Genomic DNA, 69,666 nt, shown 5'->3' with positions numbered 1-69,666 from the left:
TAAACCTTTGTCAGAGGTTTCTATGAAGATTTTTTCCCAATTTGTTGTTTCCCTTCTGATTTTAGTTATATTGGTTTTGTTTGTACAAAAGCTTTTTAGTTTGATGTAGTCAAAATTATTTATTTTACATTTTGTGATTCTTTCTATATCTTGCTTGGTTCAAAGCAAGCCTTTTTCACTTTCTTAACTTTTTTGTATTTGAGTTTCTTTCCACAATAGGATTAAAAAGAAAAAAATGTTTTATATGACTGTATATGTAAAATCTGTGAGATAGCTTACCATCTCAAGGGGGAGTGGGGAGAAGGGAAGGAGAGCAATCTAGACTATTCTTTGAAAAAAGTTGGAAACTGTTTTTACATGTAATTGGGGAAAAAATAAAATTAAAAAAAATTTTAAATTTCCCTCCTGGAAAATTACACCAAGTGTCTTCAGGTACACTGACCTGTATATCCAATTTTGGATATCTTTATTGGGACCTGGAATGGCTCCCAGTGGCAGCAGCTAACTCAATGCAACAATTGCATTTTCTTTATTCTTGTATATTTTTCTCAGTATCTTGCATTCCCCCTTTCCATGGGGTGTAAAGTCCTTTCCACATGTTACAGTTCATAGGTCTTTACCAAATCAACAATCCTTTGTGAGGATCTAGACCTTCCCTCCTTGAGCAGTCTTGGTACTTATACCAATATATAATTGTATTATGCTCCTTTGTTTGTCTAGGCATCTTCAGGGATATTTCTACCTTCCATTTTTGAATCAATACTGTGTATTGGCTCCAAGGCATAAGAGTGGTAAGGGTTAGGCAATGGGGGTTAAGTGACTTAACAATAGCTTAGATTTTAAAACAAGATTTTTTAAAAATCCTTGCCAAAAAGAAAGCGCTTGGGTTGACTAGAGAATCTACTTAGTCCTTTTCTCTAGTTCTACAGTTCATAGGAATTCTGGTTAAGCTCCAATGAATATGACCTTGACCTAAACTGAAACCACAAGTTAGAAATGATTAATAAATGAATCATCTTACCCAATCTCTTGATTTTATAGGTGACCCAGAAAATTAGAGTGATTTGTCCTAGGTGGTATAGCTATTCATTGTCAAGAGATATTTATTGAGTGCCTACTATGTGCTAGGACTTGGGGGAGTCTGGGAGTGGAAGGATGGAGTAGGGTGGGGGAATCCAAATCATTTTACGCCTTAGTAAGAAAAGGAAAGGCCCTTAGAAGTCATCCAGTCTAATTTCCCATTCAACCCAACAATCCCATCTACTATAATTCTGACAGCCTAGGCTGATAACGGGGAGCTCACTATCTCACTAGCCATCTCTTTTCATTGTTTGAAAACTCTTATTGTTAGAAAGTTCTATCTTACTTTGCACCAAAATCTTTCTTCCTTTTTTAAATTTTATTTTTATTTTTGTAGCTTTTCCCTTTTGTTCAAGTTCTACTCTCTGGATTTATAAATCTATTTGACTTCCCAATAATAATCTTTCAGTTATTTGAAGACAACTATCATTCTAATCCTATAATATCAAAGTTGGAAGAGACCTCAGGGTCCCTTTAGTTCAACCTATATCTATGAACAAAAATATCCTACAACTTAGCTGTCACATGGTAATCCAGACATTGATGGAAGACTTCCTATGAGGGTGAACCTACTGCTTCTGGGGGGACAGGAAGCTTTTCCTTATGCTAAGCCTAAATTTGCCTCTTTGCAATGTTTTCCTATTCCTATTATTGTTGAACTCCTCAGCCAAATAATTTCCCATCTCCTAAGCTTTCTATTTTTTGAGTTAAATAAAAGAACATAGTTCCTTTAGCTATTTCTCATATGATGTGGTGTCTAAACCTGGTTATACTTCAAGATCTGCTCCATTTCTTTATAATATATATATTATTTTATTTTATTTTATTTTTTTGGTTACAATACTCGCTTTATTTCCCTCCTTGCTCTATTTCTTTTTCTTTTTTTAATTTTATAGCATTTTATTTGATCATTTCCATGCATTATTCATTAAAGACAAAGATCATTTTCTTTTCCTCCCCCCACCTCCCGTAGCCGACGCGTGATTCCACTGGGTATCACATGTGTTCTTGATTCGAACCCATTGCCATGTTGTTAATATTTGCATTAGAGTGTTCGTTTAGAGTCTCTCCTCTGTCATATCCCCTCAACCGCTGTAGTCAGGCAGTTGCTTTTCCTCGGTGTTTCTACTCCTTCAGTTTGTCCTCTGCTTATGGATAGTGTTTTTTCTCCTAGATCCCTGCAGATTGTTCAGGGACATTACACCGCCACTAATGGAGAATTCCATTACGTTCGATTATACCACAGTGTGTTTGTCTCTGTGTACAATGTTCTCCTGGTTCTGCTCCTCTCGCTCTGCATCACTTCCTGGAGGTTGTTCCAGTCTCCATGGAATTCCTCCACTTTATTATTTCTTTTTGCACAATAATAGTCCATCACCAACATATACCACAATTTGTTCAGCCATTCCCCAATTGATGGGCATCCCCTCGTTTTCCAATTTTTGGCCACCACAAAGAGCGCAGCTATTAATATTTTTGTACAAGTCTTTTTGTCCATTATCTCTTTGGGGTACAGACCCAGCAGTGCTATGGCTGGATCAAAGGGGTAGATATTCTTTTGTCGCCCTTTGTGCATAGTTCCAAATTGCCCTCCAGAATGGTTGGATCAGTTCACAACTCCACCAGCAATGAATTAATGTCCCCACTTTGCCACATCCCCTCCAGCATTCATTACTTTCCATAGTTGTCATGTTAGCCAGTCTGCTAGGTGTCCTCAGAGTTGTTTTGATTTGCATCTCTCTGATTATAAGAGATGTAGAACACTTCTTCATGTGCTTGTTGATAGTTTTGATTTCTTTATCTGAGAACTGCCTATCCATGTCCCTTGCCCATTTACCAATTGGGGAATGGCTTGATTTTTTGTACAATTGATTTAGCTCTTTATAAATTTGAGTAATTAAACCTTTGTCAGAGGTTTTTATGAAGATTTTTGCCCAATTTGTTGTTTTCCTTCTGATTTTAGTTACATTGGTTTTGTTTGTACAAAAGCTTTTTAATTTGATGTAGTCAAAATTATTTATTTTATATTTTGTGATTCTTTCTATGTCTTGCTTGGTTTTAAAGTCTTTCCCCTCCCAAAGGTCTGACATGTATACTATTCTGTGTTTACCCAATTTACTTATGGTTTCCTTCTTTATGTTTAAGTCATTCACCCATTTTGAATTTATCTTGGTGTAGGGTGTGAGGTGTTGATCAATTCCTAATCTCTCCCACACTGTCTTCCAATTTTCCCAGGAATTTTTATCGAATAGTGGATTTTTCTCCCAAAAGCTGGGATCTTTGGGTTTATCATATACTGTCTTGCTGAGGTCGCTTGCCCCCAGGCTATTCCACTGATCCTCCTTTCTGTCTCTTAGCCAGTACCAAATTGTTTTGATGACTGCTGCTTTGTAATATAGTTTGAGGTCTGGGACTGCAAGGCCCCCCTCATTTGTGTTTTTTTTCATTATTTCCCTGGATATCCTTGATCTTTTGTTCTTCCAAATGAACTTTGTTATGGTTTTTTCTAAATCAGTGAAGAAGTATTTTCCCCTGTAGTCTTTTTAAAATTTCCCCGACACCCTCTCCCTCCCTTGTACTGCTTCCCTCCCCACCAGTCTGTTTTTTACCCTTCTACTCCCCTATAGGGTGCAAATCTATTCTCTTCCCCAATGGATTGGATTGTTCTTCCCTCTTTGGGTCAGTTTCAAAGTACGTAAGAGTTGAGTATTTCCTATCTCCAACCTCTTTACCCTTCCAGTGTATCGATGTTCTCCCCTCTCCCGCCATGAGCTTCTTTGTGACATATAAATTTACCCCCATTTGTTTCTTTTCCCATTTCTTTTAGTCATAACCTTTTTTCTTTTTTAGCTTTAGTCATGTATATATGTATATACATACACATGTATATGTATTTATGCATGCATATATCTATATACCTATTTATGTCTTGTCCTTTCATCCTATACAGTTTGTCACTGTTCCCTCTGAGTGTAGTTCTTCTAGATGCTTAGGTGATAGCAACAGTTTTTAAGAGTTGCCAATGACCTCTTTTCTTATAGGGATACATATCATTTTAACTTATTGAGTCTCTTAAAAATTTTTGTTGTTGTTGTTGTTTTTCCCCTCTTTTTAAATTACCTTTTGATGATTCTCTTGAGTTCTGTGGTTGGACTTCAAATTTTCTGTTCAGGTCTGGTCTTTTATTTATGAATGCTTGGAACTCTTCTGTTGTGTTAAATGACCATACTTTCCCCTGTAAGAATATAGTCAGTTTTGATGGACATTTTATTTTTGGCTGTAGGCCTAGTTCCCTTGCTTTCCGGAATATCATATTCCATGCCTTTCAGTCCTTCAGTGTGGATGCAGACAGATCCTGTATTATCCTCACCGTATTTCCATGGTATCTGAATGGCTTCTTCTTGGCAGCTTGTAATACCTGTTCTTTCATCTGACTGTTTTTGAATTTGGCTATAACATTTCTTGGTGTTGTCAGTTGGGGATTAAATACAGGGGGTGATCTGTGGATTCTTTCAATCTCCACTTTCTCCTCTTGTTCTAGGATCTCGGGACAGTTTTCCTGGATAATTTCCTCTAGTATTATGTCCAGGCTTTTTCTTTTGTCGTGGTCTTCTGGTAGTCCAATTATTCTTAAATTGTCTCTTCTTGAACGATTTTCTAAATCGTCTGTTTTGTGAATGAGATGCTTCACATTTTCCTCAATTTTTTCATTCTTTTTGTTTTGTTTTATAGTGTCCTGCTGCCTTGTGAGGTCACTTGATTCTAGTTGTTTTACTCTGGTTCTTAAAGATTGGATTTCATCTCTGGTTTTTTGGTCGTCTTTTTCCTTCTGATCTGATTTTCTTTGAAGATCGTCTTTCATCCTCTTTATCTCGTCTTTCATCTCCTTTGCCTCATCTTTCATCTCCTTTGCCTCATTTTCCAGCTGGATGATTTTGGCTTTCAGGACACTATTTTCTTGTTTTAGTTCAAGTGCCTCTGTTTCCAGATGACTTATCTTAATTTTTAAGTTCTTTTCCCAATTGTCTTCAGCCTCTCTTAGTTGTGTTTTGAGTTCTTCCACAGCCTGTATCCAATTCGCTAGGATTTCTGGTTTATCGTTTGCTGATCTCTTCCCCTCTGTTCCATTTGGTGAGTAGTAGCTGTCTATTGTAGTTTCTTTCTTCTGTTTCTGTTGTTTGTTCAAATTCACCCCTTCTTTCCTCCCCGTATTTATCTGTGCTCTTGTTCCTGTCATTTTTTTGTTTTTTGGGGACTTCTATCAGTCTCCCCTCTTGGAGCTTTAACAGAGGATCTCTTGGTGTAATCTCTGGGGGAGGGTTGTTGGGGGTTTGAACTTTCCTGTCCTCTGGAGGCTTTTGATTGGCTTAAAGTCCAGCATTCAATGAGGATGGATGGGGAGCCTGGGCTTCCCTGTGTTCTGGAGACTTTTGATGGGATTGAGTTCAGCTTAGTTGGGCTGGGTTTACTCTGAGTTTTAAACTTCCTGGACGGCTGGAGCAGATATGGAGGATCTCCAAAGCTCTGGCCAGGCTGCCAGGTCTATGCTCCTTCTAGGCTGCCATCTTGACTTTGCCTCTAGGTTTCTGTTTTTTCAGAAGACCCTGCTCTCTAAGGGGGGAGGGGTCGTGGCTTGCCTGGGCTCTGAGGGCTCCTGATGGGATTAGGTTCACCTGGTTTGGGCCGAATGAGCCCTGATGCAAAAAGTCTCCTCCTCCACAATCTGTTTTGAATGCCTGGAGACTGGCCCGGGTTGTTTTCAAGGTAAGCCCTTCACTGGCCCTGAGGTTTTTGTTCTTTCAGAAGCTCTGAGGGCTCCTGATGGGATTAGGTTCAGGTGGTGTGGGCCAAATGATCCCTGAGCCAAAAAAAGGAAGGAAAAAAAAAGCAGCAACCTCCTCCTCCACAGTCTGTGTTGAATGCCCGGAAACTGGCCTGGGTTACTTTCAAGGTAAGCTCTTTGGAGCTACCCCTTTGCCAGCCCTGAGTTTTCTGTCCTTTCAGTAGCTCTGAGGGCTCCTGTTGGGATTGGGTTCAACTGGTGCCCTAAAACTGGAACCTCCCTTGAGACTCAGATGGAAGGACCCAGCCAGGGGGCTACAGGCTTCCCCCTTCTCTCTATGTTTCCCTGCTGCATGTGTTGGGTGCCCCAGAGACTGGCTCAGGTTGCTTTCAAGTTGAGTCCTCAGAGCCCTGAGGTTCCCGCTGCTGCCGTGGGCTCATCACTGTGGGTTGGGGGGGATGGATCCTGGGACCTTCTTTCTGTCTACCCCTTAGATCCGAGTGACCTAGGGTTCTGGCTTTTGAGGTGTGGTACCTTTTGATCCAGGTCCAGGAGGAGGTTTCCCCAGGTCTATCCTGTTGTTCAGCTTGAATTTCGGTCGCCTAGGAGCACTCTGTTTGCGATCGGTAAGGAAGGGTTTCCGAGGTCTGAACTTTCACTGCTTCTACGCTGCCATCTTGACTGGAAGTCAATCTAGAATCCCTTGCTCTATTTCTTAAAAAAGTTCCTTTTAAACTGTAACTTCCACAACCATATAGACTACTCCAAATATTTTCCAACTAGGGAAGTTGGGATTCCCTTATCATAGACACTATTCATGTAGCTTAAAATTAAACTAGCTGGGAGCAGCTAGGTGGCTTAGTGGATTGGGAGCCAGGCCTAAAGATATTTCTGAGTTGTGTGACCATGGGCAAGTCACTTAACCCCCATTTCTTTGCCTTACTGCTCTTCTGCTGTGGAACCAACACACAGTATCAATTCTAAGATGCAAGGTAAGGGTTTAAAAAAAAAAACCAACTGAACCAATTTTTTTTTTGGGAGGGGAGCCATATTATATGGCTTACACTATTTTTTTTTAATTCAATTTTATTTTGCTTTCAGGTCTTCATTCTCTCCCTCCTACAGAATATCCCCTCCCATTTCCCATTGAAAAAGAAAGAAACAAAATCTCTTTTATAAACATGATTCATCAAGCAAAACAAATGTCCATACTAACCATATTCAAAAAAAGGATCTCTCCATTTCTCTATCAGGAGGTAAGTAGCATGTTTCAGCACGAGTCCTCTGGAATTGGGGTTGGTCATTACATTGATCAGAGTTTTTAAGCCATTCAAAATTATGTCTTTATAATACTGTTATTTTATAAATTGTTCTCCTAGTTCTGCTTGATTCATTTTATAATGGTTCATACAAGATTATACAGATTTCTCTGAGACCTTCAGAGGCTTCTTCCTTCATCATAAATTGCTCTTTATCTTTTTTTTTAACTTATCTTATTTCTTAGAATAGATATTGAGAATGGGTTCTAAGGCAGAAGAGCAGTAAGGGCTGGGCAAATAGACTTGCTCAAGGTCATACAGCTAGGAAGCATCTGAGTTCAAATTTGAAACCAGATCCTCCTAAACCCAGACCTGATGCTCTATCCACTGTGCCACATAGCTGTCCCCAATGTTTTCCATCAAGAAGTTAGCTAAAGAGGAATAAGTTCATCAAATTAGTTGATCTCTTTGGGATACAGATTTATCAGGGACACAATTTCATTTTTCACTCTTAATTTCAATCAAATAAAGTCCCTAAGTAGTTTTTCATAGGACTTTCAAGGGCAAGTCTAAAGACCATTGGCTTAGTCTTTGCCCTTCTGTCTTAGGCTTGTTAATAAGAAAGAAAGTAAGGGTTTAAAAAGAATACACATCAAATAGGATGAAGTCAAAGACAGACCTCCACCTGAAACATCTCTCCAGGCTGATACTATTCTGAATACGATATCTCAACCAGCTATGATTATTCCTAGCTGCACTTGCTATTCATCGTCCAAACCATATCTCATTCCCTTGTTCACAAGGACATCTTGAGATATTTTCTCATGTCCCTTGCTAAAATCAAGACATATTGTTTCCACAGCATTGGAGAATGACCACATTCTCCAGTACTACCATTCTCCAGGTCTGCCAATCCAGTAATCTGATCAAAAAGGAAAATCAGTTTACTTCAGTAAAACTTAGTGAAGTGATAACTCTTTCCTTTCCTTTTTCTTTTTTAAACTCTCACCTTCTGTCTTAGAGTCAATACCATGTATTGATTCCAAAGCAGAAGAGCAGTAAGGACTAAGCAATAGGGGTTAAGTGACTTGCCCAGGGTCCTACCTCTAGGAAGTGTATGAGCTCAAATTTGAACTCAGGACCTTCTCTCTAGGCCTGGCTCTCTATCCATGGAATCACCTAGATGTCCCATACCCTTTCTTTTTCTAAGTGCGTTCAAAACATCTGTCTAATTGTCTGCTCTAGAATTTTGCCAGAGACTTATGACAAACTCACTGGTCTTTATACTTTATTTACTCTTTTTGAAAATTGACCCTCTCCAAATTTTTGATACCTTCTGCCATTCTCTATAATTCCCCAAAGTGGTTCTGATTGTGCTGGCTTTCTTTCAATACTGGAAATGTATTTTGTTGGGCTTGGAAAATTCAACCCATTTAAAGCAGCTAAGTGTCCTCTTCACCTATTACAATTTTAATTTCTCCTTAACCATGATTATTTATGAACTCTTCCTACTACGTGTCATACTATTTCTATCTTGAAAATCATTCTCCTTGATTAAAAAGAAAAACAGAAGTGACATAGGGTTGAGTAATTCTTTTTCTCTGTTGTCTGTTAGCATTACACCATAAGCCCTAAGCAGAGGGCCTATCACTTCCTTGTTTTTATGGGTCCAAACAGAGCCTAAAAAAAAAAGCCATTTTGTGGTTCCTTGTTTTCAAAAACCATCATTTTATTTTGAGTTTTGGCTCCCCCCCCCAAACCCTTACCTTCCATCTTAGAATCAATACTAGTATTGGTTCCAAGATAGAAGAGTGGTAAGGGCTAGGTAATGGGGGTTAAGTGACTTGCCCAGGGTCACACAGCTAAGTTCAATTTAGTTTTAAAGGAAGAGGAGGATTTAGAGAGCTGGGAGAAATACAGAAGGCATATGCATCATAGGCAAAAGGGTAGGAGATAGTGAATTAGGAGTAGTGGGCACTAGAAAGTATGGGAATAGATGGGCCTTTCCTCAAAATTATAAATAGTATATATTTAAAACCATCACTAAGTATCATCTGCAATGGGGACAAGTTAGAAGCCTTTCCAATAAGATCAGGAGTGAAACAAGGATGCCCATTATCACCTCTATTATTTAACATTGTACTAGAGACATTAGCTATAGCAATTAGAGAAGAAAAAGAAATTGAAGATATTAAAATTGGCAATGAGGAGACCAAACTATCACTCTATGATGGTATACTTAAAGAACCCCAGAAAATCAACTAAAAAGCTAGTGGAAATAATTAACAACTTTAGTAAAGTTGAAGGGTTACAAAATAAACCCACATAAGTCATTAGCATTTAAAATCACTCTAGACAATATAAAATACTTGGGAATCTATCTACCAAAACAAACACAGGAATTATATGAACACAACTACAAAACACTTTTCACACAAATAAAATTAAACCTAAAAAATTGGAAAAACATTAACTGCTCCTGGGTAGGATGAGCTAACATAATAAAATGACAATCCTACCCAAATTAATCAATTTATTCAGTGCCATACCTATCAAACTATCAAAAAATATTTTTATAGAATTAGAAAAAATTTGACAACGTTCATCTGGAAGAACAAAAGATAAAAAATATCAAGAGAAATAATGAAAAAAATGTGAAGGATGGGGGTCTAGCAGTACTAGTACTTAAACTGTACTATAAAGCAATAATCAAAACAAGCTAGTACTGGCTAAAAAGATAGAAGGGGGGATCAATGGAATAGACTTGGGGTAAATGACCTTAGGAATCTAGTGTTTGATAAATCTAAAGATCCCAGTTTTGGGGATAAGAATTCACAAAAATTGCTGGGAAAATTGGAAAACAGTATGGGAAAAATTAGTTTTAGATCAACATCTTACACTTTATACCAAGATAAATTCAAAATGGGTAAATGACCTAAATATAAAGAGTGAAATCATAAATAAATTAGGTGAACAGAGATTAATATGTCTGTCAGATCTGTGGGAAAGGAAGGAATTCAAGACCAAGTAAGTGATAGAGAACATTGAAAAATGTAAAATGAATGACTTTGATTTTATCAAATTTAAAAGTTTTTATACAAACAAAACCAATGCAACCAAAATTAGAAGGAAAGCAACCAACTGGGAGAACATTTTTTATAACAAAACTCTCTGACAAAGGTTTAATTTCCCAAATATATAAAGAACGATGTCAAATCTACAAAAAATCAAGCCATTCCCCAATCGACAAATGGTCAAGGGACATGAATAGGCAGTTTTCACCGGATGAAATAAAAACTCTCAATAAGCACATGAAAAAGTGTTCTAAATCCCTCTTGATTAGAGAAATGCAAATTAAAACAACTCTGAGGTACCACTTCACAGCTATCAGATTGGCCAATATGACAGCAAAGGAAAGTGAGAAATGTTGGAGAGGATGTGGCAAAATTGGGACATTAATGCATTGCTGGTGGAGTTGTGAATTGGTCCAACCATTATGGGAGGCAATTTAGAAATATGCACAAAGGGCTTTAAAGAATGCCTGCCCTTTGATCCAGCCATAGCACTGCTGGGTTTGTACCCCACAAAGAGATAAGGAAAAAGAGCTATACAAAGAATTCATAGCTACACTATTTGTGTTGGCAAAAAATTAGAAAATGAGGGGATGCCCTTCAATTGGGGAATGGCTGAACAAACTGTGGTATCTGATGGGGATGGAATACTATCCTGCTCAAAGGAATAATGAACTGGAAGAATTCCATGTGAACTGGAACGACTTCCAGGAATTGATACAGAGTGAAAGGAGCAGAACCAGGAGAACCTTGTACACAGAGACTGATACATTGTGGTGCAATCGAATGTAATGGACTTCTCCATTAGTGGCAATGCAATGACCCAGGACAATCCAGAGGAACTTAGGAGAAAGAACACTATCCACATTCAGAAGAAGAACTGTGGAACCAGACACACATTAGAAAAATATATGATCAACTACATAGTGGGATAGGGATGTGATTGGGATTTTGATGTAGAAGGATCACTCTACTGCAAATATGAATAACATGGAAATAGGTTTTGCCCAATGATATATGTATAACCCAGTGGAACTGCTTGTTGGCTTTGGGAGGGGGGAGGAGAAAGTGTGTGTGGGGATCATGGATTGTGTAACCAAGGAAAAATATTTTAAATAAAAATTAAAAAAAAAAGAAGTAGTGGGAGACGAGCTTGGAAAGACAGATTAGAACCAAATTATGGAGCACCTTGGACTAAGGTATTTGGGCTTTAGACAACAGGGATTCATTGATGGTTTTTGAGTGAAATGATGAAAGTGATGTCAGTCAACTAGAGTATCAATAAAATGTTTCTACAGTTTGAATAATGATAAGCACTTAAAATATAGGAAGAAATATGGTAGTATTACTGAGTAATATTGACATTGACTTGATATAATGATATCCTATGATTGCAACATGGGTTTTAAAAAGTAGAAATTCAAAATCATGACTAATATTTGAAGTCAAAATAAGTAGGTTTTAAAGTATTATATTAGAAAATGTTGTGTGACCCTGGGCAAGTCATTTAATCTCAATTGTCTAGACTTCTGCTCCTCTGACTTGGTACTTAGTATCTATTCTAAGACAGAAGGTAGAAGTTTAAAAAAAAAGTTAAAAAAAAAGATATTGTTAGGGAAACTTGGTAGGACAGTAGATAGTGCACCAGACCTTGAGAGGGGAGGTCCTGGGATTAAATTTAGCCTCAGACACTTCCTAGCTGTGTATCCCTGGGCAGGTCACTTAACCCCAGTTGCTAGCCTTTACTATTGGTAATTGACGAAAGAAAGAAAGAAAGAAAGAAAGAAGAAAGAAAGAAAGAAAGAAAGAAAGAAAGAAGAAAGAAAGAAAGAAGAAAGAAAGAAAGAAAAAGAAAGAAGAAAAGAAGAAAGAAAGAAAGAAAGAAAGAAGAGAAAGAAAGAAAGGAAAGAAAGAAAGAAAGAAGGAAAGGAAGGAAGGAAGAAGGAAGGAAGAAGGAAGGAAGGAAGGAAGGAAGGAAGGAAGGAAGGAAGAGAAGAAGAAAGAAAGAAAGAAAAGAAAGAAAGAAGAGAAAGAAAGAAAGAAAGAAAGAAGAAAGAAAGAAAGAAAGAAAGAAAGAAAGAAAGAAAGAAAGAAAGAAAGAAAGAAAGAAAGAAGAAGAAAGAAAGAAAGAAAGAAAGAAAGAAAGAAAGAAAGAAAGAAAGGAAGGAAGGAAGGAAGGAAGGAAGGAAGAAAGGAAGGAAGGAAGGAAGGAAGAAGGAAGGAAGGAAGGAAGGAGAAGGAAGGAAGGAAGGAAGAAAGAAAGAAAGAAAGAAAGAAAGAAAGGAAGGAAGGAAGAAACTAAGAAAGAAAGGAAGAAAGGAAGGAAGGAAGAAACTAAGAAAGAAAGGAAGAAAGGAAGGAAGAGAGAGAGAAAATATTAAGATATATTGCAGTACAAAGACATTGGAAACAAATCTGAAATGAAGTTAGCATATGGTAAACACATTATATCAGAAACAATACTGGCCTAGGAACAAGGGTGTGCTGGCATCACCCTGGGAAATGATTGTTAAATTTTCATGTAAGCATTTACACTTTAGAAATCAACAAACACTACAAACCAGAGCTTGATTTGTTGTTTGCTTGTTTTGTTTTTTAATTTTTCTATACTTAAGAAAGTGATGGAGAAAATGTTAATAATGCAGATTAAACTTAAAAGTGAATTCAAAGTTGTATGATCCTGGGCAAGTCACTTAACCCCCACTTCCTAGCCCTTAATGCTCTTCTTCCCTGGAACCAATTCACAACATTGATTCTAAGATGGAAGGTAAGGTGTTTTTTTTTTTAATGAATCAAGCATTTTTGTTTTTGAGATCCAATTTGTAATCATTTACCAACACATTCTATGACTAGAAGTCCTGCCCCTGCCACTCAGATGGTGGACAAGTTCCTTTAACGCTCTGAACTTCAGTTTTCTCCCTATAAAATGAAGGGACAAGACAATGCTCTTTAGAAGCCCATCTAGCTCTAATATGCTATGATTCTATGTAACCACTCCAGTTTATGCACTCCATCTAAGATAAAAGTTATTTACCATGAAGGTTATGAGAACTACAGGCAAGTGTAGGGGGATGAATGTGTCACACCTAGAAATGTAGCTTCTTCAACAACACAAAGAAATTATTAGAGGATTTTGAACATTTGCTTCTAAAAATACCTGCTACATTTTAAAAACATAATATCAGTTACTGAAAGTACAGCAGTTATTAAGATATGAATAGTAGGCATTTCATGGAAACATCAGCTTTATTATTATTATTTTTAAACCCTTACCTTTTCTCTTGGAATTATTATTAAGGGATGTTTAAGGGGAAGAAACAAGAGGCAAACATCTAAATATTTTGAGTTTATTGATGAGGAAATGGGATAGAAATGAGGGTAACAAGGAGAAGGGAAATTTCTTAATCTTATCCCCAAAACTAATCCCCCTTCATAACTATCCCATTGGCTAACTTCCCACGCTAAATAAGTTAAGTTCCTCCCAAAGAGAACCTCACAAACAGAGTCCAGATATGGGCCAAGATCCCAGAGGTAAAGTCCAAATCCGGTCCCAGTAGAGATTAATGGTCCTTTTCTTGATCTTCACTCTAGCTGCCAGCAGCCTGTTCAAGCTGTCTCTCTCCTCAAACTAGTGTCTCCAAGGGCCAGATATCTTGTAGATAGGTGGAAATTACAGCTACAACCAAAATCTTCAGCAAGAAGACTGTTTTCAGTTGGGACCCCACACCTCTTGGAGTCTTGACCCAGGCTCTCATGTGGTTCTGTGTCACATGTCTCTGTCAATCATTTTTGCAGTCTTTCTTTGCTTACTACAGAATCAATACTCTATTGGTTTGAGAATTTGGGTTCCAGGCTTATAGAGAGAGAAGGGAAGTTCCCAATTATTAGGCTACTTGGAGGAAGAAAGGGATCACCCATAAGGCTTCTGAATCTAGAGGGTCAAATCTACAACCTGAGGAAGGAAGCCTTTGCCATCCTTTACTAGTAGAGTGAATTATTGGGAATGGTGCAGGTCTAATGGGAAGAGAGTTACCCATCTAATAGCTCCAAATGTGCCTTCTGGGGAAAGCCAAATCATAGGGGCTACTAAAAGGAATTCTATAGGACCCAGTGAGAGAGCTAGAGGTTCCCCACAACACCAGTTTTGACCCTATAGCAATTCCAGTTCCTTCTGAGGGAAATCACTACAAATGATTTCTACGTTTTCCAAATCTGTTAATGGTTTCCTCTGAGTCTTTTGTTCTTTCTGCAGTTTTATTGTGTTATAAGGAAAATGAAGGTTTGTAGAGAAAAGAGGCATGAGACCAAGAGGGAAAGATTCTGGAATGTTGCAGGAGGAGGATTGAGCTGAGAACTCGGGAGCTGGGAGTCTCTCTGGGGGTTTGCTGACTGCAAACGCCTGGAAGGATTTGCTGCCAAATACCTGGTGGAGTTCCTGCACCTGTCCTTGCTGTTGATACCTGTGTTTCCCTTGGAAGAGGATCTTTGAACCTGAAGCTAGCCTGCAACAACATCCAGTCACCTGCAGCTGTCAGTGAGTGGGAGGTCTGGGTCCATGTGGACTTGGGATCTTTCCCCTGTCCAATCTGCCACAGACCAATACCTCATTGAACAGTGCCATCAGCTGGAAAGAGCATTGGGCCAGAAATCAGGAGATCTCCTGACTACTCTCAAATTTGTTCTGGGGAGCTGGAGAATAAGAAGACCAATAGCTCAAATTTATGTAACCTGGCACTTTTCTCACACCAACTTGGTAAGGTGTGTATTACTCTAGAATACAGATATTATCATCCCTGCTTTGTAGAAAAAATGAAATGATTTGTCCATAATCATCTAGGTGGATACGTTCCTAAACATGCATCACTTAACTTGGCTTGGCCTTATTTTCCTGGTCTGTGAAATGGGAAGAAAGGGTTGAATTAGCTTATCACTCACATCTCCCCCGGTTCTGATACGTTAGGGATTTAAAACAGAGCACTGCCAGCCGGGGTCTGCAGAGGGCTAATGAGCAGGATATCTGTGGAAAATGAGAAACCGCCAATTCTCCGTCACTCTCTATGGTCAGACGTGGGCATCATCTGTGGGATAGAATGCCCCATCTAGTGGCCAGAGTGAATGTTTCCTGGGCTCCGACTTTCCATCGCAACGACGCATAAACCCTGCAACGGACCCAGCAGAGGGCAGAAGTATAGACAAGGGGTTAGTGGCAAATAACAGGCTTGGTTTATAAGTAGGAAAGGGTCTTTGGCCCCCACACGAGCTTCCCTAAGCACTTGCTGAGGATCTACTCGGAACTCCCACTGCAAGATTTTTCACTAGTTTTCAGCATCACAGAATTTTTGCATTAGAAAAATTAAGTGAGAAAATTTTGATTAAGCAATAACGTTTCAAAGATAAGGATAAAAGCAGTACCTTTGGCGCAAAATTATTCCAGATTGTAAACATTCATCTCTGTTAATCGGGCAGCTAGGTAGCCACAGGCCTTGAGTCAGGAGGACCTGGGTTCAAATTTGACCTCAGATACTTCCTAGCTTGTGACCCTGAGCAAGTGACTTAACCCCTTTTGCCTAGCCCTTGCCTTTCAGTCTTAGAGTTGTTCCCAAGATAGAAAGTAAGGTTAAAAAAAAAAGTAAATAATAGAGGGAAGGGCGGTTGCCCACCAATAACGAAATTTCTTTCTCTGATATTATTAAATAAGCATTCTCCACTGATGGGTGGCAAGTTTTTACTACTATTGACCTTGAGTCACCTCAGTACTCTATCTCTAGCTAGCCCAAAACCATTCTACTTTCCACCAAAACATTAAGGTTCAGGCATCATCCCACTCCACTTATTCAGGGAATAATAATCAAATCGATATTAGCATATTGCTGGAAAATGCATGACCATCTATTGCCTTCTAGTTCCTGTGACTTCCCGTGCCCCCTCCCCCTGCCCCAGCTACCACTAGTAACATCTAGAACCTGATCCAATGCCTGGTACGTACTAGGAGTGTGTTAACTGATTGCTGAGTGGATCTGCCCTGTGCTGCATTTGGGAGGAAAAATGCACCACTATGGGAGGAATGTTAAAGTATGATTTGGAAATGAAAGGATTTATGTTCGGGAATAAAAACTCAATAAAATAAGGCAAGAATTTTCTCCCTAAAGTATCCTTTAATGGTTAGCCTTCACTCAAATGCTTCTTTAAAAAAAAAAGTTTTTATTGGTGCCTTCTGTTTCTTACATAACCCCCTGCCTCTTCTAGAGAGCTATTTCACATAACAATTAGTATTTTTTAAAAAACCCTTACCTTCTGTCTTAGAATCAATACTGTGTATTGGTTCCAAGGCAGAAGAGTGGTAAGGGCTGGGCAATGGGGGCCAAGTGACTTGCCCAGGATCACACAGCTAGGAAGTGTCTGAGATCAGATTTGAACCCAGGGCCTCCCATCTCTAAGCCTGGCTCTCAATCTACTGAGCCATACAGCTGCCCCAATTAGTATTTTTTTAGAGAGGAAAAAACAATCAGAATAAAACATCTGATCGATAACATTGAAAAGATCTGAAAACACATACAATGTATAACATGTTTGGAGCCCCCACATCCACAAAGAGGGTGGGTTGGGATGTCTTCTCATATCTCTTTCTTTATTCAAATCCTACTTGATTTTTTGAATTTTTTTTTACAGTCGTTTGTGATTTTTTTGTGTCATTCTTTCCATTTGCATTGTTGTAGTTATTGCATATATTGTTTTCTTGGTTTGGCTTACTTCACTGCATCAGTTCATATTGATCTTTCCATGTTTCTCTGTAGTCATCACATTTCTTATAGCACACACACACATACATATGAATGTATGTGTATATAATATGGTAATATTCCAAACTTGAATCCTTCTAGTAATGGGTAGCTCACTATTTCACAAGACAACTCATTTGTTCCATTGTTGGACAGATCTAGTGAGAAAGTTTGGAAGAACTGATTCTTTCAATGGATAAATAGAAAAACACTATGAGCATCTCTTAAAAGAAGCATCGCAAATAATAAACAATCATATGAAAGACTGCTCCAATTCACTAATAATAAGAAAAACAAACATCAAGAAACCTTGAGGTTTCATTTCACTTCACACCCTGCAAATTGTCAAAGAAGACACAAGATGGGAATAGTCAATATTGGAGGAGTGGGAAGATGGGCATATTTATATAATACAGTGCAGGCATATACAGGTAGGTATATACAGTATTGGTTGAGTTGTGAATTGGTTCAACCATTCTGGAAAGAAATGTGGAATTATGCTAAGAATATGATGAACATGTCCATACTTCCTGTGCAGTTAGGCAAATACTTGCAGGACATCAAAGATAAAAACGTCCCCCACATTACAGAATATTTCTAGCAATAATTTTGTAGTAGCAAAAAAACTGAAATCAAAGTAGATGCCCATCAACTGAGGAATGATTAAACAGATTGCATTAGATGAATTTAAGATCATATTTCATTATAAGAAACAATGAATAGGAAGAACACAGAGAAGGATATGAAGGCATCTGATGAAAAGTGAAATAAATAGAACTAGGGAAACAATAAGAGAAATTACTTTTTTTTTGTTTGAGGGAGTTCCTCAATCAGGAATTTCTTCTTCCTTTGAAGAGAAGCACTTTTCCTGGAACTTAGAAAGCTGGCTAGGACATGAAGTTGATTAAGACCCAAACTCTGATCTGAGCTTAAAGGCCAGATTTTTATTCATTATGCCAGTAATTCTCTAACTTTTTGGTCTCAGGACCTCTTTACATCCTTAAAAATTATCGGAAACCTGTTTACATGGGTTACCTATATAGATATTTACTAAATTAGAAATTAAAGTGTCATAATATTATTATGAAAATAGTTTTGACCTTGTGGACCCCCTGAAAGTAAGGGTCTTAAAGGGCTCTGTCCTCGGGAGCAGAGTTTGAGAATAATTATACAAAACTATAACAATGTGAAGAAACTGACTATTTGTAATTATGATGATCAAATTTGACCCCAAAAAAGGGAAAATGCACCTTTCTTCTTCATAGAAATAGGAGACTTTGTATACAGAAATTGTTATCAGTTATCATGCTATCAGTTGCTGTTGATTAGTTTTGCTAAGCTGCTTTCTTTTTATTTTTTCTTTTAAAAAATTCTTTGTTATAAGAAATGGCTCTCTGGAGAGGGAAGAAAAGAAATTTGGAAATAAAAAGTGACATAAAAACAAAAGATGCCAATTTAAAAAGCATACAGAACATAGAAAGAAAAGAAAATAACAGTTCTCATAATGCCCTCAGAGGAAAATCAGGACATAATTAATGGTGCATAATTGAACAGTGTAACAATAGTAGAGTAGGTCATATTTGCATTTCATAGCCATTATCTCATTTGATTATCAAAATTCTGTGAGAGAGGCCAGGTAGTCATTAGCCTCACTTTCAAAAAAAACAAAAAAAAAACCCTCAGTGGCCACTGGGTGGCTCAGTGGATTGAGAGCCAAGCCTAGAGACGGGAGGTCCTGGGTTCAAATTTGACCTCAGACACTTCCCAGCTGTGTGACCCTGGGCAAGTCACTTAACCCCCATTGCCTAGCCCTTACCACTCTTCTGCCTTGGAGCCAATACACAATATTGATTCTAAGACTTAAAAAAAAAATCACTCAATTATAGTTATATGATTTGGCAAAAACTCTCATATTAGCCATGCCTAAAAATGTATGCATATGTCTCTTTCTGCTCTACTAATGGTACATTTAGTATATCTGTTTCCAGTGGCCTAGACATGCAACATTTATCATTTTCCTCTTTTGTCATCTTTATCAGTCTGATAGGCATGAGGTAGAATCTTAAATGATTCAGTAATTTTCTAATTACTAATGACAAGAGCACTTTTTTTCATACTATTGTTGGACACTTGGATATTTTCCTTTGTTCATATTCTTTGATCATTTATCAACTGAGAAAAGGTTTCTAGTCATATCAATTTAAGTTAGTACCTAAGGGCAACTAGCTGTGTGACCCTGGGTAAGTCAATTAACTCCAACTGCCTTGTCCTCACTGGTCTTCTGTCTTGGAACTGATACTTAGTAGTGATTCTGTGGAAAGGGTATTTTAAAAATACTTAAATCAGTTCCTTATATATCTTAGAATCGAGAACTTTATTATAAGTGAAATGTCACAGATTCCCCTCCATTACCTATTTCCCTTATATTTTTACTATTTTGTTTGTGAAAAAAAAAAATTTAATTTAATTAAAATTGTCTGTTTTATCTCCTGTGATCTTTTTTTTTTAAACCCTTACCTTCCATCTTGGAGTCAATACTATGTATGGGCTCCAAGGCAGAAGAGTGGTAAGGGCTAGGCAATGGGGGTCAAGTGACTTGCCCAGGGTCACACAGCTAGGAAGTGGCTGAGGCCGGATTTGAACCTAGGACCTCCTGTCTCTAGGCCTGGTTCTCAATCCACTGAGCTACCCAGCTGCCCCCATCTCCTGTGATCTTTATCACTTATTTAGTGATGAAATTTTCTCTTATCTGTGGATACAAAAGGTAATGTCTTTTTTGCTTCTCTAACTGGTTTGTGATATGACCTCTCATATCTAAGTCATATATCTGTTTGGAATTTATCTTGATTTACGGTGTTGGTCTAAATCTAATTTTTACAAGTCTGCTGTCCAATTTCTTCCACAGTTTTTGTTGTATTGTGAATTCTTTCCCCAGTTGCTGGGGTCTTTAGTTTTATGAAACACTATACTATTATGGCAGCTAGATGGAACAAATAGATATAATGCTATGGCTGGAGTCAGAAAGAATTGAGTTCAGATCTGATCTCACATAGTTATTAATTGTGTGACCCTGGGCAGGTCACTTAATCCTGTTTGCCTCAGTTTCCTCATATGTAAAATGAGCTAGAGAAGGAAATGGCAAATCACTCCAATATCTCTGCCAAAAAAACTCTAAATGGAGTCATTTAGGACATGACTGAAAAGACTGAACAACAACAAAGTTATCTAGCTCTGTATTTCTGCAAAAAAGTATTTTATAGGCTTGGAGTCTAGAGCACTTGATTCAAAGCTAATCTCAGATAGTTCCTAGCTATGTGACCCTGGGCAAGTCACTTAACCTTATTTGCCTGGTCCTTGCCTTTCTGTTTAAAGGAGTTACTGTGATTTTTAAATCTCCATCTTGCTTGGTCTAGCACCAAATAATTGACTACCCACCTGGGCTGTCCTAAGCCAAGCTTGAGCCACCATTGGCACTTGTGAGGCACAGGAAGTGAGGTAGAGAACAGCCTCTGGAGTTCGCTCACTTCCTGTAGACAGGGCTAGGGGCCAGTTCATGCTAGGAGCTGGAGCAGGGAGGAGGCCTGCAGAGAGCTTTCCTTCAGATAGGTCATGTGAGGACTGATTTTCTTCCCTACCTTGGCCTTCCAGGCCTAAACTCCCCTTTTCCTTTTCCCCTTCTTTCTCTCTCTCCCTCTCCTTCTTTCTTACGCCCATTGTAATTAAACCACCATAAAACTCCATACTGGTTTGAGTGTTCATTTAGGAATTTCATAAGTGAATTCCTTGGTGACCTTAAATTAATATAAACTAGTCTTTAAAGGTGATTTCACTATCACATTACTAAGACAGAAAGTACTGGTTAAAAAAAAAAAGGATTTTGTAAGTAGATTTATATAGTTCCTAGGCGAATGTTGGTATACATACCCACATATAGTTTATAGCCTCAGTAGTTATTTTTGAATGGAATTTGTCTTTTCAGCTCCTATTGCTGGGTTTTGAGGGTTATAGATAGGGATGCTCATGATTTCGATCAATTTATCTTACATTGTACAATCTTGCCAAAGTTATTTCAATTGATTTTTCAGCTGATTCTCTGGAGTTCTCTAGGTACACCATCACGTCTTCTATCCAAAGTGATCACTTTGTTTCCTCTTTACCTATGCTTATTCGTTCAATTTTTTTTCTTGGTCTCACTTTATAGAAGAAGAAATTGAGGCTCAAAGTGGGGAAGGCCATGCAATAAATGGTAGAAATAGCACACCACAGGTCTTCTGTTCTAATCCAGTGCTATTTCCATCATAACACATGGCTTCCTTGTATAATCAACTGGATCCTTGTGCAAAGTTCTGGACTCTGAAGGAGTGGGCTAGTTCTGTGTCACCACCAATGGCCATGGGCTAGTTTTTGTTATGCCACCAATCTGTGGTATTTCTCTCTCTACCCTGAGAATCAGCATTATATGCTCAACCATTGGAGGAGATATCAGAGGTCCATCTTCCCTCAGGGCAGCCCAAGTCTCTGACAGGTAGTTAGCCTTTTCTTGAACAATTCTAGTGAAGAGAAACTCATTATCTGTCATGAGGCACCCCATTTGTTCCAACTAGAACAGTTCTTTTTCTAAATGGCCTCCCTCTCTCCTTTTTCCAATTCATCCTCCACACTGTTACCAAAGTGATTTTCCTAATGTGTAGGCTGTCCATTCATTCCCCCACTCAATAAACTCCAATGGCTCCCCTTTGCCTCTTGGGATTCAATATAAGCTCTTTGCTTTCACTTTTAAAACTTTTCACAATCTAACTTCTTCCTACCTTTCCAGTCTTCTCACACATTGTTCCCCTTCAAACATTATGACATCCAGCTGTACTGGCACCATTTCATGGTCCTTGAGCACGCATGAGGCTCCACCTCTCGTATCAATGACTTTATACTAGCTTCTCCTAGGGCTGGAACACAATCCCTTCTCACTGACACTTCCCAGAATCCTTGACTTCCATTAAGAATCCACTTAAGTACCACCCACTACATGAAGCCTCACAGGATTCTCCTGCTCCTAGTGCTGCCCATGCCCAATATTTATTGAATTTTCATTCTGTATATACTTATATATATTCCTAAAAGCTCATTCCCTCCTCTCCTCTGATAGAACACAAACTCCTTGAAAGCAGGTAGTTTCACTTTTATATTTATCTCTAAGCTACTATCATGCTGTCTAGCAGACAAGTATTGTGGTTGTTGTTTGTCCTTTATTTGTAAACCCTTACCTTCTGTCTTAGAATCAATACTGTGTATTGATTGTACTGTGTATTGATTCTAAGACAGAAGAGCAATAAGGGCTAGGCAATGGGGGGTTAAGTGACTTGCTGAGGGTCACACAGCTAGGAAATGTCTGAGCTCAAATTTGAACTCAGGATGTCCCATCTAATCCACTGAGCCAGCCAACTGTCCCTGGAATAGTTCTGATTGTAAGAAAACCAACCTCCCCCTAGATGACCTGAATTTGAATTTTTATTCTTCTTACTACCAGGGTGATCTCAATTAGACTAGATGAACTCCAACTTTCCTTTTAGCTCTAAAACCTATAATCCTAGGACCTTCTACTAACTGATTCATTCTGCCCTCTGCAGTGACATGGAAAGAAAAAATAGAATCCCTCTTCTGTGTGACAAGTTTGTTTTCTCCTAAACTTTCTCTTCTCATCTAGAAATTCACCAGTGTGTCAGCATCCCTCCTAAAAATGTCTTCTCCCCATTCACCCTGGATACCACTACCAGGACACCTGAAGATGCCCCTAGCTAGCAAGTATACACTGAAGTTTAAAAAGCCCTCCCCCCCCCCCCCCCCGCAAAAAAATTGGAACAGGAGTGGCTGCCCTTGGATTGGGGAATGGCTGAACAAACTGTGGTATCTGTTGGTGATGGAATACTATTTTATGCTCAAAGGAATAATAAAGTGGAGGAATTCCATGGAGACTGGAACAACCTCCAGGAATTGATGCAGAGTGAAAGGAGCAGAACCAGGAGAACATTGTACACAGAGACTGATACACTGTGGCACAATAGAATGTAGTGGACATCTCCATTAGTGGCAATGCAGAGATCTTGGACATCTTGAAGGAACTTGTGAGAAAGAACACTATCCACATTCAAAGGAAGAACTGTGAGAATAGAAACACAGATTTAAAACAACTGCTTGATGACATGGGTTGATGGGGATATGATTGGGGATGTAGACTCTAAACAATCACCCTAGTGCAAATATTAATAATATGGAAATAGGTCTTGATCAATGACACAAGGAAAACCTGGTGGAATTGTGCATTGGCTATGGGGGGGAGGGAAAGAATGAATCATGTAACCATGGAAAAATATTCTAAATTAATTAATTAAATAAAAATCCCCATCCCTTCCAGGTCTCTGCTATCCTTTTTTGTTCTAAGGCACTGCCACTGTAGATAAGTAATCATTAGGGAATGGCACTCCAGTTGAACCCAGTTTTACCATAGAAATTTCCAGACAATAAGAGAGAATTATATTGTATTTCTAAATATAGGTGAGACTGAACAACTTATCCCTAGAGATAGCCCTTGGCAAAAAATCTCTGCAGAGACTGACCTAGAGGAAATAGATTGGAGATGCTGCTGGAAAGATTGATGCCAGACTTCGTGAAAGCCTCCCTGGTTGTGACAGTGGCTTCTCCAGGGCGGTACACTTGGGTATCTCTCAGTATAAAAGAAGCTCTCCTGTTCATCCTAATTATCCAGGAGATCTGAGGTAGAGGGGGGTTAGTCAGAGGAAGGGATAGCATGGCTTGAAGAAGCCCTGGGAAGATAGAGATGAAATTGTTGATACTACAGCCTTCTTCAGAAGTTCAGGAGCTTCTTCCTTCTCCTCCTTTAAATCTTTCTTCAGACTGTTTTGATAATTACTGCTTTGTTATACAGTCTAAAATCTTATATTGCTAGACCTCCTTCCTTTATATTTTTTTCATTAATTATTTTTATATTCTTGATCTTTTGTTCTTCCAAATAAATTTGTTATTTTTTAGCTAAAAATAAAATCTTTCTTCAATCAACAAGCCCTTAAGTACTTACTGTTTTCAAGATTCCCAGACTAGCTCCAATCCTATCCCTTTCCTATCCCTTTCCAAAGTGAGTTTAGTTCCTGTTGTCTTCTTTTCCTCACTGAGTCAGTAGTAGACCTGGAAATTGATATTTTGACTACCAGCCTAGTGTACTTTTAACTGTACTAGGCTCAGGGCCCCAAACCTGGGGAGCACTATAGGTATCTAGGTTAGGGAGATGGTGGAATACAGATATTCAGAACTCTCAGCTCTTTGGGGAGCAAAGAGGGGTTTGAAAGTGCTTTCCTCCACTTCATGTCCGGGCTGGAGAGGAAGGGAACAGGTCCCGTCTTGGGGAGCTTGCTATGCCAGCCAATGAAAAAGGACAGACCAAAGGGAATCAAATTGGGGTGGAATGGGGGGTCCCACTGACATTTGACATCAAAAACAAGACAGTGGGAGGCAGTGTGGTGGAGTACAATGAGTTCTGGATCTGTGGGGAATTGGGCTTTAAATTCTCTTCCAGCTCATGTCGAGGCCTACTCCTTGCACAGCCTCGGTTGGGCAAGTCAATCAACATCTCTGGGCCTCAGTTTACTCCGAGGTAAAACGAAGGGACGGCTTCCAGGCCCCGCCAGCCTCCAGCTGTAGGATCGTCTACAAGAGAGCCGAGCATCCCTGCCCCGCTCGGCCCGAAAGGATGGGAGGAAGCTGCCCCGGGGGGAGCGTCCCAGCAGCCCCGTCCCCAAAGGCGCCTCCTCTCTCCGTCTCTTCCACTCTCTGGTGCCCTTTGGCTGGGGCAGGATGGGGGAACCGAGACCCAAAAACCGCTAAGGAAGAGTAGTGGGCGGGCTCCCTCTAATGGCCCTGCCCCCTTCCCTCCCCAAAGGGGTGCTGCCGCTCTTAAAGGGGCCGGCTCAAGCCGTCTGCTTCTCATTCATTGTCTTGACAGGAGCATCCTTAGCCGGGCGGGTGGTGTCTCCCTGGCTCCAGCTCCAGCTCCTTCCTCCTCGTCAGGCCTGGCCTCCCTGCATCTCACCGGGCATCAGGTGAGGCTGAGGGACTCGGGAGGAAGGGGGGATGCCTTGCTGGGGGAAGCGTGGAGGAGGCCGGGTACCGGACCCTCTTAGCCACCTGTGGGTGTGGGGGGAGCGTGGGGGGAAATAGAGGCTGCGGGGCCAGCGGGGACGTGGGAGTTCTCTCTCCCCAGAGTGTCTGTGGGATTATTTCTGGGTCCGTGTGGGTGAGGTGTCTGAAGAGCATTCACTGCCAGCCCCATCCCTGTGGAGGTCGAGTTGGGGGGATGGGAAGGGAGGAGCTTGTGGGTGAGAATCTGAGTTCCATCCCCACCCCCACCCCTCCTATCTCCCCTGGACGAGGCCAAGGGAAGAGGCCTGAGCACAAATCCCCAGAGCATGGGAGTTGTTCAGCAGGGCCATGCAAGGCAGAGGGATAAGCAGAAAGCTCAGAGCTGGGAGACAGGAAGACGTTTCAGAGAAAAACAAGAAAACCCTAAGTTCCCCTTTTTGTGGTTTCTGGGCCCTGTTGGGTACCTGGGGTGGGAGGGGGGACTGGGTGCGGCAGCAGCTTCCTGCCCTTCCCTCCCCCACCAAAAAACCCCATTAAATCAGCCTAGGCAGCTTCAAGGCTGGGGAGCTCTCCTTCCCTAAGCCAGAAACAGGCAATCGGGGTCCTCCGCTCTGAGTTGGGGGGAGGGGCGGAAAGGGGGTCAAGATCTAGAGCAGTGGCACCTGTGCCCTTCCATCCCGGGTATCCGTGCCCCCTGAGGTAAATGGTGGCACAACCTGTTGCCCTTGCTACCTGTGCTCTGGTTCTTCTGGCGCAGGCCCACGAGGCCTAGTTTGCCAAAGCAGAGCATCCCAGGAAGAAGACGTAGGCCAGGGAGGGCTGGAGATCTGGGATCATGGGGTACATGGAGATAAGGAAAGCAGCCTCTGTGGGCCCATCTCCCTCTGGGCTGGGCAGGCGGCACAAGGGTTTGGGGTAGAAGGAGCAGGGCTGTGCTCCAGGGGAGGGCTCAACCTCAACTGGTTCCGAATCCTGCCTGGCCCAGAGATGGAGGAGCTCTTTCCATCATGGGAGGGCCTAAAAGAAATAGGCATCCGACGTCAATGAAGCCTGGCCTCTCCTTTACGTCTAGTCTTCATGGCCTCCTGCATCCTCTGAGCCTCTGCTCTCTGGAGGTCCGGGGGACACAAGCTGCCTGCTGGGAAGCGCAGGGGAGCGGCAGAGGCTGTCCCCACTTCTCCCCTGGCAGTGGTTATCCTCTCCCGTCTCAGAGATTGCCGGCTCTGGGCCAAGGGCTGGGAGAGGTGGAGGGAGGCCTGAATCGGACCCTATGTCTGCCCTCATGCAGGCTAGTCAAGTCAGGAAGATGAAACAGGGAAAGATAATTAGCAAATGCCAGAGGATGCATAAATGCCAGCTGAGTAGCAGACAGCAACAAGCTGTAGGAGTTGAGAAAAGAGATCGCTGTGCATTCCATGTGTGCAGATGGAGAGTGGGGAGATGTCAGGCGGAGGGACAGCACTGGTACGAATGGGACATATCGGGGAATGGAGCCCAGGGTTTCTGCAGTGTGGGAGGTACAGAGAGGAAAGCAGTGGGAAAGCAAGGCTGGAAAGGTAAGCTCATGGAAGGCTTTGGATATCAGGATGAGGAATCTGCATTTGATCCAGTAGCCAAGAAGGAGTTATTGAAGGTTTCTGAATAAAGGCGGTACGAGGAGGTATCGCAATCAATGCTGTGCTACAGGAATGTTAGAAATGATGGCTAGCAAGGCCTGGAAGAGGGAAGACTAGAAGCAGAGAGAGCAGTCAAGAGGCTGCTTCTTGAGCTCATTTCCTGTGACAGAGTGGAGCTGGGAGGTGGGAAGCTCACGGGACCCCCTTTAAGTCTCTTTCCTTACATCTGCCCCCAGGATGAGCCGACAGGTGGTTCGAAGCAGCAAGTTCCGACACGTATTTGGACAACCAGCCAAGGCTGACCAGTGTTATGAGGACGTTAGAGTCTCCCAGACCACTTGGGACAGTGGTTTCTGTGCTGTCAACCCCAAGTTTATGGCCTTGATCTGTGAAGCCAGTGGGGGTGGGGCCTTCCTGGTGCTGCCCCTGACCAAGGTGATAAGAGATGGGAGAACCTAGAAGGGGAAGCCTTCTATGGGAAAGGGGTTAGTGACATAAGGGCCTCTACGGCCCTCTGAAACTCTCAGGTGGTGAGAAAATGTCCCTGTCCCAGGCTTTTAGAATCCTGAATTCTTAGGCCTTCAAGAGAGCTGAGAGATTTAGTCCAGCTTTCTTAGAAGAGGAAAACAAAGCACAAATCCAGGGCTTGACTCGTTGAAGGCTATGGTTGGTTATTAGCTGAACTAGGTCTAGACCCTGACTAGTTTCCTATATTTTCACTTTCTTCCATTTCTTTGGTGGCCTCCCTTTAGGGACATCATCTAGAAGGGAGGCTCCACAATGGATCAGAGAAAACCTACAGGGCCAGTAGAGTTTCCTAAGAAATCAGGTCAAAGGGACAGAAAGAAGATACCCCATAATTCCCTCCCCATCTCATAATCTATGTCAGCTGCTCTTCTGCTGCCCCAAGGACTCCCATAGAGACCTACTGGGGCCTAGGAAGGAGGGTAGTCCCTAGCTTAAGGGGACAGCTCCCCCTGGCCTGACTCCCCAGCCACCCTCTTCAGCCCTGCTCCTCCTTGAGCTGGGGGATGGGAGTAGTCTGAAGTCTGAGGTTGTTACCTTAAATGGGCTGATGGAGACAAACAGAAGAGGAAGTGGTTTGGGGTGCTGGGAGCTCAGTCCCTGGCCTCCCCCACCCAACTCCCCACACCGGAAACTCTGCTCAGCCTGTAGCCCCCGGAAGAAAGGCCCTGTTTCCAAACCTCCTACACCTTGCCTTAGGGTAGAGGGTACAGAGTGGAGGTGCAAACACCTTAGCCCTTTCCTTCTTCAACAGCCATCCAACCTCTCACTCTCCAGAGTGTTCCTCCATCGAGCTCCAAGGTTCCAGCCACAAGGATCCTCTCCAGCCTCTTTTCCCCTCCCCACAGTCCAGCTTCCCTTCTCAGGTTTCTCCCTGTCCCTCCATGAAGGAAACAGAGAAGCCCCTGTTCTTCAGGGAGAAAATTACCCTAGATTATGATCCCTTCCTCATCCCCTACTCTTTCAGGCTTGGAGGGAGGAAATGGAAGACCCTTCTTCATCTCCAATAGAGCTCAAGAATAAGGTGCACTGTAGGGAACTAAGGGGAATTCTAAAGTTGGAACAGAAAGTACCTTAGAAATCCTCTCATCTATTCTCCCCCGCCCCTTTTTAAACTCTTACCATCTGTCTTAGAATCATGTGTTGTTTCTAAGGCAGAAGAGTGGTTAGGGACATAATCAGGCAGTGTTGGAGGCCAGATTTGGGCCTAGATCTCCCCAGGCCTGGCTTTCTCTCCACCGAGTCACCCAGCTGCTCCCCATCCCCTTCATTTGATATAGATGACGAATCAGGGAGAAAATGTAACTACCCCTAGGTCACACATCTGTTGAGTGGCAGAATTGGGTCCTAAAATCTCCTCTCTCACAGCTACCTTCTGGATGCCCCTCTTGCCTGGACATTCCTTCCCACCTGTTATCTACCAGTTCGTGCCGTTTCCTTTGACAAAGTAATCTGTGGTCATCACAGGAGCAAGAGGAGCCTTACTCCCACCTAAAGGCACTGTTCTCTTGTCCCCTCATGAATTTATGGGCACAGCTGTTTCCTCCACCATTGCCCTGCCTTCCTGCCAAAGAAGATACCCCATGTTTCCCTCCCCATCTCATAGTCAGCTGCTCTTCTGCTGCCCCTTTAGACACACACCCCCTTTGGTATTTTGGATTACCTCCACTTTCCTCCTTTCACTAAGCCCAGTTGCGGAAGGATGGGGAATCTGGAGGACATACTCCATAGTAGAGGTGATATGGCATTCCAGGTTAAGGCTGGGCTCCAAGTCAGTCTGCTGCAGGAAATTCTGACCTTCTCTCTCACCTCCTGTCTCTCAGACGGGCCGGGTGGACAAGAACGTGCCCACAGTGTGTGGGCACACAGCTCCTGTCCTGGATATCGCCTGGTGTCCCCACAATGACAACGTCATCGCCAGTGGCTCTGAGGACTGCATGGTCATGGTAAGTTGGAGGGCTAGAAAGGGAAGTCTCAAGACTGAGGACAAGGAAGGCAGAGGGGAGGAGAGGAGAGTCCAAGGATCTGAAGGACAGAGATGGGAAGAGTCTGAGAGGTGGAGTCTGTAAAGGTCACTCTTTGGAGCAGAATGGATGAGAGCTGTTCACAAAGGAGGGGGAGAAATCAGAGAAAGCAGGATTCCTTCTCTGTCCTCTCAGGTATGGGAGATCCCTGATGGGGGCCTGACCCTGCCTCTCCGCGAGCCAGTGGTCACACTAGAGGGGCACACCAAGCGAGTGGGCATCGTGGCTTGGCACCCAACTGCCCAAAATGTGCTGCTCAGTGCAGGTATGAGGTGGGCATGGGCCTGGGGACTGGTACAGCCATATGGAGAGACATGGTACATGGGATAGCAGTCCTCTAGGTTCTCATCCTCTTCATTTTTCTCCTAGGCTGTGACAATGTCATCCTAGTGTGGGATGTGGGGACTGGAACTGCTGTGCTAACCCTGGGCCCAGATGTGCACCCAGATACCATCTACAGTGTGGAATGGAACCGAGATGGGGCACTGCTATGCACCTCCTGCCGGGACAAGCGGGTCCGGATCATTGACCCCCGAAAAGGGACAGTTATAGCTGTGAGTGACCACAGGCTGACTTTCCTTCCTCACCCCTGTCCACTAAAAGCATCCCTATGTTGAGCAAGAGTCCTGGTTTAGTGGGAGCATTCTCTTCCTAACGACCTTGGCCCTTTATCTTCTGAGCCCTGAAGTGTCTTCTTGTCGGGTGAGATAAACTGGACTCATCCCACCTCATGTCTCCCTTCAGGAGAAAGAGCGTCCTCATGAAGGGACTCGGCCAGTTCGGGCTGTGTTTGTATCAGAGGGGAAGATTCTTACCACAGGCTTCAGCCGAATGAGTGAAAGGCAGGTGGCCTTGTGGGATATGGTGAGTGAATGACCCTGGGCAAAAATTGGGGGAAAGAAACAGGTTGAGAATGTGAGAGTACCTTCCTCACTTGAAGGAGGCCTATGAAGGAGGAGGATGCCATAAGGACAAAACCTTCTGACTATGAAAGCCTAGTCTCATGATCAGAGCCTGGGAAGAGGTCTGGGTTCTAGATTCAATGCTACTAAAAATTTCATGTATCAATCACTTTTTTCCTCTGGGCATTAGCTTTCTCCTCTGTAAAACAACAGAGTTGGATTAGATATCTAGTCTTACTCAGCTCTTACGTTCCAGGAGCTCTTAGCAGGACTAGATCGTCAAGAGAAGCTCTTGGTTATTAGCAGGGGAGGGATCCCTTGGGGCCTGGCCATGAGAGGCTGAGGTGGCCCCTGTGTTTTTGTCCCTGCAGCAGAAGCTTGAGGAACCTCTGTCCCTGCAAGAACTGGACACAAGTAGCGGGGTCCTACTTCCCTTCTTTGATCCTGACACCAACATCGTCTACCTTTGTGGCAAGGTGGTTTAGGCTGGTCTGGAGGGTTCTGGGACTGGGCTGAAGGGGAAGGGGCAGTAGGACCTGTGTGAGGAAGCCCTGGACCAGTAATGGTGAACCTTTTGGAGATGGAGCACCAGGTCCTGTCCCGACCCTTACCCCACACAGGGGAGGGAGAAAGCACTCCCATTGAGCTGCTAGGCAGAAGGTGAGGTGAGGAATGTCCTCATAAAGTGTAGAGAGGGTGAGGGGAGTGGCCAGAGCACTCTGCTCCCCTCCAGTTCTGCTGCCTGTGAGCTGACCTTACCCCCTGTTTGCTCCCATTGGGCTGCTGGGCAGAGGGGCAGGGGATAGGAAAAAATAACCTTAAGCACAGTGGAGAAGGGAAGGGGAGCAGCTCTGCTTGAGTCCCTCTGTCTTTCTAGTAATGAATTCTGGGGGTTGAGGGGGGAGGGTGGCCATGTGCCCACGGAGAGAGCTCTGAGTGCCACCTTTGGCCCCCATGCCATAAGTTTGCCATCACTGCCATAGACCTTGGAGATGGGAATGTGGCATTTCTCTGGGTTACTGACTCCCTGTTCCCACCCCTAGGGGGACAGCTCCATCCGTTATTTTGAGATAACAGCAGAGGCCCCATTCCTGCACTACCTGTCCATGTTCAGTTCTAAGGAGTCCCAGCGAGGGATGGGCTACATGCCCAAGCGAGGCTTGGAGGTCAACAAATGTGAGATTGCCAGGTGAGGGACCTTGGCCTGGTCACCCCTTTCTTTTTATCCCAAGCCAGCCCTGACCTCTTGGTAATTTTGCTCATCAAAAATATGTCTCTACAGATTCTACAAGTTACATGAGCGAAAGTGTGAACCCATTGCTATGACTGTGCCTAGAAAGGTGAGATTCTATCTCTCCCCCAGATACCTTTAACCTAGCTTTACATCTTCTTTCCTTGATCCTCTGGGTCCCATTCCCTGAGGAACCAGCTTTTACGCCCAGTTAGGTATTGGGATGTCACAGATTAGAGTCTAGGAAGCTGGTCCTAAGGGTCTCACATGGGGTAGGAATGAGGGTGGAGGCTGGGAAGTATCCTTTATCCAGAATATCAGAATGATTTCACACTCAGGGTAACAGAAATGAGCTTTAGGTTCTCACTATCCCCAAGAGCCAGTAAGAGGCAATTCTGTGTGAGACCCCATCCTTGACCCCCCCCCCCCGCCCCATCTCTGCTTCTTACTTCCACAGTCAGACCTTTTCCAAGAGGACCTGTACCCACCCACAGCTGGACCAGATCCTGCACTCACAGCTGAAGAATGGCTGGGGGGCAAGAATGCAGGGCCCCTACTTGTGTCCCTTAAGGATGGTTATGTGCCCCCCAAAAGCCGGGAACTGAGAATCAACAGGGGGCTGGACAGTGGGCGAAAGCGTGGCACTGTAGAATCCAGTGCAGCTCCTAGCTCGGTAAGAGGGCTGTCCTGATGGGAAGAGATGGAAAGGGGGATTCTGAGTATATAGCCTCAGTCTAGAAGAGGAGGGAAAAGGAAGGACCAAGGATAAATAAATATAGCAAGCCAGGTCTGAGTACTGGGCCAGAATGAAGGAGAAACCAAGAGAAGATAATGGGTCAGTTCTCAGGGAGGGAACCCAAGGGGAAACTAAGGGATGAGGATGGTATTTGGGGGGATAGAATCAAGACCCAGTACCTTAACTCCAGGCTCTCTTCTTAGGAGGCAATGGCACGGCTGGAGGAAGAGCTTCGGCAATTACGGACCACAGTGCAAGAGCAACAAAAACGCCTGGATGAACTGGAGAAGATCATAGGGAAGTAGTTTGGCCCCAAGACCTGAGACCTAGCTGGGTCCTGCCCCATGGGCAGAAGTTACTTGTCAAATTAAGCCTGTGAGAGTACTTCCCTACCCCCCTCCCATGTCTCCATACCTAATGGGATGGTGTGGACCTTACAAGCAAAGAAAAATAAAATGGTTTTATTTTCTGATACCTCCAAGACTCTACTAACTCAAGCCCTTCTGAGGTTTCAATACCTTTGTGGCTTTCTTGAGGATGTCACCTCAACAGGGATTAAGAGACTCTGAGGGTATAGTCCAAACACAAAAGCTGACATCCAACTTCCATGGTTTAGACAGATTAGAGTCCAGAAACCCCACCTTGTTAAAGTTCTGAAGATACAAGTCAACCACAGGGCACAGCCAGAACCAAAGTTTTACCATCATTCTTTCCCATAAGACACTGCTTACGTCATATCTGACTATCTTGTGAAGAGATCTTTAGTGACCTTGCTAATAACTGTAGAGCAGAATACTAAAATGTCAGAAGTAGAGTCTAGGACCTGAGAGATAGTCTGGCCATATCCCCTCATTTTATAGATGGAGCAGCTGAGGCCCATCTTACCCATAATTTGATATTAATTAGTGACAGACTCAGGGCTGGAACCCAGGTTTCTTCACTCTTAAAGCCAAGGGTTTTTCAGTCACACCATGCTGTCATGATCAGTTATTTGAGAGTTGATATAAAGTAAGGCCTTCTTCCATCCATTCCCTGAGTATAAAACCTCAGGTTAACAATTATTCCTTCCTCTGTTGTCCCATTTCAAAGCAGTTGCTCTAAAAGGTTATTCCTCTAATTGTACTCTCCTGCAGGGCATTTAGCCCCAAGCATATTCTTTTGGGCATCTTCAGTGGCAGTAGATCTTCTTTTCTGAAGGTGGGTTTGATTTCTGAAACGTGCAGTCATTCAGAGACATCTGATTAACAAGGCAGGTGGGCAGAAAGTTAAAGGAATTCCACTTTTGGTCACAAATTAAATAAGGGATGAGTTTCCTTCTGTGAAGTATAAATTCATAGCACTTTCCAGAAATGGGCACTTGAAACCACAGAATCTCAAAGGGGAGGAAGGAGTTCATTTAGTCTGGCCCCTACCTGGACAAGAATCCTATGACACAAACTGACAAGTCATCACCCAGTCTCTGTCTGAGAACCTCTAGAAGGGAAGCACTAACCCTTACAGAAGTTCATTCCACTTTTAAATAGCCATAAATGTTAAGTTTTTCCTGACCAAGCCCAACTTCATCTCTCTACAATAGGGTCAATAGGGCTAAGAACAGGTCTAATCCTTCTTCCACAAGACATAACTAAATATTTGATATTAACATCTACTGTTCCTCCTCCCCCTGGGACCTTCCCCTCCCCATCTCTCCCTTAAGCTGTACATCATTTCCTTTAATTGATTCCCACAGAGCATTCAAGGACCTTCACCTTTAGAGTTGATCTTTTGCTAATGACTAGCACAAGAGTTGATAAGACTATAGTGACATACATTGCTAAGACCTAGAAAAACTGTCTCTAGCATTCCTCTGACCTATTAGTTCAGGAAACCTGACAAAAGAGGGAATAAGGTTAGTCTGGTATGACCCATTGTTCCTTGTGAGTCATGCTGGCTCACTTGGATCACTGTTTTTTTAGATTTCTCACTGTCCCTTTAATAATGAATTTTAGAATTTCACCACAAATAAAAATCAAGGTCAACAGCTTATGGGTGTATCTACATATGTATGTATTTATGTACATACTCACACACAGACTTTTGAGAAACATTGTTTATTATAAAATGATAGTTGGACTAATGACCTCTTAAAGTCTTTTTCTAGCATTCTAAAATGCTAAGAATATGTATTACCTCCTAAATGGATCGACTTGAAAGAGAATATGTTGGACATATGAGCCCTGGGATGACTGTCAAACAATTACCTTACATTCAGTTAACAGTGAGAATTTGAAAGCTTTTGGCATAAGGTTACATCGTAAGAGTCTTGTTAGACACTCATCTCAAATCTCAAAAGGAAAGGGTTGGCTCATATTGCAGCTATTCCCAAGACCTGGCATGCAGCAAGAGCACTTCATTTCTTCTCTTCATATTTCCCTCAATCAGGCAGCAGTAACAGAGTAGAAAGCACACTGAATCTGTAATCAAAGATCTTTGGCACTGCCTCACTGTGTGACTTCAGGTAAAGCCACTCATTTCACCATATTTAAGCCCTGATTTTCCCCCTCTATTAAATGAACAATTTGAACTATGTAACCTTTTGAGTCCCTTCCAGCTCCCCAAAATATTGATTTCCAAACTTAGTGATACATAGTGTGATATGGAAATCACTTTAAAAGACTGATATATATTAATTTAAGGTCGCCAAGGAATTCAGCTATGTAATTCCTAAATGAAAACTCAAGTCAGCAGTCAACCTTTTATGGAGTTTAATTACTAACAGGAGGAAGAAAGGTGAGAGAGAAAGGGAAGAGAAGGGAATAGGGCTTAAATACCCCCTCTGCTTAGGCTGGGCCAAGGGATAGCAGAGGCAAAGAAAAGAGATCAGTCCCTATCACTCACATGACCAAAATGGAGAAACAGTCTCAGGGCCTCCACTCCAAGCACCCAGGCTCCAACAACCTCCTTTCCTCCACACAGTAAGTCCCCAGACTCCTCAGCTATCCTCTACCTCACTTCCTGTGTCTCCCCTGTGTCAATGGTGGCTCTAGCTTCACCCAGGACTGCCCAGAGGTCTGTCCCCTTTGCACATTTCTGTTGAAGGTCATATTCTCAAATAATTAAATCTTGAGCTTTGCTGCAGCCCTTCCTAAATCCTGTTATCCTGAGTAGGGTGGAGATTGTAGTTTCCAAGACCTGATTCTGTCATTCCAAGTATTTCTATTGTTATTGATCAGGAAAAAGCCAAATCCCATCCTCTAAAGAATGGTTTGAACAGGGTTGAGTAGTTTTGAAATTCACAATAGTAGAAATGTTTCCCAGTTGAGTATCCCATCTTGGATTCTAGAAGCCAAGAATCTTCTAGAAAGATGAGTAAGTGATCACTGTGTCCATTGTTATTTTTAAAATCCAAATGGTAATAGTTAAGCTATAACATTTTAAGTTGCCAAATATTTCACATATTTTTTATTTGATCCTCATAACAACCTTCTAAAGTATGATTATCCTCATTTTATAGAGGACACAGATTGAGGGAGGTTAAATGATCTGCCAAGGATTTCAGGTCTTTTTGACTCCAACTCCAATGCTGGCTCCACCAGGTTTCCTTGTCTCTAGATTGAATGAGGAAGCCTTTTTCTTTCTAATTTTATTTTAATTGATATCTTTTATTTTTACATTATTTTCAGTTCCAAAGATTAAGAAAAAAAGCAATTCAACAAAACTAACCAATATAGCAGAGATTCATTTTCTCATTTCTTCTAAAAGGGCAAACCTGGGTGCTATTAATTACACAAGGATGAGGGTAATTTTTTGGAACACTTTTCCTTACCATGTTAAAGAAACTTATGAAACTAAAGAGTGGTTTAGGACCTCAGAAGGTGGCCCATGGAACAATTGTATGAAGCCTGAATAAGTGGAAGTTGGCAGGAACTCAAATTCACTTTTCCAGATGGCAGAATGGGGCAAAGGAAAAATTGAGTAAGGAGACCTGAGTTTTACTTGTGGCTCCATTAATCTACCTTGATACCAAAGACAATCCATCTGGGTCTGTTTCCTCTTTAAATAAAGGGTTTAGTGTAGATGGTTTCTATGTTGTATGCAGATAGTGGCTTCAGTTTGGCTATCTTATGCTCTAGGACATTGCATTAGAAAAGCTGGTCCTCCACCTCTCCAGATTCAAGAGAAATCCCAGGCCACCTCATAGTTCTCAGAGCTGTTACAACATTCAGAAACCAAGCATATGATTTTCTGGGGTACAATGAACTTCCCTTAAGAATCTTCAGCTTTCTAGGAAGCTGGAAAATCCCCAATGAGGCATTATTTCTCCATAAACCTGTGAGAAATTCAAGCCTGAGGAAATAAACCAATAAGGAGGCAAAGCTGAAGGTAATTCCCTACACAGTGATCTGGAAGGAGAAACATGGATAACTCCTCAGAAAAGCACCAAAACACAGTCCTGGCCCACAGGCAGGTTGCCCCATAATAGGGATAATCATGGCACCAAGTCCAAAAAGATTCATGGAACCAGAGGTAGAGGGGACTTTAGGGATGTCTCTATGTAATCCCAAACTTATTTAACAGAGGAGATAACTGAAACTCAGAAAGACTGAGCTGCAAATGGGATAAATAGGTCAAACAAGGCCTAGGACACCAAAGTCCTGACTAGACCCACACAAGTCTGGTGGTTTTTAAGACACACGGGCACACACAGAGGTAGGGAGGGATGGATAGATGGATGGACGGACACACAGGGGCCGAGCCGTAGACCAGAGATTTAATGTCTTAATGTGGAAGTGAAGGCCTCTCAGCGCCTCACTTCTGCCGCTCCTTGTCCCACTGCTCAGGCGTCAGGGTCTTCTGCTCAAATGCATGGATATGGGGCAGCTCTTCCGACAGACACGAGTTCACCAGCCTAAGGGAAAGCCAAGGTGGGGTCAGAGGTCAGGGCCCCCGGGGGGATTATGGGGATAGGGGAAAGGCAGCCCGCTCAAGGCCGGGGTTCACACTCACCGGTGTCTCTGAAGTAGCGGCTTCCCCTGGAATTTTGAGGAGACCACAAGGACTCGGAAACTAGCGGCGCAGCGGGCGGGGGTCGTGTCCTCCACCTCCTGCCCGGGGTAAGAAAGGTTAAAATGTTGCCCAGTGGGCGCCAGTACTCCTCCCCTATCCCTCCCTCCGGCCACTCCGACCCAGAACTCACAGAAAGGAAGATAAGTGGACCCCATTCCCCATCCCAACTCCCATTTCGCACTCACCACGTGTTCCGCTTCCAGTTCCCTCAGCAGCTTCTCTCGTAGGGACTCAGCACTTAGCTCCATCTCGACTGCCGAGTCCCAGACCGGTACCAGAACGCCAAGCCGGAGCCTCTTCCGCCCGTACTGTCGCCACTTCCGAGAGACTTGCCTTCCCACAGCAACTTCCGACCTCAACACAGCTTTGTCCCCACGCAAGTCATTTCCGCCCTTAAGATGTGTTTCTCATCGCCCTTCTAGTTCGGTTTTCGCTACTTCCGCCCCTATCTTACCTTACTGGCTCACCATGCCGCTCTTACTTATCATCAACCAATCGGAGGCTTACCTTGGGCCATACCGGAAGTTCCGGTGCTGAACTTTGGTTGGGGTGGGCTGCCTTCTCTTTTCCTTAAGGACCCATTACTTAGGTTTTCTGGCCCAGTTTCGATGTCACAGTCAGTCGTAGCGGGGTGAGAGTCTCTTCCTCATCCTCGCCCCCAATCTCCTTTGCCCTGCGCCACAGGCAATATGCCGACCCCCAGAACGAAGCCCTAGTCCTAGAAACGACCATATGTGGGTCAGAGGCTTCAGAAAAACCGTGTCGCGGCCATGATAGCTATTCCCCGGCCTCCGCGCCGCCCCTGATCCTCTTTCTATCCTCTACAGGGAACGATGGGGCCCACGGAGGCCTCTCGGGCTGTAAAGAAGCAGCAGCAATTCTTCGGGGTCTACCTCCTATACTGTCTAAATCCGAAATACAGAGGCCGCGTCTATGTGGGCTTCACCGTGAATCCTTCTCGGAGAATCCAGCAACATAACGCCGGACGCAAAAAGGGAGGAGCGTGGCGGACTAGTGGGCGGGGACCATGGTAATAGAACCAGGGGGTGGGGTTGGGATTGGGCAGGGGTGGAACCTCTCTGCCCCTGCCAGGCCCGGGGAAATGGGTGAATGGGAGATTTTTGCCCGTGTTATAATTGGTCCTCTCATACTCCACAGCCTTCAGGCATCCCCTAACCTTAGCCCTTATGTAGACCAGCTCCCCCGAACACACAGTGCCCCTGACTCCCTTGTAATTTCTGCAGGGAAATGGTCCTCATAGTCCATGGCTTTCCTTCTGATGTGGCTGCCCTTAGGGTAAGAGAATGAAGAGGGGAGGGTGGGCAGTGAGGTCGAGGGAGAAGGGACAGATTGAGAATGAAGGAGATGAAAGCCACGGCTTCTGTGTCCATGACATGTCCCCCATCTCTCTCGACCCTTCAGTTTGAGTGGGCTTGGCAGCACCCTGGGTCCTCCCGACGTCTGGCTCACATAAGTGGCAGAACCAGGAAGGAAGGAGCCTTTTTCTTCCACCTCCGGGTCTTGGCCCAGATGCTGCAGGTGGCCCCTTGGAATCGGTTGCCCCTCACTCTTCGTTGGCTACGACAGGAATTCCAGCAGGAACTCAGTCCTCCACCTCCCCAGCACATGCCTCTAGCTTTTGGACCTTTGCAACCAGGCTTCAATCAGAGGAGCAGGGGAGAGGTGGGCAGGGATGCAGATGAGGTCTTCTGCTCTCTCTGCCAGCAGCTAGTCCAGGTAAGTTAGTATAGCCTTCTCTAAGGTACTACAGAGGGAAAGCCCTACAGTGATATATGAGGACAATCAGACAAATATAGCTTTCTCTTATCTTCACTCTTTTACTCCTTGCTATCTAACTTCAGGATAAGAATGGACTCCTCTGCTGCCCTCACCCCAGTTGTCCACTGAATGCTCACCTGACTTGCCTAGCTGAGGAATTCCTACAAGAAGAACCTCAACAGCTTCTGCCCCTGAAGGGCTGCTGCCCAGGGTGAGTGGGAAGCTAGAAACTCTTGGAGGTTAGGAGGAAAATGTTTTTAGGTTCCTCCTCCACTAAATCTTGTCTTTTGGCCCACTTCTTTTTTGTGTAGCTGTAAGAACACTTTGCTATGGGGAGACTTGATTCGTCTACACCAGGCATATCCTAGCAATCTGGATGAGGTAGAATCAGACTTTGAAGAGGTAAGAAGTATGTTTTGTGATCCAGACTAGTTCTTCCTCTTTCCTCATCCTAGGTCCAACTCTGACAATCACATTTGTCTCCACAGACACACTGGACAGATGACCTGAAGACTTAAATGTTCACCTTTTTATGCTTTAAAGGACCTAACCTTCCAAGAAAGCTAGCTTTATATTCTACCTCCAGCAGGCTTGGCGGGTGTGTGTGTGTGTGTGTGTGTGTGTGTGTGTGTGTGTAAATAATTTTTAATAAACAGATGGAAAAAGCTAGATTTAGAGTTTAAAAAACTAAATTCAAATCTTGGCTCTAGTACTCATCAGCTATATCAGACTAGTGCTAGAGATTTATTCATATAAGTAATTATGATAAAGAGTCTAAGCTAAATGTTGGCTACTTTGGGCTAGGGGGAAAAAAGGAAGAACCTGAGGTGGAGGTCACAGAAACCAAATGTGTTTTCTTACACATGGGATTTAACTTGAAGGAGACAGATGAAAACAATCAAAGAAGGAAGGGGAAGGAAGATGACACAGACTTTCCCTGCCTATAGGTAGGAACTTATTCTAGCAGTACAAATACTGCAACAAAGGGAATAACTATAGGCACCTGACATTAGGACTCCTGTGCTTTTAGGATCCTACATTTCCTACATTCCTGACCTCAACTTTGTTTTAACTCCCTTAGTGCTAGTGACCAAAGGGAAAGCTCATAGCAACTTGGAAGAATTCAAGGGAGAAGAAAAAGATAAAAAAAACCGGAGGGAGGGAAAGGAAAGAAGCTTGTTAAAATGAGATCTGTCTCATTCATTTGTTCATTCATTTAATACCTCATCAAAACTCCAGATATATTCACCAGCCATTCCCACTTGGATGTTTTACTGTCAACTTGACAGATGAAGGAAGGAAAATCTTCCTTTTGCCTCCCTGCACAGATATCCATTGGGTCTCTTCCTTCCATTTTCCTGGTCTTGCTAGACACAAAACACCCCTATTCTATCTTGGCATAAACATGGTTACTTCCACCACTTCAGTGAACAATCTCACCAACTGCAATCCATCTGGACTTTACCCTTTGCCCAGCAACCATGCCCCAAGGGCTACTGGGCCTTACCATCTGCAGCACCTATTATTGTGTCCTAAGAACCCCTGGAACTTGCCATCTGCCTTGCCTCTGAATTACATGTGTTATCTCCCCTAATTAGAATGGAATCTCCTTGGGAAAAGAGATTGTCTTGATTTTCTTTTTGTATCCTCAGCACCTAACAGAGCTTAACATACAGTATATAAGCACTTAAACAAAATGTTTTTTTAATTCATTTACTTTCAATAGTGTTTCCAAATTATTGACAAATGTTAATCTTCAGGATTTGGGAATGAGAAATTGGAATTCACAAAATCATGTTCTGTATTTTAAAAAAAATAATGATGAGTGATCATAATAAAGAGTGAATCATTTTTCTGTGATAAGGTAATCCTAATAAAAGTTTCAGATTTTCTATAAAAAATGCATGTTTTTTTACTACAGTATATTGTGATTAACTTAAAATGTATCTGCCTGCAACCACAAATTAATATATTCGTGGGTAGACACCTGAGGAGAATGGAAACTGAGGGAAAATAGATAAAGAAGAGAGAGAGATAAAGGAATAAAGACTCAGAGATAAGGAGTTAAAAAACATAGGCCATCATTCGTGCTCCTCTGATGGTATTGAGAGAGAGTGATCTGCATGTGTCCCCAAACTTTTACTGGAGAATTTAGGAATGTGGAGTGGGAGGTAGCTAATGAACATGTGACATGGCATAGGTTTTAACATTTGACAATCACATAATCAAAGAGGGGGCGGTTAATCAAACATGACTTGGTAAGGAGTGTAGTTTAACAAGGAGGTAGCTAGTACCATGTGGCAGCTAACACCCGGCTCAGGAATTCTTTTGACCTTTGGACTGAAGATTTGGAAATACCAATGATCAATAAGTAACATGGCTATTTGTCTTGTTTATGAGTACTTAGGTTATAATATCAATACATTAATAATACTTTCAACATGAGAATTAAAACCTCCCGGCCCTCAAGAAGTTTTAAGGAAGGAAAATATAAACAGGATAGAAGTTTTGGATCCCACGAAGGGTGTGAACGAGCCGGCTTTAGAGATGTAAATAAATGAGTCGGTAATCAATTATTGATATTCGGGAACCACAGCCTGCTCCAACCACTGGATGTTACTATTCAGGCTATTCCGATCCAATGATCCCAATTTAACACTGCACTGGTCAGAGGATAATGCTAGCTCAGTAGGAAAGGAGATTAGAAACTAAAGGAGGTAGATAACGCTAGGTATTAGCATTGGAAAAGAGAGAGAGACAGGAAGGCCTGACTGAAGGGCCAGGCCTCAGGGAGAAAGAGAGAGAGGAGAGAGAAAGGGGAGAAGTTGCTCCTTTGCAAACCTGTCGACCTCCTCCAAGTGGCCGAGCTGGCTGTGTCCTGTTTCTTTTATTCTCTTTGATATACAAATGAGCTCAATACATATTGATCAGTTACATGGTGCCTCAATACATATGGATGAGTTACCTAGTGTATTGCCATTGGATAATTGCAAATTATGACAAGGTGAAGGTGGGGTTCTTATCCTCAGGTGAGTGAGACTGGAGGAAGCAAGGTTTCTCACCCTAACCTCAGCCATGCTGGGAATAGAGCCCATTGCCATGCTCAGGATGGCCATGTGCTCACTCACAATCCTTGTCTCTCCATAATACCTATGGGCTGGACTGCTACAAGAATATACCTGGGATGCTACATAAAACATCTGTCAACAAGATGACTAATTTCTTTTAACTTTCTTAAAATATTTCCAATGTTCTTTATACTCTGCTCATTATTATGGATATCCAAAAGAGTTTGCTGAATATAAGAAATAATAATATTTATAAAGAAAAAACTAAACATGAGCAAATATTGAAACACTGGAAAACACCAGGGAATACTGAGGAGTAGTAACATAACATTGAGTTCTATCAAAGTTAAAAATACTACACAATGATATGATAAAACAGCCAACTTGATAGGACCCAATTTTGCCTTCAAATTGTTATTTCTAAGGATTCCACTTATTTAAATTTTGTATAAAGTATGTTATTTACACAAACTTATAAGTATGTGCAAGAATGACTGTCAGCAGCAGATAGGGCCACAAATACACTCATAACATGGCACCAAGACTGAGTGATGCCATTGCGCCTTGTGTGGACCTTCCTCTTCAATTCCATCTTTCCATGTTTTCTGTGTTTACCTTTGACTTCACTGTCAGTGGATTCTTTCCAACCAATAATGTCTCTCTGTTAATTGATAGCCTTTTAATTCTCACAAGAGAGTCATACTTCTTGATTTTTCAACTCATCTTTCTCAGGATTTGGAAATAATCAGTAAGCATTTATTAAGCACCGACAATGTACCAGGTACTATACAAGAGACAGTCCCTATGTTTGTGAACCTTACATTTCTACCATGGCAGAATTGCTCCCAACTCATTCTCTCACCTTCCATTTTTTGTCTATGAAACAACCATTCTAGTCATTTCAGGACAGAAACCTTGAGGTTATCATTGACATCTTTATCCTGCATCCTAAGGTACACTATATCTTTGCCAAATGAACCTGGTCCATTTTTCCTTAATAATTCCTTTCACAGCCCTCCCTTATTCTCCATTTCCACTACCACCATCCTAGTCTACACTCTCATTGATTCACATCTTATTCACTACAAAAAAGGCTTATAGCTGAACTCTCAGACTGAAAGGGCTTTGGGGACATTAGATCCCTACTCATGGGATCCTCTAACCTTAGTGCATGTCTTATGTTCCCAGAGACATGCTTTCCCTAACCCTTCCCTGTAAGAGGCTCAGCCTAAGCATAGCCTTGAGAAGCTGATGCTTATCTCATCCTGAGGCTACTCTTTAAATATTGTAAATGTGAACAACCTTTGCAAGCACATTAAGGCTCTATAAAGGCAAAGGTCATTCTTCAATAAAGCTGCCTTTTGCTTGTGACCAGCAACAGTGGCCCTTCTGACCCAGCTGTGTTCTCTCTTATTTTTCTCTCATTCTTCTTACCACATCTCATTCTTCTTATCACCTTTACAGATCTCCAGACGGGTTGATCCTGACACTCCCCCATTTATCCTACATATAGCTGCACTAATGAATGAAAAAACATGTAATTTGACTGGCTATGTGCCAATCGATGGGAATACACATAAAAAGAAGAGTCTCATCTCAAGAAGTTTATATATATATATATATATATATATATATATATATATATATATATATATATATATATATATATATATATATATATATATATATATATATATATATATATATATATATTTTTTTTTTTTTTTTTAAACCCTTACCTTCTGTCTTGGAGTCAATACTGTGTATTGGCTCCAAGGCAGAAGAGTGGTAAGGGCTAGGCAATGGGGGTCAAGTGACTTGCCCAGGGTCACATAGCTGGAAGAAGAAGGCCAGATTTGAATCTAGGACCTCCCATCTCTAGGTCTGGTTCTCAATCCACTGAGCTACCCAGCTGCCCCCAGAAGTTTATATTTTAATAGGGACAGATAATACAATTAAAAAGGAGTATCATAAATTGGGTATTTTGAAAGAGCATACATAGGGACAGCAAGGTGGCTCAATGAATAGAGAATCAGGGATGGAGGCAGGAGATCCTGGGTTCAGATATGACATTAAACACTTCATAGATGTGTAACCTAGGACTTAGATTAGCCCTTATTGCTTTTCTGCCTTGGAACCTGTATTTATCAATTCTAAGACCAAAGGAAAGGTTTTTTTTTTTTAAAAGAAAGAAGGAACATATATAAATAGAAGCTTCAAGGTTGAGTTGAATATAATGGAATGAGTAAAAAAATAAAATAAAATTGGATGGGGAGAGATAAGGTAGAATAATTATTTCATGTAGAAGAGGCATGAATAAAAGAAATTTCAAGTACTATTATTATTACAAAGCTAAGATTTGTTTGCTGTTCTCTTAGCACTTATAATTTAACACACACCCAAAACAATACATCAGAGATAAAAGTGCTATTATTATGCAAGAGCAGAAGAAAAAATTAATTTTTGAGTGTGAAGATCAGGGAAAGTTTCATGATGGCATTAGAGCTAAGCCTTGAACAACTGGTAGATTTTTTTCCCCCTCTCAGGAAAGAGGTCCAGCACCCTGTTCCATGTACAGGAATGAAGTGTATGAGATGTTTATGGGAATAGCAAGTAGTTTAGTTTGATTAAATGCTACAATTCAATTAATAGACAAATATTTATCATCTCTTGAGTGCCAAGCATCATGCTAGGAGTGGGGATATAGAGATCAAAAGCCAAGAAAAACAACCAATCTCTTCTCTTAAAGAATTGACAGGGGGCAGCTGGGTAGCTCAGTGGATTGAGAGCCAGGTCTAGAGACAGGAGGTCCTGGGTTCAAATTTGACCTCAGACACTTCCTAGCTGTGTGGCCCTGGGCACATCACTTAGTCCCCATTGCCTAGCCCTTACCACTCTTCTGTCTTAGAACCAATACTAAAAAAAAAAAAAGAGTTGATGTATCATCTTGATTTCTCTTCACCCTTACACAGTCCCTTATACAGATTCCTCAAAACATTGTAAGGTATATAATATATAGTATTAACCCCATTTTTTCTGCTAAGAGACAGAAAGGTTAACTTCCTGGTCCCTGAGACCAGGGAGAAAGACCTAGGCTCAGATCCTGAATCTGAGGCCAGCACCATTTTGAAACGAGAACACACAAGGGGGGAGCAGTGTAAGTATGGATGGTATTTTTGCAAGGGAATTGAGATTCCTTTATTAACCCCAAATGTTTTAGTATCAAAGTAGCACCAAGAATTTTAAGAGTACTTTACTTGTCTCCTGCAGAACACTGACATCTTTCCCGGTCCCCTTTATTCCACATACTCACTTTTTATAACCCTCTAAGTCATATTAGTGGGCTGTCTCCTTTCCTCTTGCTCCTCCTCCTCCCTTCCTTTTCCTATAAACAAATCCTAGTCAGCCCCCTTTCATAATCCTACCACGCCCACACTGAACCTTAAATCCTGAAGCATTTGATTTTCTCTCCATACTCTGATTTCACAACCAGCATACCTCCAGATCCTGGAAAACTCAGGTCAGTAGAGAAAGTGAGGGGAGCTTGGAGGGAAGTGGGACAGTGAAAAGCTGGCTAAAAACAAGCCCCTCCCTTCCTTTTGGATGGGCTCTGCATTCTTCTATCACTCCCAGGATATGGCTCTACCTCTCCTTTCTTCTCTTCTAAAAACACACTTCAACACTGTCTAGGTTCTTCCAACATGAACCTCTTCCTACCATTTGTTCTTCCTGCCTTCAGTGTTTACCACTATTCTTGCTGTTAAGGGAGCCTAACTTCATGACTGTTTTCTCTTACTTTGCTCTTTTGTTACCTTCCCAAACCCATAGGGTCTGTAATTCAATTCACAATTTTTTTGTTGTTGTTGCTAACTCGGTCTTGGATTAAATCTATTTTGCAATATTGAACTCTGACCAGAAAGAACTTAATTCATTATGCTGAATCATACTAACAGATGGCTCTCAAAGGGAAAAAAATGTAGTATGTCATACTCTGAAATGTAGTCTGCATTACATTTTTTCCCTCACTTTAAGTCTAGATCATCAAGAAACAATACATCAAGCTCTGATTTTGTAGTGTTTGCTAATTTCTAAAATGTAAATGCACATGCTGAAAATTTAACAATTGGCTCTTTAATTTGAACTAGCTCCAGTACACATCTGGGTAGAACCCCTAAAGGTAATCAGGGAATGAAATGATGAAGAGAGGAGTGGGATTTAGTAGATTAGATTTATGGAAGTAACTAATCACCCAGAAGCCAATATGAAAACATATAATGGAGAGGAGGTGGGTAAAGCTCTAGAAATCTAAGTATGGACTGAGAATGGAAAGAAAAACTCTAGGATTACTGAACTAGATCATGGGAATGCCATAGATATAATTTACCTATATTTAACAACATTTGATAAAATATTTCATCCCATTCTTAGACAAATGTGGATGAAATAATAATATAACTGGCTTCACTGAGAATTAGCTGAATGAATAGATGAAAAAAGTTATTAATGGATCAAAGTCAGTTTGTCAGAGGTGTCTAGTAGAGAGCCAAAGGGATCTGTGCCATATCCTCTGTTTAATGGTTTTTGTTTGTTTTTTTTAATCAGTGACATAGATAAAAAGTATAGTGGGAGAACTCATCTGATTTGCAAATGACCCAAAACTGAAAGGGATAGCTAAAACACAAGATGCCAGAGTCAGATTCTAGTAAGTCAGTCAAAAAACCTTTATTAAGCACCTGCTATGTGCCAGGCACTGTGCTAAACCCTGGGAATACAAAGAAAGGCTAAAACATAGTCTCTGCCCTCAAGGAGCTCACATTCTAATGGAGATGACAACATGCAAAAAATTTTTGAATACTAGATATATACAGTTTGTAAGGGTTAAATTGGGGTTTTGATCAAATAAGAGAGTTATAAATTCAATATTGTGGTTGCCGAATTAAAAATATTATCCCTAAACCAGAAAAAAACTGTTGGCAGCTTTTATTTATAATGAGGAACAGAAAGAGTTGAAGTATGGAGGGAGAGAGGTAAGGAATTGCCTAACCTACCCTAAGTGTTGACCTGATGAAATTCAGCTTGCTCCCTGACAAAGTTCATCTCCACATGGAAGTCCAAGTCACTCATCAGCAAGTTGATGTAGGATCCAAGGAAAAGAGTCTCTCCACAGAACTCATGCTGAAGGGAGTGTCCCACTGAAACACCAATGAACAGAGAGGATCTTCTCACAGAGCCACCGAGGCAAGAATCTCTCCAAGCCAGAAGTCCCAGTGGTGTCTTCAGCCAGGGTTCCACCAACTGGGCCTCTTCCAAAGCCAAAGTAGGAATCTCAGCAGCCAGGAAAGGAATGCCCAAAACCAATCTCTCCAAATGCCAAGAAAGGAATGAATGCTAGACCATATTGGTCTCTTTTTATATTCCTTTTTTCCAAGTCACTTCCTGTCATTTCTCCTTCTTCACAGAAACCAATGGAAGTCTTTCAATTTGCCTAGCACTGCTTAAGGTGGGTGGGGGAGCAGTGGCCTTTGGAGTTGTCATTTACTTTAGTAAGTGACTTACTTGTGAACTCTCATGCTTAATGGAAAGTAGGGGTACTTTAAGTTCTTGATTTGATTAGCTAAAAATAGGCAAGGGGAGAGTTAATCCAATCTTCACAATCCCTCTGTGATTCTTTGGGAGACTAGTCTCCCCAATGAATCATTTAACATAACTAGCTTATACCTCTAAAGATCTTCTAGCTAAGGGTGCATACAATATTGTACTTTCTAAGAGGAAACTACAATAGTTGGAGATAAGAAGGAAGTAAGAGAGAGCAAAACCAATGATTGGTACATGCATTGACAAAAAGCCAGTTAGGGGGCAATCCCCTTTGGCATAAGAGTTTACATTCAGAATAAATGTGTTTAATCCCTTTCAGTTCACTCAATACATCCCAAAGTTCATTCTGCATCTTCTGATGCAGTGTAGGTTTCTTTTAGATTTCTTTATGGCACCTTCTCCAAACAGTTCATTTTCTTGATTTGGGGAGTTAATGATCTTTTCCTGAAGTTTTTTTCTCAAAAAAAAAATTTAAGTCTGGATTTTACAAAAATTGTACAAATGTTAACATAGTTTAATCTCAGAAGGAAGGTATTATCTATCATTGGTGGGCACTATGATAAATTCTACAGAAGTTAGGATTTGAGCTGGATCTGGAAATAAGCCAAGAGTCAGAAGTGAGTGTGTAGGGCATTCCAGGCCTGGGGACTGAAGCTGCTGAAAGTGCATGGGGGCCAAAGATGTAATGGTATGTGTTCTAGGAACAGCAAAAAGGCCAATGTTGTTAGGATAGTAAGAGTAAACGAGGGGAATAAAATAAAAAGACTGGAAAGAGAGAAAGGAGGCAGATTATAAAGTGATTTAAAAGCAAACCAATGATTTAATATTTGATCCTGGAGATTAAAGGAAACCACTAGAGTTTACTAGTGTAATGACCAGAATGAAATTCTAGGAGTCACTTTAGAAGCCAAGTAGAAGATGGATTGGAAGGCAAAAAGACATGAGGTAGGAAAATCAACCAGAAGGCTATTTGAGCTGATGAAGGTGTGCTAGAGACTAGTAGTTGTGCTGAAGAGATGTAGAAGAGAAATGCTGTGAAGGTGGAAATTAAACTACTTCAAAATAGATTGGATATGTGGAATAAGTATAAGTGAAGAAGTACAGATGGCATAATGGTTGAAAGTCTGAGTCAATAATGATGCCCTCAAGAGTAATAGGAAAGGGGAAGCTGGGTGGCTCAGTGGATAAAGAGTCAGGCCTGGAGACAGGAGGTCCTGGTTTTAAATCTAACTTCAGACACTTTCTAGCTGTGTGACTCTGGGCAAGTCACTTAACTCTTATCTTCTGCCTTAGAACCAATATATGCATGGTACTGATTCTAAGACAGAAGGTAAGAGTTTAAAAAAATAATAATATAAAAATTTTAAAATAGGAAAATTGGGAAGAGAGGAGAATTAGGTGGAAGAAATAACGAATTGTTTTGGACATGTTGAGTTATCTATCTATCTATCTATCTATCTATCTATCTATCTATCTATCTATCTATCTATCTATCTATAGTTAGATATCTATGGGGCTGATGTTTTCAAGAAGGGACAAATGCCCAAGAGGCAGCTAGTAATGTTCAACTAGAGGTCAGAAGAAAGACTATGCTTTATACAGAGATTTGAAAATCATCTGCACATAGATGATCATTGAATCTATAGGAACTGATAAGATTGCTAAGAGAGAGTATAAAGGGAAAAGAGAAGAGGACAGACTTGGGAGATGTCCTCAATTAGTGGGCAATGATCTAGATAAAGATCCAGCAAAGGAGACTGAGAAGGACTGGTTGACAATGAGATCCAGGAGAGAACTTTGTCATTAAAAACTTCTTGCCTCAGTCTCTCCGATTTCCATTCTCACTTTTCTAACTGCTTTCAGACAACTCCCAACTGGATGTCCTTAAATAACATGCCCAACATGAACTCTTTCTCTCTACCCAACCTTCCCTATTACTGTAGAAGGCAACAACACTATCCTTCCAGTTCCTCAGGCTCACAACCTAGGAGTCATCCTGGATTCCTCACTCTTTCTCTCACACTCTTATGTCCAATGTTTTTCCAAGATCTGTTGATTTCACTTTTGCAATATCTCTTCAAAATGTTCCCTACACACTAGGGCAACTAGGCAGCCCAATGGATCGAGCAACAAGCCTAGAGTTGGGAGGACCTGCGTTCAAATTTGACCATGGACACTTTCTAGCTGTGTGACTGAGCAAATCACTTAACTTCATTTGCCTAGCCCTTGCCATTCTTTGGTCTTAGAGTTAATACTAAGAAAAATAAAGGGTTTAAAAAAAAAAAAGGAAAAGTGCCCCCTTCTCTCCTGTGATCCAGCCACCATAATAGTGCAGGTCCTCATCACCAAATGCCTGGACTATTACAATTGTATGGGTCTCTCCACTCCAATTCATCTTCCTGTCATTAAAGTGGTTTTTCTACAGCACACTTCTGATCATGTCACCACCCTTCTCTACTCAACAAACTCCAGTTTCTTATTACCTCCAAAGGATCAAATACTGAAATGCTCTATTTGTTCTTTAAAGCCCTTCATAACCTAACCCAACTCCCCTCAACCTTTCCAGTTTTCTTACACCTCACTCCCCCTGACATTCTTCAATCTAGTGATCTTGGCCTTCTGGCTATTCCATAAATAAGCCAGTCATCTCTGAGAACCAGGTATTTTCTTTGGCTGTTCCTCATCCCTGGAGTGCTCTCTCTTCTCTGCTCCACCAACTGACCTCTCTGGCTTCCTTTTAAGTCCTAACTAAAATCCTACCTTCTACAGGAAGCCTTCCCCAACTTCTCTTAATTCCAGTGTCTTCCCTTGGTTAATGGTCTCCTTTCCCCCCTATTTATAGCTTGTTTTTGTTTGGTTTAGACCAGGCATCTCAGTTGCTCTTGGGTCACTTGGCTTGTGGACTTTTCACAAACAAAAAATTTCTTAGTGCGTTTTCAATTTCTTAACTTGACTGATTATGTTTAATACCCAAGACTCATACTACTGTACTACCGATTTGTTTTCATAGCAATAAATCTTTAGTTATTTGTTTATGATTCCAGTTAACAAAAGGCCAGCAAAAGTGATTTATTATTTGGGTAATGAGATAAAATAGTGGAAGATTTTCTGGAAAAACTTTTTTTTTTCACTCCATACTCAGATGTGCTTCATTGTCAAGTGCATACTTAGATTAGATTCTTGAATTGTAATGTTGATCTGCCTTTTTTTTTTTTTTTAACAAAATCTGACAGAAAACTAAAAAAAAAAAGGTCATGTCTGACTCTTGATGACCTCATTTGGGGTTTTCTTGGCAAAGATCCTGGAGTGGTTTGTTGTTTCCTTCTCCAGTTCATTTGACAGATAAGGAAACTAAGGCAAATAAGGTTAGGTAACTGTGCCCAGGGTCACACAGGAAGTGTTTGAAGTCACATTTGAACTCTAGACTGAAAGTCTATCCACTACCATACTATCTACTTAGCTTCATGCAAGGTCAACTCTATTAGATTGTAAACTCCTCGAGGGCAGGGGCTATGTTTTTCCTCTTTTATTATTTCTAGTGTGCAGCACTGTGCCTGGTTCATAGCAAGTTCATAGCAGGCATTTACTGATTCAGGATCTGATAGCTCTCTTTATCTCTGAAAGAAGTCAGATTAGACTTGCTCCATTTGGTGCCAGTAGGTAAAGTCAGAAGCAAGAAAGAAGTTCCAAAGAGGCAAGTACAGGTTCAATACAGGAAAAAGCTTGAATAACTGGACCTGTCAGAAACAGAATGAATACATGAACATACCCTGGAAGTCTTAAAAACTGAGTTTCAATCAAATGGAGAATGGCTAAACAAACTGTGGTTCATGCTGATACCTAGAATACTATTGTGCTGTAAGAAATAGTGAGGATGATTTCAGAAAAAGCTGGAAAGATCTACATGAACTGATGAGAGAAATATGCAGAACAGGGAGAACTTTGTACATAGTAATAGCAATATTGTGTAATGATCAATTATGAAAGACTTCGTTACTCTCAGCAATACAGTGACCTGGACAAATTTGAAGAACTCTGAGCAAAAGAACTATTGCAGTCAAATGTAGATCAAAGCATATTATTTTTCACATTAATTTACTATGGTTTTATTTTGAGGTTTTGGTTTTATATGATTATTCTCTTACAACAAAGACCAATATGGAAGAATATTTTGCATGATAATACATGTATGATACAGATCTAATTGCTTACCATCTCTTGAGAGAGGAGAGGGGAGGGAGACAATTTGGATCTTATAATATCCAAAAATGTATGCTGAAAATGGTTATTGCATATAATTAGGAAAACAATATCATTGAGTAAAAAAGAAAACTGAGGTTCTTTCACTACTCATTGGGTGCCCAGGGATTCCTTTTAGGCATAGGTTAGACTGAAGGCTCCAAAAGTCCATCCCTCTATAAAACTATACCAAAGGAGCATACTCATGTGGGAAAACAGAAGGAGAGAGAAAATCAGCCACAGTAAGGGAAGATGCACATGCAAAGGAGGGTCCAGGGAACTGAGTTAACTGATAGCTTCCAGATCTGATCTGATCATTAACCTTACAGTATGGAGCTGATCCAAGATACCTCTCGGCCACCTCTGGTGTCTGTGAAGGGTTATCCACTCATCAAATACTTTGCTGAAGCTCTTGAACAGCTGAAAATTTTTCAGGCCAGGCCGGATGATGTCCTCATCAGTACCTACCCCAAATCTGGTGAGAAAACCCTCTAGAACTGTAACTTTCTGCTGCTTTCCTTCTCAGTTCTCTAACTGCTAAACTCTAGTCAGTATCTAGAGTCTTTAGCCCTCCGGTATTTTTTACCTTCAGAGGTCTACTCCTGTATAGCTTCTGATATAACCAAGAACTTGAAGATTCAAGAACTTGAATCTAATGTTATATCAGAGATAAGCTTCTCCTACTCCCTTTACATTGCATTCTCATTGCAGGAACAACCTGGGTGAGTGAGATCCTAGATATGATCTATCAGAAGGGTGACCAGAAGAAATGCCAAAGGGCCCCAATCTTCATCAGAGTGCCATTTCTCGAATTCAAGGCCCCAGGGATACCCTCAGGTAACTGAGCTACTAGTGTGGTGGAGGGTAGGAAGGGCTAGAGAAACAGGAAAAGTTAAGGAGTGAGAAACTAAAGGAGTTAAAGAGGCAGAAAATGGACTAGAGCAGTGATGTAGACCTCGTGCCATTCCCCCCTCAGAGACTTGAGTGCAGCCTGCCCAAATCCACCCTTATGCCAGGTTAGAGGAGAGAGAAAGAGAAGGGAGTGGCTGAGCCCAGTGGAGGGAGTAAGCACTTCCATTGGGCTGCTGGGCAGAGAGGCAGGAAGTGCAGCGGAGAGAAGGGAACAGCTTTGCCCAAGTCTCTGCCTTTCTAGTAACAAACTCTGGTGGGTGACAGTGCACCTGTTCACAAAGAGGTCTCTATGGCACATGTGCCACATATTTGCCATTATGGTACTAATGGAAAAAGGAAGGTGGGAAAGAGGGAAGACAATTAGGATGAAGCCTGCTGCTTGTAATTGTTTGTTGAGGCAAGAAAGCCTTTGAGAAATGATGTCTCTAAGTGCCTCTGCCAACTCCACCCATCCTCTTCCTTAGGCATGGAATCTCTAAAAGAAACACCTGCACCACGTCTACTTAAGACACATCTGCCTCTGGCACTGCTCCCCCAGACTTTGCTGGATCAAAAAGTCAAGGTAAATAGGTAAAGATACAAGGCAGAAAGAAGGAAGCAGGGAGTTCCCAACCATACCAAACTCCCAGGGACAGAAAGAGGGAATTGGGAGCTGAAGAGAATTAGATATACCTAATACATACACTTCTTTCAAACAGCTTTTCAGAGCAGGAAAGGGAATCAGAGTAAAGTATTTGATTACCAATTGGTATAGTGCAAGAATAATTCAGATCAATAGGGAATGCCAGAGAGAACAAATCTCTTCTCCTGACTAGGCTGTGAGTCCTCTTTCTTACTCCAGGTCATCTATGTGGCAAGAAATGCCAAGGATGTGGCAGCCTCCTATTTCAACTTTTATAAGATGGCAAAGGTACACCCTGACCCTGGGACCTGGGAGGAGTTCCTGGAGAAATTTATGGCTGGGCAAGGTAAGGTATGAATTACTGGGAAGTCAGAAAAGATGGGGTGAACGGAGCAGAATGAGGCCAATTTTAGTTTTTGTTTTTCCTCTAATCAGTATCATATGGCTCCTGGTATCAGCATGTATCAGAATGGTGGGAGTTGACCAAACGGCACCCAATTCTCTACCTCTTCTTTGAAGACATGAAAAAGGCAAGGCTTTCCCCCTCTTTCTCAGCAGCATCTTCCATTCCTGCCCATGTCTCAAGAAACATATTTCTTACCAGGAAATCCTCTCCAAGGCCAAACCCTTACTGATAATCAAACTATAGGTACTGAGAGTTTAGGGTGGATACAAGAAGAAAGCCTATACACTTCTCACACTTTGAGAACCATCCTGCCTAGGAAGACCATTCCAAGATTTCCATCTTAGTCTTCATCTAATAATTACATTCAAATCTTTTTCAACCTCTACCTTCTCCAAAAGACTTTCTAACTAAATTGGGTCAAGGAGTTTGATATGGTTCAAAACTAGGACTAATATTAAGACTGGCTGACTGAGTACTGACGTTAATCAGTATGGGTTACTAAGAAGGACTGGAATGCTCTAGTCTTTATCAGAATAATTATGCAGTGAAAACTGGAGTTCATCTTTTTTTTTTGGTCATTGACCAATTTGGCAGCCTGATGAAGCCTAGACTCCTCAGAAGAAAGATGTAATTTTTTTTTCCCCATCCAAATTCAGAGTTCCCCTAAAATGTATCCATAGATCCTTTGAGTGTCTACTGTCTTTACAACCCAGGTTAGAATCCAAATTAAAAATTAGGAAAAAAGGAGAGAAATCAAAGATCTATGTCATGATAGATCTTAACTTTAGTTCAATTCACATTATCATTACAGATGAAATAGTGTGGTAGGGTATAGAGAGATGGCTCTTGAGTTGGAGAACCGAGTTCAAATTACACCTCTGATACTTATTATCTGTGTGACATTAGGCAAGTCAATTATCTCCCTGAACCCATTTCATATGTAAAATTAAAGGCAAATACTGACTCTGGGATCCTTTCCAGCTCTTGTTACAATCCTACCATCCCTACCTGCCTTGGTTTCTCCAACACTACCCTTTTCAATCTCAAACTCAAATTCTCCTTCAACTGTTACCATTCTCCAGGATCCCAAGAGGGAAATTCTGAAGATCACAGAGTTTCTAGAAAAACCACTGCCAGAAGATATCCTAGATCGAATTGTCCAACAGACATCTTTCAAGAAGATGCGAGAAAACCCCATGACCAACTATACCACTGTCCCCACTGAACTCATGGACCACTCCATCTCCCCCTTCATGAGGAAGGGTAAGCTCTATGACAGAGAGGGGCCAATGTACTGAAAATCACCTCAGAGTAGGAAATAGAATCAAATAGAACCTAGGTTTGCATTCTTGGACTTCAGATAGCAGACAGGAAAGTGATTATAATATAGAGTAGGAGGACCAGAGGGAATATTCTAGAAACAAAACAGCTTGAGATAAAAAAAATCAATGGAAACATCTATCACTGCCTGTCAAGTTTGACATATGCAAAGTCTAAAGGGAGAGAAAGTAGCTTCCAATTACGGTATACTATATCTTATTCTATTTTCTTGTAGGTACTATTGGAGACTGGAAGAACATCTTCACTGTAGCCCAAAATGAGAGATTTGATGCCGACTATGAAAAGAAGATGGCTGGCTCAGACCTTCACTTTCACAGTGAACTCTGAATGGCAACAAGGAGGAAGGTCATCAACTCATACTTCTGCATTGGTCCCCAATTTTTTCAGCCTTCTAATAATCTTTTTTAAACATGCAAAACTAGCTCCCCTATATACTAATAGGAAAAAATCTGACCCACTCTTAATGGCATTCTGCCTAGATATTTTAGACTGAGACTAAAAAATGATTTATTCTAGATCACAGGGCACTCAATTCCAAAGGATAGTATACACAGCTCTACCATTCTAACTTGGGAAGGGGACTGAAGTCTGAGGATATTAGGTCCTGGAAACAGATTAAGACCTCACTGCTGATGTGGGGGACAGGGCTGTATATTTATTAGTCCGCAGTGAATGATACATCAATTTCCCCCTGAAGAGGGCATGGCAGATGAGTCAGGTAAACAAAGGCAAGTCAACGAAGTCCATGATTCAGTCAAACCGAACCTCACTTCTTCTTGGGTTCCTTGCAGGCCACCACATACCTCTGGGCCACATTGAGGGGAGGAGAGTAGCCATCTGCATAAGAGGTATCTTCAAACAGGACAGAGTAGTCATCCTGGGGCTATAGACAAGGAAATAAAGTAAAATAGTCAGTCACAACTCTGACCATCAAATCTCACAAGCTAATTGCTTGTTGCCTCAACTTAGGTATATGGGAAACTAGCATGTATTGAGGAAATGCCTTTATAACAATTAGAGCTCTTAAATGGTGGAATAGACTGTCACAAAGTTACTAAAGTTTCAAGACCTCCCCTGTCACTAATCCCAAGGCATTCCCTCTAAAAATGTCCATACATAGGACAAATAACCATCTATCAAAAATAATCCATTGGATAGGATGTTGGACTAGAGGACTACCTCCAAGATTCTTTCCAACTCTAAGATTCTATTATGTAAACCTTAAAATTTCTTAGACTTATAAATGTTGGAAATTTCACCATTGGGAAATTTCATACTTGGAAAATTTCATACTGATAGTCTATTGGAATGTGAACCCCATTGGCATGGGAGGTTCCTTCTCCTCCCTACTTAAGATTACTTTAGGACAGAAACCTTTTGCTGAGCAATGGAAAGGGCGTTGACCTATGCTTAAGCATAGAACAGGAAGTTCTTTGAGTCATGATTGATTTTAGAATTGATACAATAGAGATACTTGGAATGACAGAACCAGGTCTTGGAAAATACAATTTCCACCCTACTCAGTCCTAACAGGATTTAGGAAGGGCTGCAGCATAGATCAAGATTTAATTATTTGAGAATATGACCTTCAACAGACATGTGCAAAGCCACAGACCTCTGGGCGGTCCTGGGTTAAGCTAGAGCCACCATTGTCACAGGGAAGACATGGACAGTGATTGGTAGATGTGAGAACTGAGGGGAGGGAACTTGGATGGTTTCCTTAAAGATAGCGGGGTCTGAGGACTAGAGGTGGGTGGTTGGAGAGGTTTTGCTCTGAGAAGTTGTACTCTGAGAAGTTTGCTCTGAAGAAAGCTGGAGGTGGAGGCCCCTGAGACTGTTTCTCCATTTTGGTCACATGAGTGATAGGGACTGATCTCTTTTCTTTGCCTCAGCTATCTAAGGGCTTGGGCCTTTTGGCCCAGCCTAAACAGAAGGGGTATTTAAGCCCTATTCCCTTCTCTCCCCTTTCTCTCTCTCTATCTCTAATACCTTTCTTCCTCCTGTTTGTAATTTGTAATTAAACTCCATAATTAAACTCCATAAAAGGTTGACTGCTGACTTGAGTTTTCATTTAGGAATTACATAGCTGAATTCCTTGGCGACCTTAAATTAATATATCAGTCTTTTAAAGTGATTTCCTTGTCACATTTGTGGCTGACCACACGGGAGTCTAAAGAATTCTCTCAATAAACTTCTGAAATTCCTTGCCTTTTTACTCTACCGTCTCACCACTTAGTCCCTTTTAACAACAAACTTGGCTTAAAGACACAGCTGCTAGAAAACGTGAGTATAAAAAACTTTTTCTCTCTTCTCTTTTCTCCTTAAGTTAAATTGGAATCAGCAGATTTTCTTTTTCTTCCCTTTAATCTTAAGGGACAGCTGGGTAGCTCAGTGGATTGAGAGCCAGGCCTAGAGACAGAAGGTCCTGGGTTCAAATCAGACCTCAGATACTTCCCAGCTGTGTGACTCTGATAGACAGAAAACAGCTGTTTTAAATATCAGCAACAGGACCCTAAAGTCCTGGCTGGAAGAGCTGTTTCTAAATATCCTTTCCCTTAAGAAACAACTTCCTGGATTAGGAAAAAAAAAACAAACCCTGTGGAAAGTTTGTTGCTTTGCCCTGCTCCCCATGTGTTTTGTGAAATTACAAAATATATATATAAAAATGAGTACTACATTCTTTGATAATTATATGGCAGCTGAAGAATTAGGGGCATTGAGGAATGAAGGATACCTCCAAATTTTTATATTAATAGGTACTGTCATTTTTGTACTCCTCAATACTATATTTAGAGATGCTAAAATTAAAAAAATTGAGGATAAAATAGAAAATATTGAGGATAAAATAGAAGATATTGAGGATAAAATGCAAGCCCAATTAGAAGATCTAAAATGTTTCTTACAGTATCAATTGGCAAACACCCACTCTATCAGAAACAGACCTGTTTCTGAACCTTTGAATGAGGAAATTTCCTTCCCTGAAATAGAGATGGAAAACACCTTCCCTATAGCCCAGTTAACAGACTGCTTCTCTTGTGCAGTGCAAATCTTGACTGAATTTAAATTAATTAATTAATATATATCAGTCTTTTAAAGTGATTTCCTTGTCACAATTAGAAACCAAAGGTAGTATATAAAACTGTTTGAGAAGACACTGTGACCCCATCTACTCATTCAAGACAAAATGAAAAAGACCACCACACAAAAGTTCTCCCCATTCTTTTAGAAACCCTAATATTAGGAACCAACTAGGCAACTCAAGATCTTTAATCTCTTACATTAATTACTGAAGTTCTCAGAGTCATGCCACCATTCCTTACCCGTTGTGGAGGAGTGTGGATCAAAGCCCGGTAGAAGCAGGTAGTTTGGGGGTACAGTGCCAGAACAAGCTGATCCTTCTGGAATAAAGCTTCAGGATCTGTCTCAGGATTGGCCTTCCATTGCGGTAGTGGGATGATGCGTCTTCTGCTCAAGGTGTGTCTCCTGGTAGGGGAAAAGATAGTAGGTATGACTCTCTGCCCTGAAAATACACAAGAACTATTTCCTAGGAAGCAGTCCCTCTACTCTCACTCTTCCAGGATTCATTTTCACTACCTTCATCTCACATTCCTCCCTCTCCTCCTCTGTAATCATGCTTTCAGTAGGACACTTACTCTTTGCCTTCCTCATCAATGTCATCAACTTCATATCTACAGGGGAAAAAAAGAACAAATCTCTGATTTAGTTATTCTCCAGAAAATAACAAAGGATGACAATGTAGTAACAAGGCTGAAAAATATATGAGTTAAGAAAGCTAACACTAATAAGAGAAACCCAAGAAGGCAAAGGAAACACATTCTAGAGGAGGAAAACACATTTTTTCACTCACTTGTTGGTAGCATGACTATAACTGACCACTTCTGCCAGAATCCACTGCTCATCCCCATCCACAGCTTTCACCCGAGCAGCCACCTTATCACCTGGCTTTGCTACGTAGTCCCCTGAAGCTGGAATGGCCCCACAGAGGGGTGGAGGCCTATGGGGTAGAAGGGCTGTGTTACAAATCCCTACCTCAGAAGCACCTCTCCCTGATCACAATCCCTTGTTTCTCTCACAAATCTACTTTGGACTGAACCCACAGATCCACATTCTTAAAGTACACTCCTGATCTCCACTCTCACCCTCAATCCTGAATTCTTAAAATCCTAAACCACCACCTTCCAGTCAAATCTTGCCTGAACTCCTTTCCCCAAAGTCCCTGGACTTACTTGTCCCCAGGTTTCCCAATCCATAGGGGCAATGTCATGGCTGACTGTTGCAACAGTGTCATCAGCACCCCTCGGCGCATGGTTTTCCGTGGAGGTTCTGAATCATTGTACAATCCTGCGATTTTAGCCGCTGGGGTGGGAGAAGAGAAGAAGTGAAATCCTATACTACATGGCAAGAAACATTCCTCTTTCCTTCCCACCCCCTCTGCCAGATTTTACACACAATCACCCTAACAATGCTTTTAAATTTAAATCCTTCCCTAGTCTTAACCACTGGCCCCTAATCTCAACGCCTTTCATACTCAAACAGGGGAATCTCTGGCAATGAGATTCCTTTTGAATTCTAACCCCAACTCTATTCAAGGTGAATCCCTGACACATTGTCCCTTTCTGTTTCTCTGCTCTCAAGTCTAGAATCCTGTCAGTTCCTTTTAATATCTATCTCATAGACCAAGGCCTGGCACATAACAGGCATTATTAATAAATGCTTAACTGACTGAAGTCTAAAGACAAAAATCTAAAATAGAAGCTCTGAAAGAGTGGAAAGAACTCAAAACATGAAGAACTATTTTACTAAATATACAATCATGTGATTGCATAAGAATAAGACCACCAATAGGAAATCCAGCCATGGCATCTCTTCAGACCTTCTCTATCAGAAGCATCATTGACAAACCGTGGGAATAACTCCAACATCAACTTTCAACCTTGCAATATATCTACAGGACAGTCCTTATAGGGTAACATTTGCTAAAATCTTTTACTTGTACACCAATAACCACACAAAATGGGGACAAGATTTATAGTTGCTTACAAAAAAATGTGGTAAGGAGAGTGTGAAGATTATGCAGGAAGTAGTGAATGTGCACCAGAAAAACTGAGAAAAGCACTGTCCTCAATGCTACTCCACCAACAACAAAAATCATAGACACTTCCCCTGGAAATCAAAGGTGAGGTGGCACAGGAACAAGAAGCACGATCATCATATCCCAAGATGGTCCTCTCCCCGTCCATACACAGAACAAGGCTCCAACTTACCAATTCGCCTTTCTTCCAGCAGAGACTTGATCTCAGCAATCTTATCTAGAGCTCTTCGAAGAATACTAAGGAAGGGAAGAAGAGAAGTAAAAACAAACTCATGGGGGCTGGCAGTTGGAACTAGGGTTTCCAGGGTCCCCTGATGGAGCTCCCACCACATTGGACAACTATATCTTAGGTAATGTTGTGAGGTGGACATTTGGGGAAAGAAGACTGTCTGGGTTTTCTTATAACTTTCTTGGCCCAATACAGGCTAAGATATCTTATCTTCAGGTGATCACAATTTACTTATGAAATACATTAGACTTTCTAGATGCTCTGAAATCACTACTTGCACCTTGGCCTTAAAGCACATAACCAAATTCACAATCTACAAATCAGGAATCTCCTCAGAGACTTTCACAATATCTTCTGACTTTCTAAAAAAGGCTAAAGTACATTGTTTTCTGTCCAAATGAACTGTCAATTCTATCCAAAGACAATTTTAAAGTTCAAATGTTATTACCAAAGATGATGAACTCTTGATTTTCTCTAATTTGTCTCTACTCTGGACCACTTGAACCATTAGAGGTCCAAGAATATCAGAAATAGGATGCATATTTTGTTTTGAATGAGGACGGAATCTTTACTGAAATTATGACCTGTAGTTTATAAATTTGATAGCATTTAGCCATTTAAAATTTTTAAAAATTATACAACTACTTTAAATCTAAGTCTTACAAACTTTAAATGAGTAATAACTCGTAGAACTTAGAAATCTAGACCTGGAAGGGACACTAGGGAAGCCATATATTCTAGACCCACCCACAATTTACAGATGAAGAACCTAAGACCCATATTTATATAGTGCTTTACAATACATTTTCCTTACAAAAACTCTGAGAGTTTATTGTAGCACAAGTATTTATTATTTTGCAAATAAACACTCAGAGCAGATAAATGACTTCTCCACAGTCACATGGCTAAGTAACACAGGCAGTATTGACATCCATATCTTCTAACTTTCAGTCTTATGCTTTCTCCTTCCCTCCACACCCCCAAGTAACCAGTATTTTATTAATCTATTTTTTCCTGAAAGTCCTAATTTTTAAATACCTCAATATGTATCTACTTAAGTCCAGCAAAATAAATGTCCACATTAGCCAAGTCTAAAAACTGTATCTTTTTTCCACTTTAAATTTATCACCTCTCTGTTAGGAGGTGAGTGGTATGATTCATCTTCATTCTTTTGGTTTACATTGCATTGACATCCACTCTTTCTTTCTATGGCATAATGCATACCTTTCAGACAAAAATCCTCACCATTTCTCTGCTATCAGACCTGCTCAAAGGATACATAGGAAGCTGCATGACTTGTTAGGGGGGAAAAAAAAGCTGGAATAGGAGTTGGAAGGCTTGGATTTTAATTGTAATCCTGGTATTAACTTGCTTTGGACTATACATAAATTCATTCCTTCTCTGGGCCTCAATGTTTGTCCTCATCTGTAAACTAGTTTGAAAAATATTTAGATGATTGTATTTCAATTTAATTCTATGTATATACATTTAAGAATATTATTCTGAGAAAGAGTCTTCAGTTTTACTGCACTGTTGAAAGAATCCAGGACCCCTGGACTAGAATGATCTCTGAGGTCTCTCCCAGATCTAACATTCTACATCCTGATTTTCTTATAATGATGAAAAATCAATTCTCCAAATTCTAGCTTCCTAACCTAGAGACTCACCTTTTATGAAAGGGGAAGAATTTTTGAGGGCAGAACTGAATTGAAAGATGAAATGGCAACTTTGAACAAGCAGGAAATGGTAAATACATTTGCCTGGCAATATGCCTCTCCCTTTACTATCTCAGATAATAAGAGGACTTTGGGGGAGCAGCTGGGTGGCTCAGTGGATTGAGAGTCAGGCCTAGAGATGGGAGGTCCTAGGTTCAAATCTGGCCTCAGACACTTCCCAGCTGTGTGACCCTAGGCAAGTCACTTGACCCCCATTGCCTAGCCCTTACCACTCTTCTGCCTTGGAGCCAATACACAGTATTGACTCCAAGGTGGAAGGTAAGGGTTTAAAAAAAAAAATAAGAGGAGTTTGGGTTAGCTCTTAGTGTCTTCTTGGCTATTCATCACCCCTGATGGGCTAGAGGCAAGAGCAATCAGGCATTAAGTGTGGTATTTTCCTGCTGCTCAGCAAGTAGTGCTAGCTTATGTGCCCAGGTCAAGTGGTTCTTTTTCCACTTCAGTAGAGAAAAGAAAGAAAAAGTAGTTACTCTACATAGAACAATTAGCAGGAAGTACCTTTATTTCTCAAACAAGTTTATAATGTTTTAATGACTCATAATAAATTTCTGCCACGCCTAGACTTGAAAAACTCCCTGAAACTTATTTCAGAAATAAAAGCTCAAGGGGCAGCTAGGTGGTTCAGTGGATTCAGAGCCAAGCCTAGAGACAAGAAGTCCTAGGTTCAAATCTGGCCTTAGACATGTCCTAGCTGTGGGACCCTGGGCAAGTCACTTAACCCCCATTGCCTAACCCATACTACTTTTCTATCTTAGAGCCAATTGGTTCTAAGATGGAAGGAGTAAGGGTTTAAAAAAAGAAATAAAAGTTCATCTTCTAGCAGTGGAAAATAAGGTTTCTTCTTTGCTTTATCAAAGGAACAGAATTATCTCTCTCATTCAGAATGTCAGACCAATTATAACACATTCAAGTGTCAGCCATGGCATTAAACTTCAGTTTCAAACTTTAGGAAACAATGGACAGAAAACAAAAGGGAACAGGCATACAACAATGGCAAAGGAAAATGGACAAAAGATGAAGGAAATGCTGATGACAGGGAATAGGCATATAAAGCAAAGGGAAATCATGAACAAAAGAAGAAGACCAATATAATAAATTGGAAGGGGATGGACCATGAATGGCCTAAATGAAAGAAGCAGCTTGGTGTGTAGAATAAATGAAAAATAGCCTGAGAGTAAGAAGATGAAGAATATAAACTATAATGGGGTGTAGAATAGGAGAATTTGTACTAGTAAAGAATGGGGTAGTGTGAGAGTGGTAGCAAAGCCACTGATGTGAACTACAATAAGTTCAATGGAACATGCAAGAAACAAAGACAAGAAAAAAGAATCTTGTGTACAACCACACTCACTTGCATTCTGCCTCTGCATCTGCCTTGGCTGTGGTGTAGAGACTTCGAAGCTTAGTCCGGAAGTAGGGAGAGACTGAAGAATAACACAGAAACACAAATCAACAAGAAAGATACAGACCTGGTAACACAGTAGGCTAACTTCTCTCTCAAATGCTCCTTTACCCCCATTTCTCACTTTTGTTTTCTGTCTGCATTCGCTCATGTGTCTTCTGGATGTTAATCAGGTTATGTTCACTTCGTGAGCGTTCTTCCTATGGGGATGAAGAGAAGGCAGATGAGGAAGAGAAAGAGAAATTTTGTCCTGCTAAGACACCTTAATGCCTCCTCCCTGCTCATTCCCCATCACTCTCTTCACCTAAAATGTTCTTCAAAAAGTCCCTGCACAAAAACTGGAAACAACAAACTCCAATGGTTCCCTATTATCTCTAGGATCAAATATACACTCTCCCACTGTTTGGCTTGGAAGTCTCTTCACAATCAGCTGCAACCTATTTTCCAGCCTCATTTGTTATACATTACTCTTCTTCCTAAAACCAATACTGTTGCAAACAGGCTTCCTCTATACCCTCACATATGGCCCTCATTCTTTCTCCTGTCTCCCTGGGCTGTCCCCAGGCCTAGAATGCTCCTCTTTGCCTCACAGATCCTTCTTTTTCTTAGAAATGCAGATCAATCACCACCTTTGACACAAAGCTTTTTCTGATCTCAGCTGCCTGTACCCCAACTACCTTGCATGTTTTCTGTAAATATTTATACATATTCATGCTGTCTTCCTTGATTAAACAAACCCTTTGAAAGTAAGGCTTAGGGGACAGCTAGGTGGCTCAATGGATTGAGAGCCAGGCCTAGAGATGGAAGGGTTAATCTGGCCTCAGATAACTTCCCAGCTATGTGTCCCTGGGCAAGTCATTTAACCCTGGTTGCCTAGCCCTTACCACTTTTCTGCCTTGGAGCCAATATACAATAATGATTCTAAGATGAAAGGTAAGGGTTAAAAAAAAAAAGTAAGATTTATACCAAAAAGAGTGATGCATGTCTATGATCCCTGCTTACTGGGGAGGCCAAGATTAGGCCTTCTGAGCTACAGTGTACTGTGCCTTGTCTTGTGTCTGCTCCACATAAAGTACTAATTCAAGACACTCCCAAAGTCCTAGAAAGATGTTAAGAGTGCATTAAAGGGGGCAACTAAGTGGCCCAGAGGATTGAGATCTCTAGAATCCTAGAGATGGGAGGTCCTGGGTTCAAATTTGACCTCAGATATTTCTTAATGGTGTGACTCTGGGCAAATCACTTAATCTCCATGGATTATCCTTATTTTTCTGTCTTGGAACCAATATGCATAATGATTCTAAGATGGAAAGTAATAGTTTTTTGTTTCGTTTTGAAAGAATGCATTAAGACTTTTGGGACACTCTATATTGTGAGTAGAGAGCCATTCAACTGGCCTAAGGAGTGTCAGCATATCAGATCAGTAGTGAGACTGGACTAGTGAGGGCACAGAAAAAGCTTCTAGCCTAAGTAACATAAGTAGACTCAGTCTCCAAAGAAACGCATGGGAAAAAAGAAAAAAGAGTGGAGAGAAGAGAAAAGATGTAAAGATTGGTGGGGGGAGGGAGAGGGAAGAGAAAAAGAGTAGAGATTTGTTTCATTCTATCTGATAAATGATTACTAATAAATTGAAAAGGAAGCACTACTTGATTTGGGTCAAAGATTTAAGAGATGGGAAGAACCTCAGACGTTAGCTAGTCCAACCTCCTCTTTTTATAGAGAATAAAACTTAGGTTCAGGGAGATTACATGACTTGTACAAAGTCACATAGCATCAGTGAATGGATTTGAACCTGTGTCCTCTGGCTTCTGAGCCAATACTGTTTCAACTATGCTTCGGGGCTCTATCAGATGCAGATGGGGGGAAGGGGTGTTCAGGTCTGTGGGTTGGTTGGTTTTGCTCAAATTTTTGATAAAGGAAAGGGGGGTAGTGATTAGGGTTTTTACCCATTTTCATGATTAAAATTTTGCTTAAAGATGCACATCTCTACACCCTTGCTGTACCATACATATACCTAGTTTCTCCAACATATATACTTCATGCATGTTTTGCTCACCTATTGTTAATAGTATAGGAGGAAAGAAACTATTAATAAGAGGCAATCAGGTGGTTTAATGGGGAAAGCAGGACCTAGAGATGGGAGGTCCTGGGTTCAAATCTGGCCTCAGATGCTTCCTACCTGGAAAACCCTGGGCAAGTCACTTAACACCCCTGACCTAGCCCTTACCACTCTTCTGCCATGGAACTGACATTTAGCATTAATAAATAATTTTTAAAAAGAGAAAAAGGAATAATCAAAACTCAGAAACAAAAACCTCAAATTTCCTGACTACATTTCATTTCCCTTATTGTGACTTGTGAATATCTAGTCTCTACTTTGTATACTCAATACAATATTGCAACTAATCAATATTTCATAACGTATTCAATATATGAATATCATCCAGCCAGATACTTTATATTTATACTCAATCTTTATGTAACCCACTCTTAATTTTCACAAGATCATCTCCTCTTCTCAGGGAAAGAGTACAGGTATTACCTGAGTTTGCTTGATTAGTTGATGGAGCTCCGAGAGTAGTTCAGCTATTCGGGAATCTGCTGACACCAAGGCCATGGCTGTGGTAAAAATGGCTTCCTGTGAGAAAGGGTAACGGAATGGAGCAAAAGAATGATCAAAAGCCTATGAAAGGGGAAACTACTAAAGCTTTAGGACCAACAACACCATGGCATTCAGTAAATTTAATTAATTCAGTAACAATTTAATAGGTACCTCCTAAAAGTATGGCAACTGAATTAACAATTGGGGAAATTAAAAAAAAGATTTGGTCTTTGTACTCCCTGTGCTTACATATCATTTAGGAAGAAATGCTATATCATGAGATATAATGAGGAAAAAACTGAATTTGGAGTCAGAGAACTAAGTTTTGAATACTAGCTGTTCCACTCACTAGCTCTGTAAACAATTTTTTCTTTTCTTTTTTTTTCTGGGTCTCAGTTTTTTCATCTGTTCTGTGAGATTAATACTAAGAGCAACAAATAACCATGGATTGTAACTTAGTTACAAATTGCTGAACTAGCAAATTTTATATGTCCCCAATTACAGATAGTATTAAAGGAAATTCAAAGTAACAGAATTATAAATTTGAGATGAAGTTAGTTAGGCAAAAATTTGTCTTAGCCAAGGCCTTAAAGTATAGGATTTGTGCTGGAGAACAGGGAAAATTCCAGGTTAGAACAGTATCAGAACAGAAAAAAAAAAAAGAGAATGAACTGTGGGAGTAGAAAGGCAGAAGAAAAACATATGATTGATCACATGGTTTGATGGGTATATAATTGGGGATTTTGACTTTAAATGATCATTCTATTGCAAATATTAATAATAATATGGAAATGGGTTTTGAACAATGATACACGTATAACCCAGTGAAATTGCTCATCAACCCTGGGAGGGGGGAGGGAAAGAACATGAATCATGTAACCATGGAAAAATATTCTAAATAAAAATTTTAAAAATAAGGGGGAAAAAATCTGAAAAAAAACCAAAACAATCAAACAAACAAGAACAGAAAGGAAAGAACAGGTGCAGAAAATATGTAGATATGGTTAAAGCAAAAGGGCTATGTTAAGAAGCAAATGACAGATAAGCCTGAAAAGACAAATGAAGCAATTGATTAGAGGAGTCCTGGAGAATGTGGACTTCATGGGATCTAGTTTTTACAACCAGATATAGGACCTGAGATCTGTAGGCCATTCTCCTCATTTCAGATGAAGAAACTGAACCCCAAAGATGTAAAGTCACTCTAACCAAGTCACAGATTTAATAAATAGAAGTTAGTATTTGAACCCAAGAGCTCTGCCTCCAAATCTAGTGTTCAGATTATTCTAGTAATATAATGGATAGGAAAGGAGAAAAAGACTAAAGGCAAGGAAATGAGCTGTACTTGTAAATTCCATTCCTTGTAACTTCTAGAGGTTTTTTCCATACTTTTTCTCCCTTTCTTCAAGATAGAAATCAGAATATTTGGGTTCTAATTCCACATCTGTTCCTTATGATCAGAGCAATTTACTACTTGAGACCCAAGACAAGTCCCTTCACTTTCTTGTACTTCAGCCCGGTTTTTCTAATCTGGAAGATGAAGGGATTAAAGTAGATGATACATTCTCTGATCTTTAAACCTCTCCCTTTACAATGGCTTCAGCTTCTAATACACACAAGTCTCCATCCAAAAGAAATTCTTCGTTTTGGCCAGCTGTTAAATCATACCAAACTAGAGGACCTTAGACACCAAAGGAGTTTGGATTTGACCTTATAAGAAAAAGGGAATTAGGCAAGGTCTTTCGTGCTGAAAAGGGTAGTTTTGGAAAATTAGTCTGGCTGAGGCAGAGGAAGGAAAGGTGGAAATCTTCAATCTGGAGATCCATGTCTCAGGTGATAATGGCCTAAGCTATGGCAGAAGCAGCAGAAATGCTATGAAATGGAAAGAGGGGTGGGGTTCCTTGGGCAAGTCATGATACCTCGTGATGCTGTTTCCACCTCCATTAATGGAGTACTACTTGCCCTACCTCCCTCCCAGAGTGGCCGTGGAGAAAGAACTTTGCAAACTTAAAGCCTGTGCACAAAGGTTATTGGTTATTATTATCTGTAAGATGGAGGTATTCGCTCGCACTACCGACCTCGTGAAGCTTTAATAAGGACTGTTCTAAAGGGCTTTCTAAATGTCCGCTACTATCACTACTATTGCCCTCGGGGGAAATACCCTTCGAAGCCATGGTCTCCTTCCTCGCTGGTCGCCTCTCCTCAGTTCCTCTCACCAATGCACGTGCTTCTAAAATGCTTCGCCCTCCCCTCCCACGTGCTTCTAAAGGCCGCCTCCTCACGTGATTTTCTTGGAGCAGCCCAAGCGAACAAAGAACCCTCCGCGGCGGGCGCGTGACCTCCCTGCCCCCCCCTTTCCCCGAGCTTCCGCAGTGTGCGCATGCGTACTTTTAGTGTCTTGGGGCACCACAGCCTGGCCCAGGATGGGGGGACCACAACGGGTGAGATGTTGCCGCTCCCTTCTCCCCTGCTCCCCTGGTCCGCCTGAGGCCCATGGCTGCTACCCAAACCCACCTACCGAGGACGAGCCAAAACGAGCCAACTGTGACGGCAGCGATGAAGACCGCAGCGACAGCAACTGCAACACCCCCCCTGAACTTTTTTCATCCTCGTTCCCGGGCTAGGGGATACTAGTGCGCTTGCGTGCGCGCACCTGAAGGTCCTGCCGGGAAATGTAGTCTTTTCTTCCAAGTGTTGTGGAAAGGGATCTGGAACTCGAATCGTACGCTTTCCTCGACGTGCTCTTTGCTGGGAAATGTAGTTTTAATTCTCGGTTAACGTGCTTCAGAATCTTGTCTTTTTTTTCTGTTTCGTGTTCCCATTTAATTCTTCTGGATTCTGGTTTCTTCAGTAAAGGATAAGTACTGCAGAGACTTTGGCTTTCAGGCCTTCCCCTTAACTCCTATAGACTGTAAGTATTTTCATAGCAATTAGTCAAATCAACTACTTAGTAAATATTCTCGCTAATGGGATGCTTGCCAATGATGAGAAGTATTATGAGTAGTTATGTGCCCTAAGACTGACAGTGACAGACACATCGAGCTAAAAGGGAATGTAGAAATTGAATCTTCATTTAACAGGGAATGAACCTAAGGCAAAGAGAAAGTAGGTGATTTTTTTTTCCTCCAAGATCATACAGCTATTTAGTGGCACTGGAACTTACCCAGTTAGGGCACTTAACATCACACGGGCTTGCCTCTTCAAAGGGGTTATATTCTAGGTGAGAGAGATGAGAGATGTAAAAAACAGTAGAGACCTGGCCCAACTACGAACTTTTAATAACTTCAGTGCTTCAATTTCTTCCTCTTTTAGAGTTTGGATAGTTTTTTGTTACCCTTTGCTTTCAATTTCTGGGAACGCATGTAAGACCACAGCAAGCAATATCAGACAAATCCCAAATTTTACATGCCATTTAAATTACGCTCTCCTAA

General features: G+C 41.4%; 5 protein-coding genes across 10 annotated transcripts; 3 read left to right on the top strand and 2 right to left on the bottom strand.

Annotated features, from left to right (window-relative positions):
- The first annotated feature begins 24,696 nt into the window (after positions 1-24,696).
- CORO1A (coronin 1A) lies at positions 24,697-32,628 on the top strand. Of its 2 annotated transcripts, none has more exons than XM_001368713.5 (11): positions 24,697-25,080; positions 26,973-27,171; positions 29,085-29,207; positions 29,421-29,550; positions 29,655-29,839; positions 30,030-30,149; positions 30,559-30,663; positions 31,231-31,376; positions 31,470-31,527; positions 31,876-32,091; positions 32,358-32,628. In XM_001368713.5, exons 1-11 carry the CDS (start codon positions 24,893-24,895, stop codon positions 32,457-32,459), a joined length of 1,572 nt encoding a protein of 523 aa, XP_001368750.5. In that variant the 5' UTR covers positions 24,697-24,892; the 3' UTR covers positions 32,460-32,628. The 2 variants fall into 2 exon arrangements, with proteins under 2 accessions (XP_001368750.5, XP_007499504.2); XM_007499442.3 differs by having other exon boundaries at positions 24,937-25,080; positions 30,562-30,663.
- A 2,253-nt stretch (positions 32,629-34,881) lies between these two features.
- Positions 34,882-37,517, bottom strand: BOLA2B (bolA family member 2B). Its single transcript, XM_001364412.4, has 3 exons — positions 37,386-37,517; positions 37,141-37,238; positions 34,882-37,042 (listed from the first exon to the last, which is right to left on the bottom strand). The coding sequence occupies exons 1-3, from the start codon at positions 37,446-37,448 to the stop codon at positions 36,943-36,945; spliced, it is 261 nt and encodes an 86-aa protein (XP_001364449.1). The 5' UTR covers positions 37,449-37,517; the 3' UTR covers positions 34,882-36,942.
- Positions 37,518-37,727: 210 nt separating this feature from the next.
- On the top strand, positions 37,728-40,880 carry SLX1A (SLX1 homolog A, structure-specific endonuclease subunit). The gene is made up of 7 exons (XM_007499443.3): positions 37,728-37,831; positions 38,028-38,230; positions 38,445-38,496; positions 38,623-38,937; positions 39,063-39,190; positions 39,291-39,381; positions 39,468-40,880. The coding sequence occupies exons 2-7, from the start codon at positions 38,034-38,036 to the stop codon at positions 39,495-39,497; spliced, it is 813 nt and encodes a 270-aa protein (XP_007499505.1). The 5' UTR covers positions 37,728-37,831; positions 38,028-38,033; the 3' UTR covers positions 39,498-40,880.
- A 4,540-nt stretch (positions 40,881-45,420) lies between these two features.
- SULT1A2 (sulfotransferase family 1A member 2) lies at positions 45,421-57,211 on the top strand. 2 transcript variants are annotated; one of them, XM_001364485.3, is made up of 8 exons: positions 45,421-45,567; positions 52,211-52,359; positions 52,593-52,718; positions 53,258-53,355; positions 53,635-53,761; positions 53,851-53,945; positions 54,904-55,084; positions 55,377-57,211. In XM_001364485.3, the coding sequence occupies exons 2-8, from the start codon at positions 52,212-52,214 to the stop codon at positions 55,487-55,489; spliced, it is 888 nt and encodes a 295-aa protein (XP_001364522.1). In that variant the 5' UTR covers positions 45,421-45,567; position 52,211; the 3' UTR covers positions 55,490-57,211. The 2 variants fall into 2 exon arrangements, with proteins under 2 accessions (XP_001364522.1, XP_007499510.1); XM_007499448.2 differs by lacking the exon at positions 52,211-52,359 and having other exon boundaries at positions 45,449-45,567.
- On the bottom strand, positions 55,798-69,141 carry SGF29 (SAGA complex associated factor 29). Of its 4 annotated transcripts, none has more exons than XM_007499444.3 (10): positions 68,624-69,141; positions 66,179-66,274; positions 63,764-63,839; positions 63,589-63,661; positions 60,448-60,512; positions 59,410-59,539; positions 59,031-59,177; positions 58,816-58,851; positions 58,483-58,645; positions 55,798-56,045 (listed from the first exon to the last, which is right to left on the bottom strand). In XM_007499444.3, the coding sequence occupies exons 2-10, from the start codon at positions 66,251-66,253 to the stop codon at positions 55,929-55,931; spliced, it is 882 nt and encodes a 293-aa protein (XP_007499506.1). In that variant the 5' UTR covers positions 66,254-66,274; positions 68,624-69,141; the 3' UTR covers positions 55,798-55,928. The 4 variants fall into 4 exon arrangements, with proteins under 4 accessions (XP_007499506.1, XP_007499507.1, XP_001364593.4 ...); XM_007499445.3 differs by having other exon boundaries at positions 68,754-69,137; XM_001364556.5 differs by lacking the exon at positions 68,624-69,141 and adding an exon at positions 68,314-68,473.
- Positions 69,142-69,666: the final 525 nt, after the last annotated feature.

Source organism: Monodelphis domestica, chromosome 7 (assembly GCF_027887165.1).
Source record: "Monodelphis domestica isolate mMonDom1 chromosome 7, mMonDom1.pri, whole genome shotgun sequence".
NCBI classification, from domain to species: Eukaryota; Metazoa; Chordata; class Mammalia; order Didelphimorphia; family Didelphidae; genus Monodelphis; species Monodelphis domestica.
This window is presented reverse-complemented; position numbering and strand designations above follow the sequence as displayed.

Coding starts and splice junctions, on each gene's coding strand:
- CORO1A (XM_001368713.5), top strand. CDS start 24,893: ATGGCCCTGCCCCCTTCCCTCCCCAAAGGGGTGCTGCCGCTCTTAAAG. Junction 30,150..30,558: donor AGGTGGCCTTGTGGGATATG/GTGAGTGAATGA, acceptor TTGTCCCTGCAG/CAGAAGCTTGAGGAACCTCT. Junction 31,528..31,875: donor CTATGACTGTGCCTAGAAAG/GTGAGATTCTAT, acceptor TTACTTCCACAG/TCAGACCTTTTCCAAGAGGA.
- SLX1A (XM_007499443.3), top strand. CDS start 38,034: ATGGGGCCCACGGAGGCCTCTCGGGCTGTAAAGAAGCAGCAGCAATTC. Junction 38,497..38,622: donor CTGATGTGGCTGCCCTTAGG/GTAAGAGAATGA, acceptor TCGACCCTTCAG/TTTGAGTGGGCTTGGCAGCA. Junction 39,191..39,290: donor CTGAAGGGCTGCTGCCCAGG/GTGAGTGGGAAG, acceptor TTTTTTGTGTAG/CTGTAAGAACACTTTGCTAT.
- SULT1A2 (XM_001364485.3), top strand. CDS start 52,212: ATGGAGCTGATCCAAGATACCTCTCGGCCACCTCTGGTGTCTGTGAAG. Junction 52,719..53,257: donor GGCCCCAGGGATACCCTCAG/GTAACTGAGCTA, acceptor CCTCTTCCTTAG/GCATGGAATCTCTAAAAGAA. Junction 53,946..54,903: donor TCTTTGAAGACATGAAAAAG/GCAAGGCTTTCC, acceptor ACCATTCTCCAG/GATCCCAAGAGGGAAATTCT.
- BOLA2B (XM_001364412.4), bottom strand. CDS start 37,448: ATGGAGCTAAGTGCTGAGTCCCTACGAGAGAAGCTGCTGAGGGAACTG. Junction 37,239..37,385: donor AACTGGAAGCGGAACACGTG/GTGAGTGCGAAA, acceptor TACCCCGGGCAG/GAGGTGGAGGACACGACCCC. Junction 37,043..37,140: donor CCGCTACTTCAGAGACACCG/GTGAGTGTGAAC, acceptor GCTTTCCCTTAG/GCTGGTGAACTCGTGTCTGT.
- SGF29 (XM_001364556.5), bottom strand. CDS start 68,409: ATGGCTTCGAAGGGTATTTCCCCCGAGGGCAATAGTAGTGATAGTAGC. Junction 60,513..63,588: donor GATGCAGAGGCAGAATGCAA/GTGAGTGTGGTT, acceptor TCCCTTCCTTAG/TATTCTTCGAAGAGCTCTAG. Junction 59,178..59,409: donor ATTGGGAAACCTGGGGACAA/GTAAGTCCAGGG, acceptor TCTACCCCATAG/GCCTCCACCCCTCTGTGGGG.